Consider the following 57,350-nt stretch of genomic DNA (forward strand, 5'->3'; position numbering starts at 1 on the left):
TGCTTAACTATTCTGGCTCAACATCTAACACTTAAATTATCCATTTACAATGTTGTCACAACTCCGTTCAGTGAACTGTATCCTCCGTTCAGTGAACTGTTGCCAAGTTCCATCAGTTGAAACTCCAGTATCAACAATGTTGTTGCTATTACCTTTTATTTCTTTTGCAGCCTCAACCATTGTTTCTTTAGCAACTGTAGTAACACCATCAATAATAAGCTTTAGAGAACCATTGCAATTTTTTTTACTCATCGGATTTGGGAGGTTCATTAATACAGAAAACTTTTCAAGTCCTGAATACCCTTGCCCAATTGATCTCATACTATATACAGTACGAAGATTAATATCATGAGTGCGGTTACAAACTTTAGATGTATAGAAATCTTTTCTATATCCACAAACACTGTAGCAACATGTTAAATTTGAAGGATATCCTTTTTTTTTTTCACAAAGTTTTCTTTCAATACCAAGCTTTAATCGTTAATACACTGTGGACAACATAAAGATTCAAAATTGTGTTTAAAATTGCAACATCAATTATTTTGTAACGATTTATTTTTTCATCATTTTTGGAATATCAATTTTAATACATTTAATCTTGCTGGCTGATCTTGAAGAACTAGTATCAATGTCTGAATCTTTTTTTGAGTTTCCCATTGATGTTGGTGATGATAAAGTTTGTTGGTTACCACAAAACAATCTTTTCTTTCCAGTACCTCTAGTTGTTTGCTTGACTCTATCTTTTCTTCTCATAATTAAGATTAATTTTTAATAAAATTTGATAAAATATGTTCTTATTACACTTAACTCATATAAACAAAGTAATTATTTGCATTTTAGGAATGTTTAAAAATTTTAATGATTAGAGGCAACCGAGTCAAATTTAATTTAAGCAGAGTAGATAATTAAAGTAAAAACAAAGTAGATAAAACCTTTTTTATAAGCAGGTTTATAGCTTTATGTGAGCCTCTGAAATAAGCAGACAAGCAGAAGCTTTATCGTTGCTATGGTTAAACATGATGAGTATGCTTCAAAAAATTGAAATTACTCCACTTTTCTGACATTGTTTACAAGATCTCTTTATTTTATTGTGTTCTTCTTTAATTTTTGCTTCCAAAATAAACAAAAAATTTTTTTTCATTTTTTGCTTAATTTATGGGGTACTTCCCCCTTAATCTTGTTTTAGTCGACTAAATTTAGTCATACTAAAAAGTCAGTCGACTTATTTTAGTTAGACTAAAAAGTTAGTCGACTAAATTTAGTTTGACCAAAAAGTTAGTCGGCTAATTTAAGTTAGACTAAAACTAACCTTAACTCCCACCTAAAATGGTATGACGTCATAAAAAAATACGGAAACATTTTTTCCAGAGCTTTTTTTAGCTAATTTTTTTTAAAACCGTTGCAAAATAAAAATTTAAATTCTATTTATGTCAAACATCTGTATTCTACGTCACCTTCCTGCTATCCATTTATGTCTATTACTTTACTGTTTTTTAGGTGACCATATTTTAGGTAACCATTAACAACGTGTTGTTAATGGTTTCGGTAAAAGAAGGTCTATAAAGTAATAATTACGAATAAAAATTCATTTTTATTCGTTCTTAACGAAAAGAAGCATATGATGATGTAAGTTAACAATATAAAAAGTAACTTAATTTACAAAAACGTATTAACATGATGTTTACGATTTCCTCACGATCGATATCTTTACGATCCTCCTTTGTGATAAAAAGTCTGTTTTTGCTTAGTAATTATCGTTCCACAAGTTTTACGCTTTTATGATATGATTCGATTCTATTATTTGTATCCGATCAGATGATTAAGACTTAATCTCGTCAACAAACATTGCCTCAAGAAATAAAAAAATTTGACACCAATTTAAGAACAAATAACTGAGTTTAACCTCAATGCAAGAAAATTCATTTCCTCAAAACTTTTGAAAGTGAAAAGTCAACAACTAAAACACGATCGCCTGTTTATATGGACGAGGGCTAGCCCGGATAACGAGCCAGTTTTAGGGCCTGTTTATATGGAAAGCGGGCTGGCTCGGCAAACGAGCCAGCCCGTTTGCCGAGATATTGACGTCATCAATATTTTAACTTAATTTTATTTTGCGTTTATATGAATAAACGAGCTGGCCCGGATAGCGATTCGGGCTAGTTCATTTATTCATATAAACCTAAAAGAAAATTAACTTGAAATAAGGACGACGCACAGTGGAGTATTTCACTTGAAAAGTTGAACAAAATTATTTTATGTTTATTATCTATGTAATATGTAGTAAAAAGAAGTTTAGGGTCATTATATTGTATTAAAAACGGTTGGTCACACATGAAATGTAAAAAATTTAATATTAAAACAAAAAATACATATTTTTATACATCTTACATACTTTACAAATATCTACAACTTTACAACTATATAACATAATGACAAATAACTAAATTTATAATACTAAAAAGGATAATCACACTTGAAAGATGCATCTAAACCTATACTGGGTTTCTCAATCACTGAACTTAATCCTTAGGTTATACCTGTTGTTAATTATTATTTTTCGTTAAAGGATTAAATCCTATGGTTAATCCGCTACAAGGGGCTAATGATTTGACAACCAAACGTTTGAAATTAACAATCTAAATTTATTATTATAGCCCTACATTTAATCCAAAATAAAGTAAAATATTTTTGTACATGTCAATGCAATCATTTTCAATCAGAATCAATATCTGATATGTCGTCAATCGTCATCGCTTGTGAGTCTTCTAATGTTTCCGGCATCAAGAGTCCTATTGTCTCACTGGAGAACGGTTTTCTTTTTGTCTGGGGCCTTTTTCTCATACTGCTTAGCAAAGGATCCGAAGTCAGCAGAAGTTTGTTTAAAGTATCTCTATTACAGTTTTCTCGCGAAGACTTCCTCGCATAATTCTGTCGATAAAGATGGAAATGTTTGTTTCTGGCTTCGGCTGCTTCTTCTGATAGCTGGCCAATAGGCAGTATAGCCAGTTCAATTATTGTGGTGCCATGTCTTAAAACTTTATGCATAGTTGGCGTCATTGGGTGCCATGCATATAAATCAACATAAAGTTTAGCCGTCTCATTTGCAAAATTTTCAAATTTTTTTACATTAATTTGATGCCCACTCGAAATTGCTTCCAAAATGACATTACATTTTTTTATAAGAGTTATATCAACCCCTGTGATGCGGGAAGCGGTTAAGGGATCGGCGAAAAATCTTCTTGATGTATTCCCATCATTACTGTTCCCAAATCCAGTCTTAGGAATATCAACCAACAGCCCTAATTCATCTTTAAAGGCATTTTGAATTTTTTGTTTTGTTTCCGCTACTATTTTTTTATCTTCTTCTATTCTTGCTTGCCATTTTTTTATTGGTATTTTATACGACATATGCAGTAAGGATTCAAAAAATCTGATTCTTGCGTGCAGTATTGATAGCCCAAATTTCAGTGTTTCACGGCTTTCTGTCGTTTTGTTATTCAAGTCATTAAAATCTTTTGAAGTTTGCCCACATATATAGCATCTCATTGTTGATGTCGTATTTGTAGCAGCATTGCAAACTTTTCCATCAATCATAGTAAAAAGAAATACATGCTTTATTTGCAAATTACCACCAAAAGCGTTTATTATTTCACTTTTTCTCAAGCCTTTTATTTGGTTCTCTATGTATTCGATTTCATCATTCGTTACGTCTTTGCTCTCCCGAATAAAACGGATTCTTATTGGTCGGCAATACCTTGTAGATGATGGTGCTGGGTTTTACCAAAGCACCTTCTTTTGGTTACCAATATGGCATATGAGCCGTAGGGGCACAAAAGAACTTTGAAATATGTTAGCGTCGCTATCATCGCTGTTTTGAAATTTTTGTTTAAACGTTTGTTGTTGCGAGCCATCACAACCCCATTTCGAAATCAATTCTAAATTATTTCTTTCTTTTTCATTAAAATTTTCAATAATTTCATTCATATAACAACATAATCGCCTAGACGTGTGATCCAGAAGATCTTGTAATTTAATTTCTGAACAAGTTTCTGTAACTGTTATCGATTCTTCTGGTGGATAACATTCTTTTTTGGCTTTTTTTATAAGTGAATAACATGGATAGATATTCTTGTTGGCTGCATGAATAATTTCATATTGTTTTTTAGTCATATCAGCTTCCACAAAAATTGACAACGCTTCTGATGGTGTGTGCTTTTTAATGATATCTTCAGTAGTTGTGTCACTTTTTCTATATTGTTTGGCTTTTATTGGTGTAAATAAAATTTCTTTTATAACGTTAGACGCGTCACTGTTCCCTGCAGCACGTTGACTCATTTGAGCAGCATACATCAACTGCTCACAAGGTATATGTTCCCTTAAAACCCTTTTTTTTTCGCCTTCTCGTTGGTGAACTCGATTCACAAAATTCTTTTGACGGTCGGCCGGGTTTTGCTACCGTCCAAGTTGGTAAAGCTATGGTGGTATTGAGCCATTGTTTGTTATTTTTTAAAAAACGCTCTCTTTTACGGCTAGCGTTTTCCCATTTTTGTTTAAATTGGAACTTAAAAGGTGAAAAAATGGTTTTTAGTGCACTTTCTTCATTTGCAGGGCATTTAGTTATGTTTTTAAGGTGTTCTAATAAAAACACGAATTTGTCGTCAATTTTTTCCTCGGAACTTTGCTCCAAGACTTCATAAAGTGATTGTCTAGTCATCTTTATTGTGATAGCTTGAGATTCTGCAATAAAAATATGAATTAAATAAAATAAAAGTTTAATCACAAAAAAAATATATTTGCCTTATTGACTAAAAAAATTAAAAAAATCTTAGGGAGCGTATATGTGCAACTTTTTTTTTTTAAAATGGTAAATAGAATATCTAAGGTTTATGTGAAGCACAAGCTCGTAGCTTAATAAGGCTTAATTGATATTCAAAAACACTTTTTAATATCGCGTATATAAAAAAAAAACGTTAAATTTTTTACATTAAATATAATTGATGAGAAACGTGACAGTAACATATAAAATAGAGAAAATAAATATACCAAAAAATTGAGCTTACCTTCTTTTTCAATATCCATTATAATTTTTAAAATTTGTCACTAACCACAAACTCAAAAAACGATTTGTAATAATGCTCGTCAACAGGAACGTTGAAAAACAATTTAATTCATTACCACAATTACTCGACTTTTAAAGCTGCCCCAATAAGGTGGGAGGGAGATGGGTAACCGAAATGACCATTTAGGAATGTAACCTTTATTAAGCTTTACCAATGCACCAATAAAAACAGATTTTGACAAAATTTTGAAAATTGACTTTTGGGGTCGATGTTATAAAACATTTTACGGCCGAAACGGATTCCGAAGCTAATTTGGAGGGGCAAAAAGTCACTTAAAAATTTGGAATTAACGATATTTATAAAACAAGAATGATATATTTTGATTAGTTTTAACGTTCTTATTTTATAAATATCGTTAATTCCAAATTTTTAAGTGACTTTTTGCCCCTCCAAATTAGCTTCGGAATCCGTTTCGGCCGTAAAATGTTTTATAACATCGACCCTTGATCAACTTTTTCTTTAACTTTATAAATACTCCACTGTGCGACGTCAAGATCTCGACAAACGGGCTGGCTCGTTTGCCGAGCCAGCTCGCTTTCCATATAAACAGGGCCTTAAAATTAAGTTTATATGAACTTTTGCCAAATAAATAAAAAATGATATCGAGGTCAGCCTGTCTTTTTCTAGCAGGGCTGGCCTCTTTATCGGTAAAATAATAACTTTAAAGATGGCGGCTAGCGACAAAAAAAAACACATTGCGTTTTAACAATATGTTTAACTGGTATTATAACACAAATAATGCTTCTTAAAACCCTAATTGTATTATATAAGCTTTACAAGTTTAAATTTGATAATTTTTTAAATATTATTCTTTTACGAAAACAATCACAATCACTTCAAAAGATGAAACAAGCAAGAGAGATGCCTTAAAAGAAAAAATCGTAGTTGCTGGTTTAAAACTGGCACAACTGATTTATTGTGGCATAATATAATAACTGGTGTAACTCCCATTGATGTATGGAAAACAAACTTTAGCCTTTCACGGTTTCTTTTCATGAATTTGGTTTCAGAGTTAAGCCCTTATTTATCTCCTGACCCTTTTTCGCCTAACTCTAGAGTTCTATCAGCAGATAAAAAAGTAGCTATTACTTTATATTACTTAAAAGATACTGGATCTTTGGTAAATTATAAAAGCAAAACAACTAAAATTTTAAGTACACGGAAGTTGTCAGTTTTATTGTTAAATTTATTATATTATACGGAAGATTTAAAATTTAAAAAATGTAAAAGTTTATACGCATGCGTACAAATTTATATAAGAAATTAACCAGCCCGTTTGCCGAGATCTCGGCAAAAAACAGTGAGATCTCGCTATCCGGGCCAGCTCGTTTATTATTATAAACGCAAAATAAAATTAAGTTAAAATATTGATGACATCGATATCTCGGTAAACGGGCTGGGTCGGCAAACGAGCCAGCCCGCTTTCCATATAAACAGGCCCTAAGATTTTAAATTTGATACTTATATCTCAACACTAAATAGAAAAAGTGAATCATGCAATATAAAACCATAACAACAAGAAACAAAAAAAAGAAAACCTATCAAATCAATAGTTTGAATTATTTTGGCAGAATGAAAAATTGCTAAACGAGACCAATCGAGATCTGCGATGATCCAAACTAAGATCAGTGCCCTCGTCCATATAAACAGGTGGTTTACCAGGAAATAATTTTTTTTTGTCAAATTGAATTTTTTTTTTCAGAATATTAAATAAAATAGTTCCAATAGCGAAATTTAGTTACTAGTTATGAAAAAAAATTTGAATTTCTGAAATTTGTTATAAAAAACATCAAATTTTAGCCAAAAAAGGCATTAAACTATACACATGGATGAAACAAAAAAACTCAAAGATAAATTATCTTTTTCTTTCGAAATTTTGCACAAATAATCTTGCTTATATTATCTAGTTCCTGAACTAAAATGAAGTTCATTGCACAAGTAGAAAGGCCAATTAATAAAATTTGCTATAACTGATACCACTTTTCAAGGGATCTACATGAAAAAATTAGGAACAATGAGTAATAGCACTGTAAATAGAGCACCTTATGTCTTGATTTTAGTTCAGTCTCCAGATCTAAGTTAAAACTGCAAATTCTGAAAATTTCAGCTCCATATCTTAAACCAATCTGGAAATATCTTGTTCCACGTAAAGGTAAAAATAGCAAAAAATGACATATTGAGAAAACAGCATTTCAAAAATATAAAGATAAAAAACAGTCTAAAAACTTCCAGAAGCATACGATTTTTTACCATCAAATTCTTGTTCTTTATCAAACCAGCCTTTAGATAATCCCCTTGATTGAATTCTTCTTTTTTTAATAAAAGTTTTTTCTTTTTTCAGTAATAATTTGAAAAATATAAACTTTATTTCCTGGTAAACCACCTTAAGCGTACTGCAATAAAACAAAAACTATAATTGTGCATACCCTTTAGGTATCTGTCACAATTACTTAAAACTTTTGAGGAAGCAAGACTTTTAAAAAGTTTGTTGTGCAGTGAAATCTCGATCATCCAACTGTACATCAAAATGCAAACTCAAATCATTATATTAAATTATTAAATTTTCAAAAGGGGAACTCATAAAAGAATTTTAAAGAGAGTTCACCTTTTTTTGGAACATTTTTACGGTTAGTGTTTCACAATTACATATTACAGCTGTTTATTAAGGTTATGACAAGAAAACCTTTTTTTTTACCTTTGATAATAACAAAGATAAAATTAAGACGACTTGAAATTGGTATTAAAGTTGTCTTAAACTGGTCTCAAATGAAACACAGTAAATCGCCTAATTAAAAACGTCTTAAAGTTGTCTTATACTGCTCAACGCCGTTAATGCATGTTCTCAAACTTTTTTGTCTTGATTGTTCTCGGTGATAACAAATATATATTTTTTCCGGTCTGCAACATTTGTTTATAAACAATATTATGTTATATATCCTATAGATACTGTTTAAAACTTATCATATCTTTTGCGATGGAGTAAGAAAATATGTATACATATTTTCTACAAAAAAATAAAAAATATGTATATATATTCAACAAAATATTGTGTTTCTTTTGTGAGCAATGCATAGCTAACAAAAGAATTTTGCATATTTAAATTAATCTATGGTAATTTAAAGACCGGAATTTCAGTTAAATAGTTTTATGGCATTATGAAATAGGGGTGGTTCATATCATAGTAACGTTTAAATTTTGAGCTTAGACTTTTAAATAAACCTTAAGAGGTTTAAATTGAAAAGTCTAACTAGCCGTATGTCAATTTGTGTGTCTTTCACACTCATCATAATATAATTCCTACAAAAATTAATGTTTAATGTTTAATGTCGTCGTTTCGTCATTAGTTACTAGGCTTTGAATTAGTTACTAGGCTTTGATAGAGCGCGTTCTTCAAATGCACGCGGCCATTGGAGAAAGATCTTTTGAGCAAGTTAAAACTTTTTTCCTTTTGGAATTTAATTATTAGTTTAGATACATTACATAAAGAATCAGCTTAATCAATTATATATCATATTATAATTGAAGTAAGTATGTGAAATAGTTATATATACATTTTTATCAGATAAAGTAGAAAGGATTAAAATTTTTATTAGATAAAGTAGAAAGGATCTTAATTTTTTAAATCGTTTAGATTTTGTTTGTTTTAGTTTTTCTTTTAGCAGTTCTATTTTTATTATTTTATTTTTTAGAAAGAAAATAGGGGTATGGATGTTATTTAAAGTTATACTAATGCTATTTCCATAAAAGGGTTATTAATACTTTGAAATTTCTTTGATGCTATTAACTATTTTTGTTCTTTTTTAGAAAATTTAGAAAAATAAATTAAAATTTTGTGCCAACACTGACAACGCATGTCACATGTTAATGTATGTAAAGGTTGAATTTTGTCATGAGAATTACAGTTCTTATGAAAAAAAAAAAAAAAAGAAGAAGAAGAAGGTAAAGAATATTGTTTGTAAATATATATTTTGTTTACTTTGAATCTTTTTAAATTTTCTTGCATCATTTTTAAAATTTTTGTTTGCACACGTTTATTGTTTGCATATATGCTTTTTTGATATGTATGTGTATGTGGTAATAAGTGCTTTATAGTTGTTTTATCAATGTGTTTTTAAAATAATGTAAAGTTGTACAATAATGTAAAGTGTTTTTATTGTTTGTGTATGTGTTAATATGTGTTATGTAATTGTTTTAAAAATGTGTTTAAATATGTATATAAGGTTTATATTTAACCTTATATACATATTTAAATGCATTTATTGTGCTTATAGTTTGTACATGTTTATATTATGTTCTTTCCGTATTTTTAAAGTGCTGTGACTTGGTAAACATCTACCTGAAAATCAATTATTGTATTTTAGAGAAGGAGCAGAACATATGGCTTTAGATCGTGCAGCTCAGCAAGATATGCACCTAATGGCATGGTTTAAGTTAAATACTGAAAATGAAAGAGCATACTGCTATTCGTATGTAGACATTCCTTATCACTTTATATTTGGTGTTTAACATTGTAAATGGAAGGTTAGACAAAGGGGTGGTAATAAGGTGATAGTAAGAATGTATAAAGTTAATCCAACTGGAGAATTGTTTTTTCTTAGACTGTTAAAAGTTACTTTTGCAAGCAAAAGGAGCAACATCTTGGGAGGATGTGCATACTGTTAATGGTATTGTCCTTGAAATGTTTCGTGAAGCATGTGTTTTGAAAGGTCTGTTGCAAGATGACACTGAATGGCAGAATACTCTTTCTGAGGCGGTTTTAACATATGCCAAAGAAAATTAGACAGTTGTTTTCAATTATTTTGACCTTTTGTGAACCTGAAAATCCTTTACATCTGGAATACATACAAATTTTTTATGATGGAAGATTTCATTCATCACTCAGTCCCACTTCTAATAGCTGAACAAGCTACTCTTCATCAAATTGAAAAGATTATTAATCAAATGTGTTATATAAAACCATATTTGTTTATAGTTGTATATATGTTTAAATTATGTTGTTTCCATGTTTTTAAAGTGGTGTGATTTGGCATTATGTTGAGCAAGATTGATAATCTTGCCAGCCAGGCAGAGTTACTGCTTTGGAGCTAGGTTGTGTTGTCTAGCCTTTTTTAATTATTCTCAAAACACATAATGTCTGTTAATGTTTAGCGTAATGTGTATGAGAGTATGCAACCTTGATCTTTAAATCTAGGGTGTTTTCATGTCCTAAATTTGAAGTAATTGAATAACTAATATTGAACATAAAAACAAATATACTTTTATGTATTTATATGTTTAGTAAAAAGACTTTAAATTGGTTTTCTAATTTTGCCTTTCATATTTTAATTTGGTTTGTTATCTTCATTGGATTTTAGGATCAAGGATGTAAATATTCTATTGTTATGTGTTATTGTTGTGATGTTTTGTGTTGGTATTCATTTTTAACAATAGACACCTTCATGTTGGTGACTATTGTAAAAAATGAATAATAGGTTGTTTCATTATTGGAACTTACTGCTTTTATTTATTTACTGAAAGCCAAGACAACATTATGCTAAAAATGCAATTTATATCTTAAATTGGTTATATATATATATATATATATATATATATATATATATATATAGTATTGTTAATCCTTTTGTACTTCAAAACAGATTTTATTGTTACATTTTCGATAATTGTTTATATTAACTGCCATGTCAAAATGGCTTACTGTAAATAGGTACATCGATTTTCAGTTTTTATGTGGTGTTTTATTTTTGTTTTGTTTTTTTGTTGTCGTAATTATAGTATCATAATTCCATTTTTTTTTTCTTTAGGATTTACGATTGACGCATTTATACGGTTTATAAAAAGAAACCTAATTACCTTTTATTGTAAATTTTGGTCAGTTAAAATGATATAAATGTATGCAATTAATTCAATTTTTTCTATTTTAAGCCAAATAATTTGCTGTACATAACTTAGGGAATCTTTTTAAATGGGTGGTGAATATTGTAGTTTAGCGCATTTTTCAAATATCGAGTTACTTAAATTTTATAAGGTTTTTAACTAATTAATTAGCTTAGTTTGCATTTGCAACACTTTTGAGGAAAGAAAAAATTCTTATAAATATTAAAAAGAAACAATTCTTATACACGTAAATCATTGTTTTACATTTTATTATTCTGGTAAAAGGTCTTCATCAAAAACTTGATTACTCTTAATAAAAATAGCTCTATTCTCCTGACCACCATTAAGGCAAAAACGGGGAAGGGAGGTCCTTTATTAGTGTCAAAATATTTAAGAGAATTAAATTTCGAGTAACAAAAGGAATTTTTAGTAAATGGTAGTAAATTACCGTATTAAAAGCTATTGAAACAAAGAGGACATATAAAAATGGTCAGATTAGTGCCATATATAGTAATGGTCACTTATTTTAATAAATTTATTTGGCTGTGTGCATTTAACGTTTTAAAGACAATTTCCTGTTTTAAAGAAAAATGTATCAAGGGGATACCAAAAAATTAATAAATCATGTATAATTTACGTTCGCTTAATATTAATCTTATTAATTAAAGTTCATGTTATAAAAAATATAACAAGAACATAGCCTTACTTTTTCGTCAATTTAAAGCATGATAAAGTGTTATTATTTTGTGTTAGTAACTAAAAACATTGTGTTGAACTTAGTAATGTCGAGGAAAATTGTTCTGCCTTACACTGATGTGACTAACGTCAGTTGTAAATTACTTAAATAATGTTGAATAATTGGTAAATTATTTTACATCCGCATACTTTTTATTTTAATTTTACAGATGGTTTAATTTTGTCAATTTGAAGGCGTTTTTCTAAAAGGGTATAGTTAAGGTTTCGCAACTTTAAATTGTGGAAAACTGCCACTGTAAATATGGTCCGTCTGTTAAGTAACAGACCGACCATAACCCGTATTACGGGTTGCTTTTTGCTAGTATTAATAAAAACTTTCATATAAAATGGAAAAAACTGATTTTCAACTTGATATATCTAATTTTTTTCAACCTTTAATATATTTGCAGACATATGACTGGTTAGAAATTAAAACTATAACTTAAACCTTGTTTGAAAAAGTTGTTTTTTCAATTTAATGTTTTATCTTCATTGAGAGCAGGACCATTTTATACCAAAATATGATTCATCAACTATAAAGCAAAATTTTATATCTAAACTTGAGAAATTTAAAAAAAAATTAACTTCGTTTGATTTTAGACAAACTAAAGCGCTAGGAGAAAAAAAAATTAAAAAAAAAAAATATTTGGGCTAAAAAAATGCAGTGAAACATGACCTTTTTATAAAAACGCATATATATATATATATATATATATATATATATATATATATATATATATATATATATAGTTTTAAAGACTTTATCAAAGCCAATTTACGGCAAACCGCAAGCATTACTAAGTATTTAATATTAACATAATATGATATACCAGCTATATATGTAAACTAAATTTTACTTGACAAAAACTAATGGGTTATGTGCTTTTTATGTTAAATTAAATAATATATGAAATATGAAAAACGAAAGCATGAAATATCTGGCCGCATTTTGCAAGATAATTATAAATTTGAATAACTTTTTAAAAGGTTTTGCATTATCAAATGAATTATAAAAAAGTCTGGTGAATGACAGACCAAAGAATTGAATGAAAACAGATCTTGACAAAAAATTTTAAGCTTTTTTATATTTCGCTATACTTTTTTTAGTCATTTTAAAATTATTTTCACAGCTCTATTTTATCATTGACAGACTTGTTTTACATGAAAAAAGTTCTCAAATTTATAAATGTTTATCATAAAAAAATGAGAAAATCTGTTCGTCCCGACAACTAATTTCCTTTACCTTGGTGTAATTTGTTTAGTAGTTTGTCAACACATGTAGTCGTTACTTTATCCTGAACAATCTCATTAAACAAATGCAACAAAAGTTTAAACTGATACAAAAAGTTTAAACTATAATTATAAGTTGCGCGTCCACTATTACACGTCCATGCTTTAATTCCTTCCTTAATTGCGTCTTCAATAACGTCTTTAATTCCAATTAAAAAAGTTATGCGGACAGTTTTATCTGACAATAAAATCAGTTGTACGCACTGTTAAAGTTAGAGCATTTCTTTGTAATACCCCAGCAAGATCCTTTTTGAAATGGACTGTTGCTCATTCTGGATATTAATCTTGTGAAAGCGGCATTATCAAAAGTTCTTGGGAAGAAAGGGTAGTGTTTAATGAAGAACAAGAATTTTGCAAGCGGACAGAGTCTCCCTCCATTACAATATAAATATATATATAGGGGAACCTGTTGTACCTCTGACCACTTTTTGTTTCCGGGCGTTTTTTTGCTCGACGGTTGAATCAATTTATACCATTCAAAGTTTATGTTATTCTCTTATATTTTGCGCAAAAATTATACTTTTGACTTTTTTCTCATTCAACCAAAAAGTATCATTTTTGAGCGTTTTTAAAAAAGTACTCAAATAGTCAATGGTACAACATGTACGTTGTACCTTTGACCAAGGTGTGTTGTTCCTTTGACCGTAATGTTATTAATAAGTTCTCATGAATTATTTGGACTTTTAATAAGTAATCATGACATATTACAGCTTTGCTATATGTTATAAAGAAATTTCTAGCCAACCACATGTCAATAAAAGCTTATATAAAACCATTTTGTAAGAAATTAAAGAAATTGCCGCAACAAGTTAAAACCAAAAAACATTTTTTGATGGTCTAAAGTAAAACTTTGTTTCTTGTCACTTTTATATTACAATTTCAAGTAAAACGTTTTGTTGTAATTCAATTTATTAATTTTGCTTTGAAAAATAACTACTAACTGCAGCATTACATAAGTCTCCCTTAGTTTGGATTTTTTGATAGATTTTGTTTTGTATCTAGTCTTGTACAAAGGGCCATTCATTGTCCTTGTACTTAGGGCCGTGTTTTAAAGTAACATCTACGGTCATAATCCTTATGATTTTGTTTTTTTGTAGTAAATAAAAGAAAATGACATCAATTATCAGTACTATTTCGATTTAGTCACATTTTTTTCAGTTGGATGCTATTTACATGGGACGGTTAGGGTTAAGTTTGGAAACTTCAAATGTGATTGAATTGTACAAAATGTTTTTAATTAAGTTGTTACTATCTTTTAGATAATTTAAGAGCAAAAATATATTTCTATAACTTGCTTTACTAGCTGGTGGCCTAGGTACAATTAGAAATGAACTTATTGTACCTAAGTTTACCGATTTTAAAACCCTTTTACTTGGCGGAGTTTTATATTTTAAGTAATTATGTCGATATCAATAGGAAGTAATTTGTATGAGATGATCATACAAAAAATCTGGCCCTAAGTAGATTAATATCCCCTAAATAGGTTTTTAACTTAGAAACCTCTTAAAACCCAACCAAAACTATTTTTAGTTGTCAGATTCATTTAGATTTGACCATAATGCTTTTTAGAGGAAATCTTTTAATGCAGACAATGAAAAATACGAAATTAAAATATATAATATTAAATAACATTACTGTACAGTAAAAGATGTCAGATCAACATCAAACATAAGATACTGACGTCTAGATGAACAATGACCAACACTTGGTGATGGAACTTTCATTATAATATCTTCAAGTTCTACATCATAAATATTGTCATCTTCTCGTATAAATTTATTGTCTCCTGATTTCTTAAGATACTTAACTTTGTAAACTAAACCAACAACTTCAATAACTTCTGCCACATAATGTCTCAGAGTATTTCTTTTCACTTAACTTGACAAGTAAGAAATTTCCTGAAACAATTTCACTATTTTCTGATTAATTGTCAAGTATATTTATTCCAAAATAAGATAATAATCAATTTCATCAAAACTTTCATTATTTAAACTTGTGTCAGAATGTTGATTAAAAATAATCTGTTTTGCCATGGATTTTATTTGTCTTGAAAAAGGTTTTTGACATTGTTCATTATTAGATTTTGAATGTAAAATAACTTTCATTTCAGGTGTATCAGTTAAAATGCGTGATTTTCCCTTACGGCTTTTTGAAATAGCTGCCTTTCTTATTTTGGCTTTTGGGTGAGGTCGTATTATTTCAGGTGAAACATTTCCAATGTTGATGGTAAATTGCCAGGAGTGGTTTCAACCTCATTGCTATCATTAGAAATGCAAGTTTCAGTATCCACTATTGGCCTATCAGTAACAGTTGCAGCTAAGAAGTCAATTTCAGTAAAAATATTTTCATTAAAGGGAAAAAACCCAGTACATTTAAAACTGTTAACAATATTATTCGGTACAAAAGCATGAGGATAAGCTTGACCAACAAGGTAAGATATATCATAAATTGTAACTGGTTTACCAGCATTTCCTGGTGATATCATCCAATTATTCATGGCATTATTATAAAATATTTTAAATGGACCAAAAACACCACGATCAAGGGGTTGCATTTTGTGGGTTGTGTGAGGATGAAATGTCATTAAAATTATGCCCGATCTTTTAGCTAATTCAATAATAGAAATGTTAACATGACTTTCATGGTTATCCATTAATAAAAGAACTGGTTTTTCTACCGAAGGTCGTACATTACTAATAAAATGCTCAAGAAATTGCAGAAAAATGACTTCATTTGACCATCCAGACTTATTAGCTGCTCCTACACTTCCAGGAGGAGCACCATTCAACATGTAGTCCTTAAATTTTGCACGCGGAAATACAAGTAATGGTGGAATGCTACTTCCAGTAGCATAAATGGCTGCAATCATTGTTACATTATTGCCTCGTTCTGCACTAGTCATACTTCCTATTTGCTTTTTGCCCTTTGAGGCTAGGATTTTTGGTGGTACATGAACTGTGGTAATTCCTGTTTCATCGCAATTCCAAATGTTTGATGGCTCAAAATGATAACGTTCTAAAACATTTCTATAATTTTTAAACACAATTCTTACAGTTTCTTTATTGAATGCAGAAGATCTACCAAGACTTGTTGGCTGCGGTTTACGTAGGGATAACTTATCATTATACAGGGTGACCACAAAGTATCCGCACAGATAAAGAGCTTAATAAAAAGCATGTAGAAAGTATTTGGAACACAAATTTTTTTTTTAAAACATTTATTGAACTATAACAATTATGATTCAAAGATTGAATTCGAATTTTCCTCCATCAGCAAAATAACAGGCCTGTAGGCGTCTCGGGAATGCTTCGACGGTGGCGAGCAAGTAGGCAGGGTCCAGAGAATCCCAAGCTTTCAGTAGTGATTTTTTTAAACTTTCAATATTTTTATGCGGCTTTTGGCATGCCTTTCCTTCTAGGACGCTCCAGACTGAGAAATCCATCGGGTTAAGATCGGGGCTCGATGGCGGCCATTGAGAAAAGTTGATAAAATCAGGAAAAGTTGCCGCACAAAAATCCTGAACTGTCTTCTTTTTATGGGCTGGAGCTCCATCTTGCATGAACGTCCAAATACGATTTCCAAGTTCTTTTTGAGCCCAAGGAACAATTTATAAGTAAATAAATAAGAAAATAAATAAGAAAATACATAAGTGCTTTTATGCTTATATTTTCACAAGATGAAACCGTCTCGTGTGCGGATACTTTGTGGTCACCCTGTACTCATATGCAAAGAATCTGATTTGCTTTAATGTGAGCCCATAATGCATATTTGCAGCATCTGCCAAGTATTTTACCAAAATTAATTCTTCTTTTGTTGAGAATACTTTTTTTGGTTTCTTATGTGAATATGAATACTGGGTTCTTCCAGATTTTTTAAACTGCTTTAACTGATATATCAAAGTTGATTTTTTAATGTTGCAATGTCTTGCTGCTTTACTTAGACTCATTTTTTGTTGAAGAACAAAATTCACTGCATCAAACATATCCTTCTCGCAAATCTTCTTACGAAAAACACCAACCTTACTCCTTGGCATTTTAAGATTAAAACATATTAACAGAAATGATTATATATTTATTTGTTCTTACTTCCTTATTGCTGTACAGAAATCAAGTACAACTATATAATCAACTTAATTATCAAGCTGCTACAGCTGCCAACAAACTTAATTATTAAAACTGATTATCAAGCATTATAAGTACATAAAAATATACATTCCAATAATGGATTGTGTGTCAAGTGTAAAATTTACTCTTATTTATCAATAAATTAAATAAAACAATGCATAAGATATAGAAATATATAAAAATATAATTTGGGTCATTCCATGCCAAGTGGTGCAAATTTTAATGAGGTCCCTCATGGACCATCTCAGATTTTATTGAAATTTTTTGATTTTGTACATATGTTAAAAGCATGTTTTGAAAATTTTAGATCAATATCTAATATGGTTCTTGAGAAAACGCTATTTAAGTAGTGGGCTATTTTGCATAAAATTTCACTCTACAAGAAAAAAGGGTTTTTTCATCATTTTTAACAGCCAATACCTTTTGAACAAGTTAGTTTTATACTTCAATTATTATAAGATAGCAAGTGTGCTGTGGATACTTTGAAAAAAGAAAAAAATATTATTTCTGGCATCTTAACTTTTTCCATAATGGCGGGCTAAAGTTGATTTTTTTGTTTTAAGAATAAGTTTTTTTGTGATTTTAAAGACCTTAATCTTAAAAACTAGTTACAAAGTTAATACAAATCAAATTGCCTGCTGATCTACATGTGGTGCATAAACATTTTTAAAAAAATCAGTTGATTAAAGAGCTGCATTCAAAAGTTATAGGTCTCCAAAATGAGTCAGATCGAGATTTTCGTAAAATTGATCTGTGATGCAAAGCATCTGTTACCTAAGATGGCACTTTTTTTTTTATATAAAATTTTTTATACGCATCAATTAAAGACTGTTAATTAATAAAAACCAAAAAAATTAATGGGCGCTTATTTATAACCCCCAAAAGGTAGTCTCTAAAAGTCAGGTAAATTTTCCATAAAATTCTGAAATTGACATAATAAATAAATGCATTGAATTATATAATGTTATTTATTATGAAATATCAATTAAAAAATATCAATGCTTAAAGCCTTTTAATCCCTTTAGATAAAGAACTTTTAAATCCCAATAGATAAAGTCCCCTCCCCTCTGTCCCCTCCCCTCTTTATAATACAATAATTTTTTTAATGAAAAACAAACAAAATGTTTTTAAGAAAATAAACAAAAATAATAAAATTTACAAAAAGTTAAATTTCTCAAATAATAAAATAATCTCATTGATTTCTTTTAAGTCAATACTATAAAATCTTCTGAATTCTAAATTCTGCAAGTAGAAAAATCCACATTAGTGCAAATAATATCAAATGAGACTCTTCTTATTTTTATTGAGGTAAGTGACATTGGGATAAAACTGTGGTGGTTTCGTGTCCCAGGTATTGTCGAACAAGAACAATATCTCTCTTCCAAATTGAAGTTTGTAGTATGTGTTTCTATTGAAACTTTGTCAACAAAAAAAAAAGATATTCCTTTGACGTGTTGAACACACCAGCTGTACATTTTGCTTGGTGTGTCAATAGGATCGTTTAGTGATTGTAGACTGGCTCGTGCAACAAGACGTTTCACTGTTCCACCAACACCATCACAAGGGCTTTTACCATGCAATGTTGCAAAAAAGTGCCACTCTGCAGTCATGTCAAAATCGTGTTTATGGTAGCATAAGTTGATAAGATTTTTGTAATTTTTATATTGTGATGCAGCTCCATCACTAAAATAGATAATGTGTTCAAATGTTTGTAATTGTTTAAGTTTATCAATAACATTACCGATAAAGCAATGAACAGCATCTGTTCCATGTTTCAGATGATCTGATATAACACAATAACTTTGACTATCAAGTTTTCCATCTTTTATAAAATACGCAACAAAGGGGTGCACAGTTGCTAGTTCACTAATTTCTTTTTCTGTAAACAAAGTGTCAATGTAGTCTAACAAAACCTTTTTAGCAGGACATTTATCGCAGCTATGCAGCATACAATCTCTATTTTCAATGCTACAAACCATTAATTTTAATAAGATTTTGTAATCAGAAATTCCAGGAATTTTCTGTACAAGGAGCTTTACATTTTGATGGTACTGGCAAACACAAACTGCATGCAGACCAGAAGCACCACCCACAGGAATGCACCACTTGGGCCTTAGCTCACAAAATTTTGAAAATCCAACTTTAAGATAATTATATTTCTTTTTAAACTCAATATGTAGCTCTTTCATATTGACTAGTAGAAGGCGCTTTTGGATATGTTGCTTTTTACTATCTACTTTAACTGAAACAAACTCTTTTTTTCCTGGACAAACCCTTGAATATTCATCGCATTCGTAGAAATGAACAACCTCTGTAATTACATCTTCGCTTAGTTTTCTACCCGATTTTGGAGAAGGTTTTGATAGTATTCCACTTTTTTTACTTAATTTTCTGGCTTGTACTACAGATCTTTTTGAAGTAAAAAAAAACTTCTGAGTTTTCTCTATTGACCAACTGTCTGGAGTGAGTGTAAGAAGTGTGATTTTTTCAGAATTTGACAATGTTTTTTCAAATTTTGACTTAATTTTAGTCATAATATTGTCTAAATCTGTGTTTGTTTTTTTCAAACATTTTTTTGAGGGTGATTCAATTTCACAAAGTGCAGCTATTTCTATACCTAGCACATTGGGAACAGCCTTTTGTGTATGAGCTCTTATGCTATCAATTTTACGCTTTCCATATGCAACTCTATCTTTTTTTGAAACAAGTTTTAGAGGTGAGCATCCAAAACTTGCAATACTTGAATTAAGATCTTCTTTTAATGTATGGTTGTCAACATAAATTTCTTTTTCTTGGAGTTCATTTTCTTTTGTATTATGTTTGCAATTCAGAACTTTTCTGCAACTAGTGCAAATTTTTTGACCAGGTATTAAACCAAAATCTTTGGCATATGAAAGACTGATAACTCTAAGAGAATCTAAAAAATAACGGAAATAATTAAATATTTTTTTTTTTATTTATTTAGTGTTATTAAGGTATTTTTATTAAATTAAGATATTAAATATTGAAACTTACTTTTCACATTTTTTGCATGCTTGTTCAACGGATTACAACAATACCTGCGATGTTCATTCTCATACCTCGACAAGTAAACTTTCTCGTGATAGCTGCAAATAAAATCTATGGGATTTATTTTGCTTCTCAAAGAAATAAACTCTTGGTTTAGTTTAGACAGTTCTTGGTAGCGTTTACTTTTATTAGATAGATAGCACTGTTCATTTAATGCTTTACCAATACAGCAAGTAGAAAGCTCAGGCATATTACTTATTATTAATTAGTTCTAAAATACAACAATTTATTTGGTTTTATTAGTACTTTTTAGATTGACATACTAGTAATATAGAATTAAATGAAACAATAACTAAACTTTTAAAAAGTAATAATTTTTTATGGAAAATTTACCTGACTTTTAGAGACTACCTTTTGGGGGTTATAAATAAGCGCCCATTAATTTTTTTGGTTTTTATTAATTAACAGTCTTTAATTGATGCGTTTAAAAAATTTTATAAAAAAAAAAAAGTGCCATCTTAGGTAACAGATGCTTTGCATCACAGATCAATTTTACGAAAATCTCGATCTGACTCATTTTGGAGACCTATAACTTTTGAATGCAGCTCTTTAATCAACTGATTTTTTTAAAAATGTTTATGCACCACATGTAGATCAGCAGGCAATTTGATTTGTATTAACTTTGTAACTAGTTTTTAAGATTAAGGTCTTTAAAATCACAAAAAAACTTATTCTTAAAACAAAAAAATCAACTTTAGCCCGCCATTATGGAAAAAGTTAAGATGCCAGAAATAATATTTTTTTCTTTTTTCAAAGTATCCACAGCACACTTGCTATCTTATAATAATTGAAGTATAAAACTAACTTGTTCAAAAGGTATTGGCTGTTAAAAATGATGAAAAAACCCTTTTTTCTTGTAGAGTGAAATTTTATGCAAAATAGCCCACTACTTAAATAGCGTTTTCTCAAGAACCATATTAGATATTGATCTAAAATTTTCAAAACATGCTTTTAACATATGTACAAAATCAAAAAATTTCAATAAAATCTGAGATGGTCCATGAGGGACCTCATTAAAATTTGCACCACTTGGCATGGAATGACCCATTTGTTAATATTATTTTATCACTTATATTATATTTAAAACTAAATACCAGCAAGAAAGTAATAATACGCTTTTCGCTGATTTTTACATGCAAGAGCACAGCTGTCTGATAAATTTGATGAAAAATTTCATAAAAGAGTCCTCTTTAAGTTCGCAAAAAATTAAAGCGCAGTACAAACCAGTCAAAGGTACAACGTCCTACGCTGGTCAAAGGTACACGAGATGGGTTTCTTCAACAATTATCGTCTCAAACCTCATTTAGGGTTAGAAATAATTATTTAAACTTTTCCATAATAAAAAAAAGATGTTGTTCAATGTAAGTAATATCATACATTAGCCAAACAACTATTTATGACAGTTTTGTTATCAAAATAAGATAAACATAAATATTTACTTTTTAAGAGCTAAAACTAATAATTTCTTGTGGATCAGCACAATCTTCCCCAACCATGATATTTTAAGGTAAAAAGAGTCGTCATGGACTAATATTTCAAATGGCACTTCAATTTTTTCAAAATGATAATAGTTGGCCAATATGACAGAGTGACTAAAGGTACAACGTGGTCAAATGTACAACAGGTTCCCCTATATATATATATATATATATATATATATATATATATATATATATATATATATGTATATATGTATTTATATTGTATTGAAAGGAGACTCTGGAAAGTAATATCTATAATTTATTTGTTGAATTTGTGCTTTGAAAATCACTTCGTGGCTCCTTAGTTAACAAAGGGAAATTTTTTTAATAAAAATTTATGACGAAAAGAAAAATTATGGACGCTCTTTAAGGTTTTTTTACAATTTCAAAACTTTAAATCTTGTTTAAATTTGATGTGAAAGGAGAAAAATGTTCGAAATACAGTGCTTCTAGAAAGTATTAGCGCACTCATATTTTCTTTACCTAAGTGAATTTTAAATGAGTGTAATTCGAAAACAATAAAAGGCTGACTGATAATCACTTACAGTTTTTCAAAGATTCTAAGAAAGTTTAATATTTTATTTGATCACGTCTGCTTTTGAAGCATGCCCAAGACTCTACGCGGCATAGAATCTATAAGTTTTCTGATTAATTCTTGTGGCACCGTATCCCACAACTCTTGCATTTGCGTTTTGAGCTGCACCAAGTTAGTGGGCTTGCTTTTTTGTAATTTGCAGTTTATCCAACTTCAAAGATTCTCAGCAGAATTTAAATTAGGTGAGTGAGTGGGCCAAGGCATTAGATTAAACCGTTTTTCTTTTATGTATTGCTTTATTGAGCATGCTTTGTGGCAAGGAGCGTTATCTTGTTCAGATTGCTAGGTGGAGTCAGCCTTGAAAACGTCCATTGATGCCTTTAAATAATCTTCTAATATCTCTATATCGATGTTGATTAAAGCGATCAGTGTAAAGATGCGCCAGTCCATTGCTAGATCCAGCAATGCAGCCCCAAATGCCAATTGAACCTCCTCTTCCTTGAACTCTTGACATAATAAAACGAGGATTATATTATTCGTCTTTATATCTCCTCACGACATCCCTTTTCTTGCGATTAATAAGTTCAAAATTTGACTCGTCCGAGAAAACTGCTTTTCTCCAATGCTTTACAGTCCACGCAGCTCTCTCTTTGCACCATTTTCTTCGTTTGAGACGGTCTTTGATACTTAATAGTGGCTTCTTTTTTGCAAGGCATGAATTGAGATGTTTTTTCATCATAAACTTTCTAATTATTGATCAGCTAACTTGATGTGCACCCAATGCATTAATATGTAATCAGCTAACTTGATGTGCACCCAATGCTGAGGCAATTTCGGCTATGCTCATTTTTGCGTTGCGTGTAGCGAGCATAATTGCTTTACTTTCGTCCCTTTCTGAATTTTTTTTGGGACGACCAGAGCGACTTTTGTCTTTGACTGTTCCAAACTCATTATAGTTTTTGAGCATTGTTCTAACGCTGTATTCACTGATTTCAAATTGATGGCCAACAATTTGCCTTTTTTGTTTCAATTGATATGCTTCTTAAACCCATATTTTTATTGCTGCAATTTTAAAGTTTTAACTAACTGTATTTTAATTGATATTCCTACCACTTCAATTGAATCAGTGTTTTTTAAAAGGGCCAATATTTCGAAATTTCATTAATTAATTATTAACAAACGAAATGTTATAACGATTATCAAAGTGTACTAAGATATTACTCTTGCATATATTTTTTAAAAATATATTACACAAATTCTGTATATTTAACATTAAGAGATGTAAAGAGTTTTTTTTAGTTTTCTCAAAAACGGGTTTTGAGCAAATCAGCCCTTTTAAAAAACACTGATTCAATTTTTTCCTCTTATATTTTTTATTGACTTATATTAATCAGCAGAGAGTTTTTAGCAAAAGTTAACCAAAAAAGTTTTCTTAAAGGAATTAAACGAGTGTGTTATAATAAAAAAATTACGAGTGCGCTAATACTTTCTGGAATATGCTTTTTCTGGAATATGCTTTTTTTCTTAAACGTAATTTTCAAGCAAGGAAAATGGTCCACCCCCGCGAGATCAACTAAAAAGTTTACTTAATAGAAAAATTTGATGATTCTGTTGCCAATTGCAACTTGCAATTATAAAAAATGATTAAACTGTATTTGTTTATGATCGTTAAATATTGTTAAAATACAAATATTTGATAACTCTATTGCAATCACACAAACGGTTCAATGGTATTCGTATTTATGGTTGGTCATATGGTCAATTATTTAGCAATTTTCTTTTGTATGTTTCTATTTTGCATTGTATTATTTAGCAATTTTCTATTGTATCTATAAAATTTGTTGGTCGAATTATTAACCTGTCAAAAAAAGAAATTCTGATATTGGACTTTTATGGTTGGTGGTCAAAAATGGGATGAGCCAGCTCCCGTCTATTTCTATAGAATTCAAATTTTTTTTTAAAAGAATTTTTTTGTTTAAAAGTTACGGCCATTTAAAGTTATTTCAGGGAGTAAATGGGGGATGGAGGGGGGGGGGGGGGAATTTACACTTTGCATAGTCAAATTTGAAATCTAATCATGAACTTTGACGTAGTTTATGAAAGATAAAAAAAGCAATATAATTTTAAAAAAGCGATTCTATCGGGGAGTTCTTGAACATGGGCACACAGAAGTCAGAATGCATAAAAAATGCGCCAAAATTCCAGGAAACTGAGATGTTTTAACAGCAGACTTATTTGAATTTGTTTGTTTTGATTTGAAAAGCCAATAAAAACCTTTTTTTAAAAAAAAAAAAGGTAATGGAAAACGTTACCCTCGTCACCGGTAATTTAGTTACGCGCACGTCATCGTTAATTTAGTAGTGATTTAACACTTCTTGTTAGTTGTGATTGAGTTCACTAGTGTTCATCTGTAAACTTTTGATCACCAGCGATTGAGTGGTGACTTGTCACTAGTGGATAAGTAGTGATAATCCCCATTGATTTAACACCAGTTCATTAGTGATTTAGTTACGATTGAGTATTTATTCACTGATTATCTGTAAATCTTGCTCATTAATGATTTCTGATGGCATTTTCACATAAAAGGAATCATTAAAATGGTTATAATTTTTACTGCCACTGTCAATCCCTCATAAAAAAGTATCTAGGCGCCAAACTGATTTGTAGTGAATGCATCATGCATCAATAAACAGAAGTTGCAAGTCAACTTTCAAATTAAAAACAATACCAAGGGTATTACAATTCTTATCATAAAATTACAAAGCTACATTTATTTAAAGTGGTTACAAAAAGATTGTAAAAGACAAAAAGATAAGAACGAAGTTTTTATAACGTTTTATTATGATTTTCAGTTCTTTTTTTTTCTGCGTGGATAATTAACACACCAGCTTGATGTAAGCAATCTCCGATAAAACTGTGGAGTTGAATATCTTTAGAGTCGAGAAGCCCACTCTTGACTGCCTCTAAAAAAGAAACTGAACCTCAAAAATGTGGAATTGAAACATCTTTTTTTATTGGAACACGAGTCGGTCACATTTCTTAAAATGCTTTTTTAAAATATTTACTTTATTTACTCCTTTAACGGCTGAATAAATATTTTTGAACTCGATACAAAAATTGTTCTTCCGAGAAGTGCCTTTGATATCATACTTTGAAGCGACATCTTTTGTAATTAGTTTAATTATTGCCTCGTATAAACGTAAAACATAAAACGTTAACCTCGTAAAACTTTTTTTGGAGTGATTGAACAAGCTAAAACTGCCACTTGTTATAACAATTTCAGACTTATAATTTTACAAAATATATAATACTCTTATAATTAACTTTAGAATAGTCATATTAATCAGTGAAGCATCTCCCTTCCACCAAATTACCTAAAAGATTAGAATAGCAAGCAAAGTAACTTGAAAATAGCAAGTAAAATAGGCACGCCGATAAGAAATTGACGCCTGGAGAACTTAAAAGATAATTTAAAACTAGTTTTTTTAGAAATTAACTTTCATAGTTCCTAGAATCATCCCCTACTCCCACTGGGATTTCCTGGATCCATCACTGAGAATAAAATTTACTTTTCAATATTTGATTAAATAATCTGCCAACTCAACAGCGAACATTAAGTGTAATACATAAATGCATTACATACTACTTGTCATACATGCAGCAGTACAAAAGTAATAGTAATTAAATAAAATGTTGCTATATCTTCTAATTATAACAGTGTAGTATTAGGGCACTCGTTAATTGCTACACTGGAATGTGAATTAGCTAAGAAGGAAGGTTCCATGTGATTTCTGGAATTTTCTGATTAAAAACTCCTAACTTAAACCCAGTGTCAACTTATCTTTTGAGCCAACCGGGCTCGGTCTCTCCGATTGTTTTTGTTAGGCGGTATTTAAACATCGAACTGGATTTCACTAAGTAATTTTTTTACAATTAAAGGAAGGAAACAAACCAAAGAAAAATAGCTTCAGGTTGAAAGGAGGTAGTTAAAGTTTTTTTTTTTTTTTTTTTTTCAAGTCTAGTTATTATTTTTTTTCAAGTCTATGTAACAAATGCGATATGATTAATGAAATAAAGCAAAGTAGATGTATTGTTTCTAAAAAAAAAAAAAAAAAAAAAAAAAAAAAAAAAATTTCGTAATTTCGAACGTGGGAGCTACAGTTATGCTTTTCCAAAAAATCTAGAGGATTATTTGATGAAATAGTATTGCTTTTCTGCATTTTTTTCTGTAGTTTAATAAAAAGGAGCGACGTCAAAGATTTTTATTTTAATTTTTTCAATCAGCGATTGAAAATAGTTTGATTCATTTTAGTTATTTGCTAATTTTTATTATTTTACTTTCTTAAATATTTTTAAGATATATATACAAAAGTACGACCTAACGACATTGTTTAATTTAAGAGAACTTTCATCGACATGAAAGATTTTATTATTATTTTTTGGGACAAAAAAAAAAAGAAAAGATAAGCAACTACGAAAAGAAAAACCAAAACGAAACAAAATGTGTAAACGTTTTCTTAAAAAAAAAGAAAAAAAATTAAAAGAAGTTATTACACTCGAAAAAAATGCTCATAAATCAACGATCTTTTAAAATATCAAACGCTGTATATTGTTCTCAAAGGACTGTATAAAGGGTAATCAGCAGATATGTTAAAACATCGCCTGTTTTAGCATATCATTACCAATTGACAACTAGGAGGTGGATCAAATCCAGGGTTCAACATTGAAAGTTTTGTGAAGCAAGGTCTTTGATTCTTTTCTTGTTTTTCATTAGAAGACTTAGCAAAAAAATTTAATATCAGTTTATGTTTTGTTTAAAGCGAAAACTTGCATGTATGTTAAATATTTTTTTTTAGAAAAAGACTGGTGCTTAATTGAAAACTTTTGTTTGAATGAAGAAAAATAAATTAATGATATGGAAAGAATTTAAATTTATGATGTGTGCTTGTAAACTTTGTTAGGAATTGCTTAGAAATTGTTTATTAATCTTCATGTTTGAATTTTTAAACTGCATGTAATAATTCACTTGTTGCAATTTTAGTTTGAACATAATAGAAAGATTAACATTTCAGTTTTAATAATCAAAATTAAACCCATAATAAACAAAAATTTTTTTGAAAGTAATCACTGTAAGAGACTAGTGGAAGAAATACCAGGAAGAAATGGGATTTTGGCATTTAAGGCTTTTTGCCATCCTACAAAAAGAGAATAAGATTAAGAGAATGATGTAATAAACACATATTCAAGAATCTGCTTCTTAATTATTCTTAATTTCCTTCTAGTTCCCCATTTACTCATAAACAAATGGGTACTGGAAGAGAAGTTAAATAACTTGTTCTAGGAATAACTTTAATTAAAGCTTTTGTTAGTGTCAATCAGTTTTTGTCACTTCTCTCTTTTTAAATACAAAAACCAATATTTTTTACTCTAAATAAAAACTGACAGTTATTATGGATTAATCTGCCAGTATGATGGAGGCTCTTTTGGTAAGATTACTTTTTCTCAAAAAATTTGTAGTTTGATATAAAAAAAAATGTTATAATGACTCATAATGGTTCTAATTTTAAAGTGATTATTATTTTATTTAACTGCTGAGAACTGCACAGAACTTAATTTTTTGTGTAGTACAGGTATTTGCATAGTACATAGCATTTACGTAGTATTTGTGTAGAACATGAATAACAAATGGGTTTGTGATGGTGAGAATGATTGTGGAGAATTCAGTGATGAAATTCCAAGTGTATGTGAAAGTTTTAACTTAAATAATGCAAATTGTTGATAAGTTTAAGAGCCAAAGAATATTTCTTAAAGTATGGCAAGCCAAGAGCTTGACTATCCTGTATTTCATGTAGAGCCACACTTGTGGTCTAGTTTATTGGCTTTGAAATTGTAATCACAGGCTTGCATGAGGAGAATGGGTCACCTGCTATATGTGGTATACATAGATGATGAAAAAAAACAAACTCATCTGTTTGCTGCCAAAGTAGGCTTCAGTGAATTGAAGTATTTGACAAGCAACTTGGTCATGATGCCAAATGTGGTGTGTAGATTTAGGTGATGCTCAACTCCACATGCATATATTTAAGCGAAAGACCATCAAGTTTTTAACCAAGATGACCCTTTTTTTGTTTGGCAGGGTTGCACTCAACAGCTACCTGTTGCAGCTCCTGAATACCAATGTCTATATTGTTACAAGCATACTTCATTATGTTGCAGATGGAAGTTTAACTGAAGAAGACCACCTACTCAAAGCTGTTATGAAGCACATTGACAGAACTGCATAGTGCTAATGCCATCCCATATCCACCTCAACACACAGTTCAAAACAGTCCATTTGAAGGTCATAAGCTAGTGAAAATTGTTCTGCGAAAGAAAAGAAACTGTATTGCTGGGTGCTGTAACTGTTTTTACTTTGGTTGGAAGGGTCAAACCTAAGCACTACAAGAAACAAGACTTCAATCAGACTGTGTAAACAGCTTCTGTACAAGGAATTTAACATATACAGAAAATAATTTATTGTTAATTTTTTTTTTTTTTTAAGCTAGTAATTTAAATGTTAATTTTTTTACTTGTTTTTAAATATAAAGCAAATCAGAGTTGTCTTGTTGGCCTTTTTACTTGGAAGAATCAAAGATGCATAAAAGCTACATTTCTTTGTGATGGGGATGATGATTGTTATGATTTAAATGATTAAACTCCACCAGTTTGCCATATAAAACCAAGATGAAAAGTAGGAACTCACCACTGCAAATCAACTGACAGCTGTGTTCCTTAGAAAGTGGTTTGTGATGGTACTGAAGATTGTGAAGATCGTTCAGATGATTGATATTGCAGCTCTACACCTTTATGTCTAGGGTTTCAGTGTAAAAAAAAATGTTTATCAATAAGAAAAAAGTGTGTGATGGATAATATTATTGCTTACTTGGTAATGATGAATCAAATTGCAGTTTTTTCTGTAAACCTGGTTTTTAAAGGTTTGGGTTTAGTTCTATTTCAAAGTAATACTTAATACAGTGTTAAGAAAATTATTGGATCCTTTAGGAAAATGTTTTGTAATAAAATTTGCATCATTTATTTTTTTAGATGTCTTGATGTATTTCAATGCTTCAATTCATCTGGTTTTTGTGATAAAAAGATTTTCACAATGGGTTTGATGAGAGTCCGTTTTGCAACCAAGATGAGTGCATAATTGAGAATGGTTGTTGCTCTGAGATTTGAGAAGACCTTAATGTTTTTAGGGAGTGTCTATGTTATGAAGTTTACCAGAAAAAAAGTACAAATATTTTGGATGCATATGTAATTGGTGTTTTTTTTTTTTTGCTTAAAAAGGCAGTTGGAATATATACTCTCTGCATTATAAATTATTAAATGTCAGTTTAGATATTGGTAAAAGAAATTTATTAAATTTATAGCCAAAATAAATTAATTACTGTTATCATTGTTGTCAGCATAATCACCTTTATTCCAGTAATTTAGTTGTAAAAAAATCATTTTTAATTTTGTAAACATTAACCTCAAATCTCTTTTAGATTTTAAAGATTACACCTTTAGATAATTAAATGTCTTTTTTACCTTTATACGTGTTTTGTTGAAAGGCCACAATTAACAATTAAAAAATAATATTTTATGTATAAGTAAAACAACTTCTTGAAAAATAAAAGACTTACTGAAAAATTAAAGCAATTTAACGTTTACCTAAGATTTTTGAATTTGGCAAATGCATTAAATCTTTCTTGGGCTGGACCAGCAATTTCATGAAATGTATCTATCAGTCAGAGTTCAATTCTACAGTGTGTAGTTTTCATTTGAACAAACATTCTAGTTGCTCTTTTAATTTTGATTGGTCTTATGATTAACATTTAGATGGTTTCTTTTTGCATTTACTTAATAATAACAACATTGGGCAAGTAATCATGGTTAAAGGCAAATACAAAACACTTGATGAAAATTATCATGTAATTTTAAGTAATATATCAATTGGTAGTGGAAGTTCTTATCATGCGAAGCATAAGTATATTTATTGGACAGGCAAGGAGCAATCTGTTACAAGCAGGTGTTTTTTTTTGTAAAATTTTTTTTACAATATGATTTCAAATTTTAATATTTGAATTTCTTTCCAGGTTTTTAATAACCTATAATGAATGTGAAAATTTGGAAAATTTTTCAATATTCTTGAAATCAAAAGCATATTGTTTTGTTAAATTCTGCTTTTTTTTTTTTTTTTAATCTTGAAATCTATGCACAAAGAAGAAAAAAAAGAGTGAGGAAGGGGGAGGGGTGAGAAGAAATCTAGCCATTCTTATGCTTGGACTAAGTGGCACCTGAATATATTTGCTACAATGTTACATATTAACATACATATTATTCCTACATATTCAAGATATGTTTAGCTTATAGTTCATTTATAGTGCAAATTTTCTAATCATCTTTTTGTTATCATGATCATTTTTTTTATTATGACAGCAAACGAAGATAAAAACTTATATTTATTTATTTTTTTTATTATGACAGCAAACGAAGATCAAAAATATATATTTAAGACCGTAAATGAACTTTAAAACCATACCATATCTTTAAAAGCAGTCCCCATTTTGTAAAAAGTGGAATAATTTTTTTATTGCAGAATTAAGATGAAAAGCACAAACAAAATAAAAAATAATGCTTTTTTTTTTTTTGTTTATTTTATTCATTTGTATATAAATTTGAAAAACAAGTTGATAAAATAAAGTACTTTCAATGTCCCTTAAAGAAGATTTTAAGTTAATTATGTTTCCAAATGTCTTTAAAAAAGGAAATGTCTAAAGTTATTGATGCAGCTGTAAGGACCTTTTTTCTTTGTGAATATTCTCTTTTAAAATTGCTTTTGAATTCATTTTTTATGACATTATTTTTAGTATTTAATAAAAAATGAAGGTTTGAATGAAGAAGTTTTGAGTTTTTTCCAAAGTTGTTAAAATTTTTTTTTAAGTAAGATCTCTAAAGTAACATAATTTAACTTAATATAAGAAGAAATTGTCTCATATGCATTTTTTTTTTATGTAACTTTTAACAACTTGATTACTTTGATGCCATTGATTTATTCTTCATTTTCAATTTGCCTATTTTTATGTTCATTAGCTTTTTTTATGCTCTTTTAAATACTAATAGGTCTATTCCAAGAAACCTCATGAAAGAAGATGTCATTCAAAATTTAAGCAGAGCTTATGCCATATCAATTGACTGAGATGAAAGCCTTACTGGACTCTTCCATAGGATAATCTTATTGAGGTTTCTGAGCTTGATGGAAGTAACATGCTGCAACTTGTGAATGCTAACAAACCTTATGCTGTTATTGCAGATCTTTCTCCAAGTTGTTTTTCCTTTCCAAATAATTTAAAAGTTTTTACAAAATACATCTCTGTGAGTTGTTCTTTTAAGTATTGTGGTTTAATTTGGTTTATTAAGTTAACATTTTCATTTGATTTTTTGTATATTTCAATTTGATATATGCATATTATATATTGTAATTTCAGAAAAGCTGAAAAAGCAAAATGTGAACTTTTGAACTAGAACTAGAAGCCGATTTAAAGGGATTCATTTGTACCAATATTTCTTTAAAAGGTAGATTCAAAAAATTTTCAACCATAGGATTTTGTTCCTTAATCTGAACTATTATCAAAATGAAACTTTTATAAAATTGGTTCTTTCAAATAACTTACTTTTTTGCTGGCTTCATTACATGTTTTTTAATATTACAATTGATTGTAGCACTATGCTAGTTGATAATTGTTTGATGTGCTTTATTGTAGCAAAAGGTTCTTGTATTGGCTTGAAATGGGATTTATTTAAGCAATAAGCATAGGTGGAGAAAAATCTACTTTACATATTGTTTACAAATCACATCGAATTTTACCATACACACTGGTGCTAGATTTTCAAACTGAGATAATCTATCGGTTTGATTTAAATTATATATATTGTGCTGGAACAAATGGTCAGGATTTCCAAAGGGTGACTCAATCATTTGACGACCCATTTACTTTCTTGATGATGGATAGAAAAAAGATTTTGTGGTAAAATGCAATAAAATTAAAGAAAGTCAGGTCACCAGATTAATTGCCTCGCCATCAAGTGACAGCATCATCTCAGTTTACAATGGGGCTCTTCAACCTGAGAGTATAAAACATACTTATTATGTGTTTTTAAGTTTATTTAAAATTTTCTTGATCTAGTCAAAAAAATCTGTTCTTTCAATTTAGTTTCCAATCCATGTGCAAATGTTTATTGCATCTATCTTTGCTTGCTTTCACATTATCAACTATATAAATGTGTTTGCCCTACTGGTATTGAGTTATTTTCTTATGGTTTCACTTAAACACTCCTGGTATGACATAGCTCTGTATGACATATTTTCCTAAGGTGATGTTTTTGCTGCATTCTTAAAATAAAAAATTTCACTTAACAGTATATCTATCAAAAAGGTAAGTATAAACACCTTTTATTTCTACTAAATACTCTTTATGTTTATTAATTTTTTTGTTTGTTTGTTTACCAGATGCATCCCATGTAAAGAGGATTTCTGTTTAATTCATGGCATCTGTATAAATAAGAAAGAAGAGGAAAATGTCCTACCCTTTTGTTTGTAAGCTACCCCAATTGGTTGTTTTTTTTTTTGTTCAAAAGATTTTTCATCCCTGTAGAATTTATGATATGGTGTGATTATTTTTTTTAGATGTAAGAATGGATATGCAGGTTATCATTGTCAAAACAAATTGGATCTTCATCCATTGTATGAGAATGGTTCATTAGGCAAGTTTCAAAGCCTATTTTTTCAAAAAATGCTAAATATGGAATTTTTCCTGAAGAAAACTGTTAAAAGTTAAAAAAAATCAGATTAAGTTGATTCATTGAAAAGATCAGATCTGGTTGTTTCAAATCTTTTTTTAAGTTTACATAGTTTTCTAGCAATAATTTTCTAAGCTTGATTCACTAATTTTCTGAATTCAATATTATTAAATACTCTATTATTTTCTTTTTTGTAGTACGGTATAGATGTGTATTCTGGATTGTAAAAATGGTGGGGTATGTAAAGAGTATGATGACTTCAACAAGTTACTTTACAAACCAATCTGCAAGTAAGAAAGATATTGAAAAATGGTTTGTTTTACTAATGCATATTTAGTGTTATTATTGTTATAATATATTTTTTTTATCTATTTACAATTGTATATTTTTATATAAAAGTTGTAAAAAGATTGTGATGATTATGCTTTTAATCTAAGATGTCCAAGGAGTTTTGATGGTGAAAGATGTAGCAACTATATTAGGGTATTTAACTAACATTCTTTTAACAAAAGTTGTTCAAGGTAATCTTTTATCCTCGTTTATCTAAAGAAATCTTTAATCTCAAAGAAATTAAATCTCATACATGTTTTTATATGACTATTTTCTATGCTGCTCTACAAAAATGTATTTTATTTTTTTTAAAAAAAAGTAATTTAAAATTATATAAAATAATAAAGTTCAAAAAATAAATTGTATTGCACTCATCAAGATTTGACAGTCTTTTCTTTTAATTACAAATTGACTTGTTTGTACCAAAAAATTCTTGTTGAAAAAAAAAAAAAAAGAAACGAAATGAATAAAAACAATAAAACCACATAACTATATACTTGTGGGAGTTATGTTCCTGGGAGTTATGAAACTTGCCATTTCTCCTTTCAAACATTTGTTGTTGTTTTTTTTTTTTGTTTTTTTTTTTTTTGTTTTTTAAATATAAGAAGAAATGGGATTAAAAACAAAATGTGTTTTTGAACTTGTTTTTCCTTCTAGAAATGTTTAGTTTACCATTAATTATCACTTTTGTTGCAGCTGTTTTGGTTTGTATTCTCATTTTCATAGGTGTGCGGATGTGTCAGGTTAGTTTTTTTTGTAAAAAAAAACCTCAATGCTCTGTGTTTGAGTTGTTATTTTACACTAGCACCTTCTTCTTTTACACCAGATTATGAACATTTTATTTAAAGAAAAATTGTAGCCTGTTTTAATTTTATTGGAATGTGCATTAATTTCAGCTTTCAATATTGCATTTCTGTTAACTGTTTTTTAAATGCTTATGTTAAATTAGGTTGCCCAGCTTCAATAGTTGAAGCTGCAAATAGCAACAGGTTTCTCATTCTGTTGCATATCATGGTATAATTTCTGAGTTTCAATTATGATGGAATCATTTGATGTAGAAATAAATTTTGTAGTACAATTAGCAGTATATGCATAGACACTATACATTACAATATTTAAAATTTAGGTCAAATTTGTTAAGTTATGCTTGTGCCCAAAAACCAAGACCTTATGCTTGGTTTTTTTAATAGAGTTCATTTGTGGTCCAATGTTTCAAATAAGATAATTTTGGGATTTTTGTTGTTTTAAAAATAGATATCAGTTGTAATCATTATCACCTATCCATCAATAAGAGCTATGGCAGTTTTCAGAATGTTTCATGTTCTTGCAGTATTTTTCAATCTATTTATTTTAAGGAGCTATTTGGTGTATCTATACTGGCACCTTCCTCAATATTCACTTACTAAATGACTGTTTGCTATGTCCATCAAGCTTTAGAGATTACAAATAAAATCAAATATCAAAATGATTAAGTGTCAGATCTACAAATGTCTCTTAAACTAATATTTTTAATTCTTAGTTATGATACAATAAATTTTTAAAATGCCAATTTTTTTTGAAAATGTATACACTTTTTCTCAAATTTTATATTTTCACCTAGTCATCATTTTATATTTTCACCTAGTCATCATTTTAAACAAGACCTCTATATTTTTGTACAGGTTTAAAAGGCGTTAGGCTCAATAAAGTAGTATGGCTTCTGTAGACTGGTAAACCAGTCAAGAGCTGTTCTTAAATTAAATGCTCTTTGCTGCAACTACTAGAACTTTGGTAGATGAAGATAAAATTCTTTATCCCCTGTAAATTCAACAATAGATATGTTGAAGCTGTATACACACCCTGGGTATTTCCTTGATATTAACCAATTACAGTTTGCTCTAATAGTACAAGAAACCTTTACTTGATGATGGTAAGTAATTCACCTAGAGGTGTGTTACTCAACTTCATCAAGAGAAGTATCAAAGGCTCATTTTTACAAAAAAATTGTTCTTTAAACTAATTAATTGTTTTAAAAAGCCAACATATAGTAAGAGGTTTGCATGTTTGGTAAGCTTAAATATCTATAGATATTAATGTATTTTTACTGTATTACTTTAAAGCTACTAGATTTATGTTAAATCATAAATCAGTTAGTTGTAACGTTATGTCCTTCAAGCTAGGTAAATCAAAGATCTTTAAAACAAATATTCTTACCTGTTATAAAGGAACTTCAAATCATATTGGAACTTTCTATTAACAAAATTTGTAAGGTTTTTGGAATAAAAGAATTGGAAGTATAAGATTGTAAAACCTAACATTTTTGACAAATTGAATGATTTTTAGGAATCCATATCTATGAATATCTATACCAATCCATATTTATGAATATTAATCATGAAAAGTTTTAAAATTGATGATATCTTTGAAGACAAAATGATTTTACATAAAAAATATCTTGATGTAAAGTCAGCACAAAACATTCTACAAAATTATGATTGTAATATCATCTAATTTATGAGAAAACAGTATTATATATATATATAGAATCATTATTTATGCTGCTGTTTAAACTTAGGTTCAATATATATATGCCAAAAGATGTGAGATGTTTTTCATAAAACTCCAGAGCTCTAGACTTGTTTTTTTTCTGACTTTCGATGTTAATTCCTTGGCCTTGACCTTTATCATCAATTATCTAAGATTTTATCATATTTTAATCTTTTAATATTTTCTATTCATGGTCAGTTATTCAGTTATGCATTAAATACATAAATTAAAAAGCCAACCCATGCACTGCTTTTTATCATAGGCTGTTAACTACAAAAAAACAGATTGCCAAATGGGATTGATAGTTATGCACCTACCAACAATCAGTGTAGTTCCAAAGATGAAACTTTCTATCTTTTGCATGCAATTCAACTGGACTTGGTAAGTTCAATATACAGTTTTGTGTTTTTTTCAGCTATGCATATGAATAAATTGTGAAAGTGTGTGTGAGGGGGGTTGGGGGGGTTAGGTAAAAGTAAATCTGTAAAGATTATTATAGTACGAAGATTTTATACTATTCTAAAAAATGTATTATTTCATCTCTAAATAGATAGTCACCGTAAAAACAATTTTTCAAGTTCTTTTTTCACTCCATTCAAGGGTCAAAGTATCCCACACATTTACATACCAGCACAGTGTTTCCGGCTTCACACCTTTGTGAACCATTTCTTGCTCACGAACTGTCCAAAAGTTGCGATGCAATATGAGATTTGTATCATCTTCAACACTGGTGCATTTAATTCCACAAATGTTTGATTTTAGAGGCAAACCAGCTAATTACATCCATTTTACCCTGTAGACTAATTTTACATCACCATGACCTATTTCTTTTTTGTTTAATTGAAAATCTTGGACCTGTTGTAACTTGAATTGGTGAATTTGTTAAAAAATGAAAAAACAACGACTTGTTTTCTTTACCATAATTGAGAATTTTTTTTTAAAACGACATTTTTATTTATAACCAAATTTTTTTATTATTTATAACAACATTTGTTTTGCTTGTTTATTTAGATGGGGAAAAAGATGAGGAGTTGGGAAGCGGAAGGAATTCTTCAAAATTTAAAAAGAATGTAAAATTTCTAATATTTAGTTTAGTATATAAGTTTTGATATGAACGTTTTTTATTGATAGAGTTTTATGCAGCAGAAGAAAGTTTATAATTATTGTAAATAAAGTTGGAGTAATACTTATAGATGTCTATAATACTTATAGATGTCTATAGGCAAATGTTTTTTTTAATCTGTTCACCTTCGTTCCTCTAATTTTTCTGAACATAACTGTATTAAATGTTTTAAGTAAAAAGTATGTCGATGAATATAGTTAAGCCCATATGTATGTCGATAATATAGTCAAAAATATTTTTCAAGCATCAAGCAAATGTCAAAAATACAATCTTTGAAGTTATGTCTGCTGTAGGTAAATATCGGCCTCTGCAGAAGCTAAAAAATCGATCGTCAAAGGTTATAAGTTGTCTCCTAAATACCATCATTTCAGTTTCTGGAAATCGAAATGATTGTATTGAGAGCACACAAAACTTTGTTTTTCAAACACAGAAACCAATTATTGAATATTGCAATATCTAAATTTACTTATCTGAAAAATTGCTGTAGGACCAGTGAGTGCGGTTGTAAGTCTACGCACGGGTCACCTCACTAAGAGGGAATTTATTAAGTACGAATCTCGTCTAATCCTACTGACCTTAATTTGAATCAGCCAAAGTGTAAACTGTGAATAAAAGTATTTTGAACTTGGGTCAAATTTTTTCTCTCTCACACACAGACGCAAACTAATCTTATCAATGTTAATATAATTTTATTTCGATTAATTTCTTGGTTCGAACTGTAAATTGGCGCTGACATTTTTTCTCTATCAAAGTAATTCCTTTTACACGTGACGCTTAAACACGTGGTTTAAGCGTTACGTCGCACTGTCAGATGTCAATGAGTTCAGACTATTTTATTATTCACCATTTTAATTTTTATTTATTAATCTCAAGGATTAATATCATCAAAACATTTGTTATTTAGAATGTTTTTTGTTTTTTTTTTCAGAGAACTTAGCGAAAACTTTATTTCAGGAACTTGTTCCTCGTTTTGAGAATTTTTGTGTTGCGCAATATCGAATTTAAAGTTGTGTTGCTACTGTTGGGAAATCTATCGAACACGACAGCGATTAACACGTAAGTATTGATATCCAAAATTTATTCACTCCAAAAAATTAAAGCTATCTTTGCTCAACTTCAAACAATCAAAAGATTTGCATCAAATGTCTCTGAAACGCAGACGTCACCGACAGAATATGATTATATTACTCGTCAAACAAATGTGGGAGATGGGAAAACGTGTGAAAATTGCTCGTGTAGGTTTACAATCAGAAATTTACATGGAGAAATTCATCAGAGGATGACGTATAATTATGTTTCTTATTGAAAAATTCAACGCGTGAGGATGAGAAAAACTTAATCATCAATTGTTTGAATGTTCGTTATGTCAACTTTTATAATCATTTTTAAAATGGCGAGAGAGAAAAAAAAAAGAAAAAAAAAATTACAAAAAAGAAATTATATTTTTGAGTTTCAGTTAATGTTTCAATAAAGAACAGTTCGCTTGTTTTCATTGAAACATTAGGCTATCGTAAGTTTACTTTTAATATTTTTACGCTGACAAACTTTTCAGTTATAAAATTTTATGCTTGGTCCTATTTTTTGTAGTAGATCTGAGTAGTAGGCCTACTGTAGCGTGCAAAAAAATAACTTGTGAAAAGTCAAATTGTGCCAATCTTCTTATCTTTATTTCAAAAAATGTTCATAAAAAAATAGGAACAAATTATAAAGATTATTTTTCAACAAAAACTTCGTTCAAAGTTTACGTTGAATTAAAATTTCTTTAAATGAATGGGATTATGGGAAAATAAAGAGATAAAAGCTTTTCATGAAACATATGATTTCTTAAGCACTATAGCAACTTCAAGTAAAATATATCATATAAATAAAATAATTAAACGAGTTCTCAAAAAGAAAAACAACTTCTAATTCTGAAATTATTAACAAAGTTCTGGATTATGAAGATTTGTTCTGATAAAACTAAAAAAGCTGTTGATATCTGTGGAAAGAGACAAAGTCCTAGTTGAGTGTTAAGTGACATACGAAATGAATTACAGAATTGCGGCCTTAAATTCTTTGAAGCGACGAATCAAAACACAAGCTTTTCGGATCAAATAGATTTAGTGAAGGCGGACGTCCTCTCAGAAAATAAATTTAATCCGAAGTATCAATTGCCGCCTATGAAACGTGGTGGTGGGGAAACATGAATATACTAGGATGTTTTCTTCAATCCAGCCATATACCCTCATTTGGATGAAAACATGAACAAACTCATATTTAAAGACATCCTTATCGAGAAAAAAATAAAGAAATTTGTCAACGACATGAATCAATTCGTGGCAGGAACTTTTAAGAAGTTGTAGAGACTTTTTACACCAAAAAACGAATTTTTTGTATGTTTAATATGTAAAATTATATGATTTATATTTCTCTTTCATCTCAAAAGATTCAAATGAGTTTTTTTTTAACTTTTAAGTAATTGCGACATTAAAAAAACTATTCGTATAACATTTTAAAAATGACAAAAATCAATCAAATTTGTTAAACGAACTTTTGTTTTAATCAGCCTAAACTATTTTTTGATCGTTTTCATATGAATCATGAAGAATGAACCATGAATGAATCATGAGGAATGCCATCTAAAATTTAATGATATTTTAAAAGTTTAATACTCACCTCACGCCTGAAAAACTACAAATTGTGTAAAAAATAGGGGTGGGAGTTAAGGTTAGTTTTAGCCTAACTAAAATTAGTCGACTAACTTTTTAGCGTAACTAAAATTCATCGACTAACTTTTTAGTCTAACTAAAATTAGTTGACTAAAACATGATTTATTGCTAAAAAAAACAACTGATTAACCTAAACCATGAAATTATATGAACATAATATGAATTATGACAAATAAATCAATTTAAAGACATCAAAATTTATTGTTTTTTACGTAATATAATTTGTGACAATCAGGTAATAAAAATGTTTTGTTTGTACCTGGTATTGCCCCAAATTTTCTTTTATTGAACTAAATAAAAATTGGATTGTTAGCAGAAAAACTCAGTCAAAAACAGGTGATGTTTTATACCGAAAACATAATTAGTTATTAACATTTTAATAGTAATTTTTAAAAGAAAAACAAAACAGAGAGTTGAACAAGATATATGTTCAATTACAAAATATAGAAATAATAAAAAAAATTAATTGCGTCACTGTTTCAATCTTATTGTTGTCATTGTAATTATCTGCGTTTTTATGAGTGTGGAACGAAATAAATTAGGTATTGTTACCTCAAAAAATCATTGCAGGTATTATATAAAGGAAATCCGAAAATGCTTTTGCACATAACACACCTTTCAAAAACATGGCACCATTTTTTTTTTATAAATGATTTCACATGTGTTTTATAATTTATAATTCACTTTAATTAGAAATTGAAAGATCCAGATCTGAGCCGCTTTTCATTGAAAATTAAAACAAGTACTTAACAATAACGGGGGACTATTTAGATTAGTTTTATTAAAAAATTCCAGGTATATATGTCGCAAACCTTTCTCTAAAAACTTGAAAAACTCTGAAAATCGACCATAAAAAAGATGCCCTGGCAATTTAAGTTGTAACTTACAGCAATTTGTTATTAAAAAAATAGCGTTCAAACCACTTCACAACTAACACATAACAAGATTTTAAAAAAGTATTTTTTGGGTAAAAGTAGCAATATATTTTTCGCAATTTAAAATGTTAGTCGACTAAATTTAGTTAGACTAAAAAGTTAGTCGACTAAATTTAGTTATGGTTTTTTTAGTTAAACTAGTTACAATTTTTAGTTTTGGTCACAACACCAGTAAAAAAATTAGTTTTATAAACATAGATATTGACTCGTTGCTTTACAGCTTCACTTGTCATTTTGATCATTATTAATAGCTTTTTTTTCTATAAACACAAAATTTGAGTAAATATTGTCAACTTCAATGCAGTTTAGGCTCAAAATCTTACGTAAAATTTATAAAGTTTTTGTAAAATGACTCGTAATTTATAACAACAAATCTAACCATAAATCATCTAAAAATTCTACTTTCGATTAGCAATGCATAAAGCGCAAATTGATTCATTTTCAATTCTCTTGCTTAAGATTCTCCTTTAATATTTTAACGTTTGATTTCTCGATAATAACCAACTGATGAACGTCATAAAAATCAATTTTTAACAAACTTGAATAAAGTTTTTTTCCGGAAAAAACATTTCTAAAGCATCATTAAATCACCGTGCTTTACAATGAGGTATGGTTGTTTATTTAGCAGGGAATGAATTTTTACATTCTTTTTTCCTTGTTTCAAATTGAGATTATCAAGATTATTGAGATTACCCATATTTGCTTAATAGTGTTTTTGTTGTTTCAACCGTTTCGACTTTTTAATATTTTATACTTTCCAATTTTCATTATCCTAAGCTACTTTATAAGAGAAAATTCAAATCAAACATTAATAAGTTTTGTCAGCTGAAACAGAAACGCACAAATTTCAATTTTAAGTAGGGGATTGGATGAGAAAATGACAAAAACTATTAAATCCAGGTTAATATGTTTGGAAAGAACGGTCAACACACATTAAAGAGAACTCATTCACATAACATTCTCTTTAGCAAGGTTTTGTTTCAAGGTTTTCTAATAGTGTTATAAACTATAAAGAAAGTTGAGCACCAAAAGAGAGATTTAGAAAATGAAAAAATAAAATACCCACATTAGAAGATCGCTTGATGGAATATTTCATTAAAATGCGTCAAATTAAAGAAAAATATCAACAAGAGAAAAAGACTACTAAGAAGTTGATAATGGAATCATTAAAATAAGCAGTCAAGTAGAAATAATTAGACAAGGTTTGAGAACAAAGCTAGTCTCATCAGAAAATCACACGGTTCGGAATAAACTCGAAGAGAATAATTTTTAGCCATCTTTAGCAAACAAGGAGTTAGAGTCGCGACAGTACTCACAGCTTTCGGTGTAGTAATTGCAGCAATAGTAGAAGGTGTAAATGGTGCCGCTGTATATGTCGCTGCAATATCAGCGGCAGATGATGTAGGAACGTGTATTTTATTTATGAGATGGATTTCTTTAAATTGCTGTATATAAAAATGGATTAAAAGTACATCGATCAACATTTCTCTGTGAGAAGTGCATCGTGTTCCGTATTTGCAGCTGCATTTTTTTTCGCACGAGCAAGCATCCTAGCAAGCTCATCATTTTAGTGCTATCCACATGTTTCTATATTTAAACAAAAACCGCTGATGGATAATGTGCCACAACCACAGTTAAAACGGGATTGTGTTGGTTACTTTTCTTCCGATGGTCACTCAAACATCTTTTTGCCCATTGACCTGATAAATAATCCTAGAATGTTATGGAAACGTGTGTTCAGACATCTTTTTATAACCACTTCTCAAAATTTATTATTTTGCATTAGGAGAATGAACAATACACATAAATATATATTTCAAAGTATACTTTAAATATAATACTTTAATATATTTAAGCAGAGTGCTATAAATTAACTAAGAATTCGATAAAAGCTGAAGCATTGTCCGATCTCTTGGAGTTACTTTGAGAAGGAGTGATTGCACTTCACAATTTAACAAGTATGGTTGCCTTGTTGAGAGCGGAATCACAACCAATACCAAACCCCAAACTTATACCACCACCACCACCACCACACAGTGGTCAGAAAAGTTTTGTCAAAACTTTTTGATTTTTTTTTGGAAAAAAAAAAACGTTTTTTTTTAGATTTAAAAAATTTTGTGAAAAAATATTTTTCAAATACTCATGTTATTACAGCAAAGTTTGAATATAGCATAATTTCTTACATTAAAGTATCTTTATATAGTTTTTGACTGTTCTTTAAACTTTTTACAATTATTACCTCTTGGTTCCATGTCACAACTCTTAGAAACGGACTTGTAGGAGCCTGTTTACTTGAGAACAAAGAAACTTTAAGCTACTTTTAAATGTTGAAAAAAGACTTTCAAGTTAAGTATTTAGACATCAAATGATATATATTGTATGTATATAAATTGTATGTATAACGTGGACTATTACATTTTCTCCCTCTATGAAGAACACTTTCGAAGGGGATATATAAAGTTAGCACATAAGTTTAACCTGGGTAAACCAAGTCCTTAAATAATCTGAAAAACAAAAATAACGATTGTACGAGGTTAAAAAACGAAAATAACGATTGTACGAGGTTAAAAAAAGAAGAGCGAAAAAAATGAAATCTGAATTAAAAAGGTTAAAAATTTAATTGAGAAATTATGAGCATCTCTAAAGTCAGTTGTTGTAAAAAAAAAACTTGAATTTCAGATTCAATAATAAATTTCAATTGAATTTAAAGAAAACTTGGCAAATTTTAAGTGAAAACTTTGGTAAACCGAAAATCAATAAACCATAGCAACCAAAGTAGAAAGATGTAAATAATAAAATTATCCGAGAAGAAAAATCACTGTGTGGCATTGCAGCAGACGTAGAAGAAAAATCTGAATTGAATAATTTCTGACTTAAAAAAAAATTTTTTTTCATAAATTTTAAATTGTTTTTGCAATCTTACTTTAAACTTTTTATTAAAACGTTGTATAAATGAGGGGTAGGGGATTGAGAACGAGAAATATTAATTCCTTTAAACACGAATAGTTTGTTACGCAGGGAGATTCTTACCCAATTAATCATTTCACCGAAAAGATTCTTTTTAATTAAACGGTATTAGGTATTGATAGAAGTACCAAATTGTGAAAATGGTGCTTTAACATTTAAAGTAGACCTATCCAGTGAAAGGAATTAAAAATTTCTTATGGAAGTGCTGTTTTTATTGCAAGTATAAACTACATTTCCGCGAGAAAAGTTACTGCCAAAAGGTGAACTTACAGATAGTGTGACTGTTACCGAAAAATTTCCTTTCGGAAGAAAAAACTTCACTTTGAATAAACAAATTACAAACAACTTTACAAACTTTGAATATGTTGTTTGCTAATTTTTTAAAATAACGAACCTGCAGTAAACCATTGCAGTTTTTAAAAAAATGATCATTTTTGTTTTTCTATATCATAAATGGATTTGAATTGGGTGCATGAAAAAGCGTTTTGTAACATATTAAAAGTTTTATTTCAAAAAAAACACAATTAAAGATATTTTTGTACTAGAGAATAGCCCATAAAAATTTCGAATTTTTTTAATAATTTTTGATTTTTACGCTAAATTATGACAAAAGAAGTGTGAAAGGGGAAAAAAGAAAGTATGATGGGATAGGAACATTTTTTGAGAGTTCAAAAAAAATTTCTTATCCACAAAATTATGTTTTACCTTAAGATAAAAACGAATAATTATATATAATTTAGTTTCACTCGAGCGTGGTGCTGTAAGCCAAACATTTTGTAGATAAAATGTAAGAGAGTTTTTCAATACGTTTTATAACTATACTTATTGTTTTACTTTCATAAACTGAAGACAATCCGAACATAACTTGATTCCTTGCGGGGTTGTCCACAACCATGGCTGTTTTAATGAAAAATGTTTAACTAGTATCCATCCTCCTCCCATTTTAAAGGAGAAAGTTTGGACCGTTTACCATTATTGCTTAAGTTATAAAAAAGTAACCAAAATCGTTTTCCAATCAATGAAGAAACTCTGAGTTCTCTTGAACAGACAGAAAAGTAGGTTTTCTAAAATTAATAGCAAGCTGCTTTCCTGCGTTCCAAAACTTTAACACTATTTTACACAAAACTACACAAAAATTTGCATTTAGATTTACACAAAGATTACATTAGATTTACACAAAGTAAATTCCAAAAGACACTAAATATTACATTAGATTTACACAAAGCAAATTCCAAAAGAGACTAAAGACACACATGAAGATAACAAGATTGCCTGTTAAGAAATCAAGCTTTCTAAGATCTGTTCCAGAGCTTCAATTTCTTTGTATAATTAAATAGTGTTAGTTGGCGAATCAGAACCTTTTGTAGCATCTAGTCCGGACTTAATTTTCAGGTTCTAAAAGTGAAAGGTTGTAATAATTTACTAAATCAGAATCAAATCATATTTGGTGCATATTACATTTATATTACGGTTGTGGATAAGTACTTAGCAAAATAAGTTAAAAGTTGGAACAACTTTTATGAAAGTGTTTTATTCATGTTTTGTTATAATATTTCAATTCAGTAGAACTCACAGACATCCCACAAAATATTTCATAGCAAAAAATGCTTAAATACGAAAACAATATTTTTATTACAGAAAATTTTTAAAATGTTAAAACAATAACTAATCAAAAAATACTTTTAGACAATTTAGGGTCTATAACACTTTATCCCCCCTACCTTCCCCTAAGTTTATGATTTATTCTAATTGAAAATTTATCCTGATTGAGAATCTTATAAAAACAAAGGTCTCAAAATCAATGGAAAGTGCTCTAATCTCAAGTTGAAAGTACAAAAATATACAAAAAAACAATCGCTAATATTCGCCATCTTGAAAAATGATTATTTTTTGTTTTAAAAGTATTAACAACCTGGTTTTTTCTTTTTATAATCAAGATTTTGAATAATAGAACGTTATGGGAATCCATCGCGTTTGATTATCATCACGTCAGTTTGTTTCTGCTGTATTCTTACTTTGTTGACTAAAATATCTTTGAAATTTTTATGGAATAAGTTGAAAAGTTCTTTTACTGATTACGGACTGAAATGAACTTTTAAACAACTAAAACTGTTAATATTTAAAAAATACACATTTTAAACTATTAATTTTCTTTTATATATTACAATACTACAAGTTTACCCCCCGTGAAAACTTTATTTTATTATATCTGCCATGTATGTCATAAATGTTTCCAAAAAGTTTCAACTTAGCAAAAAACATTAAGGAATTCCATTTATATTATTTGATTAAAGTTCGTTTTGTCATAAATTTTTTTTCTTTTATACCAATAAAGATTTTGTGTAAAACATAGTCAAAAATTTTGTTTCAAATTAAAATTCACAAAAAGGAATGGCACGTTTCACAAGAATGACATGAGTTATAGCTCGTTTGCTGGTCTGATTACAAGAGATAAAACAATCGAGTTAGGTCAAATTCGTATGTTTTTTGTTCGACTATAAAAGCCGTTAGCTTAGAGGCGTTTCTTAAAATAAGCAAATTTGAAATCCGTTAAACTTCGAAAAAAAAATTAATTTAACAATTATGAAAGCCGTAAAAAGTTGTAGCTTTATTTTTAATCAATTTTGAAAACCTTCCAAAGTTGTTCACGCTTAATTAAAACGATCCTGAGAGTCAAAAAGTAGCAAATCAAAATTTTTACGAATATGAAAATCGTATAAGTTTAATTACATTATATTTAAGGAATCTGAAAACCTTATAACTTTGTGTATGGTTTTTAACATGACTTTAACATTGTAAAACTTTAAACAAATATGCCAAAGAGCCATCGCTCGCTGGTTTGGCAGTGCTTCCTGAAGGAATTTAGAGAGATAAGAAGGACCTAAAAATGAATTCTGGGTCAATATCAACCCTGAGTGGTCACCTATGGTCCAACCATTAGGATGAGTATATTCTAAACGTGTCAGAATCAAAAGATACGAGATGAGGCAGAAACTGCTAAGGAGGACAAAGTTGAAGAGGCAGAAGATGAATTGGAAACAGTTAGTACTGGTAACTTTGTTAAATAATGCATGATACGATGCAATGTAGCGAAGTTATAGGACTTCTTGTCAAATTTATATGATTTTTTATTGATGTGAACAACGGTATCCGAAGTTAATTCAATGTTAACAAATGTATACGATTTTTTTAAAAAAGGAGTCTAAAAGCCAAAAAGAATCTGTGCTTCCCAACATAGAGCACCACTCAACTTCGTAGTGACATGGAGCTCATGATTTACCTTGCAACTGACAATGAGCCTTTCTCCAAGTGTGACTCTATCCCGTTTCAAAGATTGTTTGCCTACTTTGACTCGAGGTTTAAGATTAAAAGTGGGACCTGCATGGCTCGCTTCATGTTACCTCTCCTCAACAGGAATCTGCAGATGCCCATGAAGAGCATTTTGACAAGAAGCTTCCTCATTGCGACCGAGTTGCAATCAACACTGACATCTGGACCTCACGCAACAACAAACCATTCATGGCGGTGACTCTTCATTACATCACCAAGGAGTTTGTTCTACAAAAGGTAACTGTTGGAGTTGTTCCATTCCCAGGTACGCACACTGGTCAGAACATTGCTACTCAGTTGGACAACTTGGTTAAAAGTTTTGAGTCACTCAAAATGGTCAACAAGCGGTTTATTGTGTGTGACCAAGCTTCATGCTTAACATCGCCCTGGAAAGGATTGTCAACAAACTGCTGAAGGGGTGTTGAAAATGAAATGCCTCAAGATGAATGATAATATTTTTATTTTTTTAAGTAGATACGAATATGAAGTTTTACGGCTTAATGTCAAATTTTTACAAATATTTTTTAATTTCAAAAGAAGTTTAAAATCCAGATGATGCTCCTGATTATGCTCCTAGACCTCAACCATCTCCAAAGTGTGCTGTGTGCTCTCAGGGCTAACAAAAAGGAATGGACTGCACCTATTCCTACGGGTAAACAATTTGAACTGGTTGCAACCTGCCACTCCTGAACACATGCCGAATCATTTCTGAATCAATATCAAGTGATAAGAAAATTACAATTGATAGAGCACTGACTGCCATTTTTCATCTTGTGGATTGGAATGGTTTTCTGAGGGTCAAAGAAATTAGAAAGAACACTAACACTGGAGTAGGTCCTTTCATCGTTGAGCTTATTGTAGAACTCGAGAACGGGAGTATTATTGCCTACCAACCTTAAAACCCTAAAGTGAGGGGGCTTTTAGTGAAGCTGAATAGATGGTCCACTAAAAGAGATGTAGGTTATGTCCAAAAACCACTCAGAGGTTGGTGTTTATCAACGAGAACTTCAATTTGTTAAACTCCTTTGTAACAGTTTGGGAATACCACTCCATGGAAGAGCAAATGGCAGCTAGACCTGCTCCAGACAGAGATCAAAATGATATTGATGACTCAGACTAGGATGATAATGATGATGATGATGATGATGATGATGATGATGATGATGATGATGATGATGATGATGATGATGATGATGATATGATGATATGATGATGATGATGATGATGATGATATGATGATGATGATGATGATGATGATGATGATATGATGATGATGATGATGATGATGATGATGATGATGATGATGATGATATGATGATATGATGATGATGATGATGATGATGATGATATGATGATGATGATGATGATGATGATGATGATGATATGATGATGATGATGATGATGATGATGATGATATGATGATGATGATGATGATGATGATATGATGATGATGATATGATGATGATGATGATGATGATGATGATATGATGATGATGATGATAATGATGATGATGATGATAATGATGATGATGATGATGATGATGATGATGATGATGATGATGATGATGATGATGATGATGATGATGATGATACAGCCGCATTAAAAATGAAACGGAGACCTATCTCCAGGATTGTTGAGCTGGAATAAAATAAATATTCTTTACAAGGGTAGCATGCTAGGATTATTTTAGATTAGATAATCAATAATATGCAAACAATTTTTTCACATTTAAGGAATTAGATTTTTCAGTGAAGAAGGGAAGAGTATAAGAGTACTAGTACTGCCACATACAAGTTCAACTTAAAATAAAGCCCATTACTAGGGATGGCACTTTTACTTATTTTGATGTAAAAAAAAAATTACTTTAAAAAAAAAATTACTTTACATAACTTAGATTAAATTATGAAATATATTTACATTTTAAAGTAATTCATTTTTTAAAAAATAACATTATATTACATATAAAATTACTTACATAAAGTTAATTTTAAAAATGCGTAGCTAATTAAAAACTTATTAAAAATGCGTTATTTTTTTATTGCAAGTAAAAGTAGTTTACATAAAAGAGTTATTTACTTTTTGTAAATTACTTTTAAAAGTAAGCCGTGTGAAAGTAATTTATTTTTAAAAGTAATTTAGATTTATACTTATACAAATAGTTTGTATCGAAATGTAATTTACTTTTTACATGTAAAAGTAAATTATTTTTGAAAGTGATCTTACGTAAATATAAGATTTTAAAAAAGTCATATTTACTTTAAAAAGTAAGAGAATACAGCTACGTAATATGAAATTACTTTTATGCGTAAAAGTAACAAAAATTAATATAGGCAACTTACACAAAAACTATTTGAAAAAAAAACTAGTTACCATTACAAGTAAATGTAAATCTTTATCATTGAAATACTATACTTTACTTAGTAAGTAAAAAGTAAGTTATTTTATTTACTTTTATCAAGTAACAAAGTCATTTTATGTTGTTTTAACATACTGATTGGTAAGAAAAACAGCGTACCAAAAGGTGAAAACCACTGGCGGTTGCAAAATACATTTTTTCAAAAAGTATATTTTTATGCGGAGAGAGAAAACCTCATAATGACAGTAAGCAATTCTGTCGCAAAAAATATATTCTATTTAGGAAATAAAATATTCCGTCTTTGTGAAAACTTTAGTTATTGAAAAAATTCAATTAAAGCCGTTAATCAACTCTAACGTCCCTAAACATATTTCATAATTCGTTTGACGCATTATCAAATATGTTTAGTGTGGGACATGGACCTTTCAAAAAGTTTTGCAAAAATTATAAATCAAGTATAAATTATTTGATTAAAAACGATTTCCGTCAGGGGCATCGGAGGCCGATAGACTTTCTAGTAAAGGTTTATGCACTCAAATAATTTTCATTTTGGTCATCGTGGTTGTTGTTATCTATTACAATGAATAACAACAACCACTTTAACGCTATTAACAAGAACCACGCTGAATATTAATTCGAAATTTAGAAAATTATTGTAAAATGCAGACCAATTTTGTCTAACTGTATGAAAAGTATGAATCAAAAACAAAAAACTAGTCAGTGTTTTAAAACAAATTACAACTAAAATTTTGACACTTTTAAAGCAAATTAAAAGCCAAATAAGATTTGATTGCTTTTGATTAAGAATATAATAAAATGTACAATTATATAAACGAAATTAATCGCTGAAGCAAGAAAAGGCAGCAATTAACCATATCGTTAAGTCCCATTTGAAACATATTTTATAAACCCGTAGTATTATGGCCAAATAAATCTTCAAAAAATATCCCTTATTAGGTACAACTTTAAAAAAATGCTCCTTATAATAAAAAAACAGCCCCATAAATCGCTGGGGTGTTGGGGAGCCTAGCCACGGCCCTGTTTGCTAATGCTAAAATGTTTAGGAACTACATAAATAATATATTAAAAAAAAAAACAACAACTGATAGTTAAAACAAACGCTATAATGTGTTAAAGTAATCGCACAATTTTTTTGGTTTGTCAAATCGCCGAACCCCGCATTGGCATTTAGAAAAAACATATTTCATAATAAAATGTATAAAACTTCTTCCACATCATCATAATATAAAAATATAAAATACAAATTACATAAGTGAAATATAAAAATTATGAAAAATATAAAATACAAACTATATAAGCGAATTACTTCCATTCTGAGTTACATTAAATATCAAATTTTAAAGTAAGTTTAATCATATCTTTTCTTTAAGGAGCATTAAGTAACGTAAGTTTCTTGAGCTCATGTTACATCTTTCTTTTCGATGAATAAAGTTAGCAACACTGAATGAGGATTCTGGCCCTACCGAACTAGCAGGCGAAGTACAAACCACTCTTGCTTTAGAGGCTAACATTGGAATATCTTTTTCATATTTGTACCAAAATTCATCAAATTTCCAATTTTTTTGCTTTAAAGCGTAATTGAAAAAAGACAACTCTTCTTTGATATTTTGCTTTGATTGTGTTTTTTGTATGCATAGATTGACACCGCACAATGTTGCAAGTTTAGCGAATCCATTTTTGTGGTTCACAGACTGTTCAGGTGAATCTTGAAGTTCGAATCGAACATCTGAATCTGTCTCTTCTAAAAATGAAAATGAGTAATAATATTTGTCAATATGCAAATCTTTTTACAAAAGTGCTTTAAAAAATTATTTACATAAGTTTAAATATATTTAAATTTAAAAACAAATAATATTTTATAACTAACCACTTCTCGGATGATTTTGGTCATTTTGCAAACAAGTGTTTACAAACGTTGACCTTCGAGGTCAACGTTTGTAAACACTTGTTTACTATAATTTTGTCGATATGATAATAGTTATCTCTCCAAAAAATTTATTTATGTAGCGAGAAAGCTAAAATGCTGGCCAGTTTTAATGGCCTTATTATAATCTGTTTTTATATGCCCTTACTATATTTAGTGTCCCTCCTTAATTTTTAAATAATGAAAACGTTTATACATAAAACCTTAAAAAAAACTACTTATAAATTTGCCTTTCAAAGAATCTCTTCTTCCTAAACGGGTGTCTCCCAGGGTAAATGCGTTTTCTCCTTACTACTATGTTTAGGCTATTTCTAAATTGGTTTAAGAAAGAAACCCGAGAACCCCACCCAAATATCTCCCCTGGAAAAAATCCCCCCTCTCCCAAAAATAAAAGTAAAAGAAAAAAAAAAATCAAACTTTTGTTTAAATTAAAAGATTGCCTCCCCCAACTCCTAACCGTCAGTTGTTGTGTGTACTATTTCGTGCACGTTCTCCCTAACAATCAGTCGATGTATATGTACACTCCGCTGCACAAATTCCAAAAAAATTTGTCGATAAAACAAAAATAAAAAAGCAACAAATAAATTTAAAAATTTACACATTAAAAGCGGTATCAGGAAAAAAGCTGATACAAAGATAAAATGACAGTAAAGCGTATCTAAGTATATAAAAAAAAACTATTTAAGCATTTTTTCATGGGAGGCATTTTTTAGGAGGATATTTTTCTTGATACCGTCTGAATTCCATACGTTCCGTCATTGAAAATTTTCAAAAAGATAACTGTTCCAGCCTAAGACTAGTAAAATATTTCCATGTTGGTTAGGAATTGAAATTAACCAGAGTCTAACAATGGTTTTAAAGAAAATGCGAAATTGTTCCGGCGCTAGGAATGGTTTTAATTGCCAATATAATCATGGATCGGAGTCGGTTATTGATATTTTAAAGGTGCACAGGGAAAAAAAAGTCTAAATCCGTTCAGACCAGTTGTTGCCCCAAATTAAATTAACTATGCTTTACTGCAAGTTTTGTTTCACTGCATTTTACTCTCTCATACAATATCCTTTCAGAGAAAATGTTGACCAAAAGTAAATTTACTTACTTTTTAAGTATAGATTACTTTTAATTGTAACTAAAAGTTATTTAAAATGTAAACTTAAGTAATCAAAAGTAATTTTATGTAATTTACTTTTAATAGCCATTTCATTTTAGTTACAAAATAACACATGTCCACTTAGGAAAACTAATTATATAAGTAAATTTTATTTACATTTGATTGCATGTAACTTTTTTATAATGTATTTTAAAATGCTTTTTTTTTTTACAATTACTTTAAAATTTTGTAAAGAACTTGAAGTTGAAGTCATTAATCTTGAATTTGTAGTCGTAAAATGTTCATAAATTTTACTTTTGAAGTAAAAGTAAAATTTATGAACATTTAACGAATCATTAAACTGTTTTTACTTAAAAGCTTATATAAACAGAGATCTCTGCGAAGAGTTGATCTTGAATTTTATATAGGAAGAGGTTTGCAGATTTTTAAGCAATGCGCGCTCAACGCCCACAGTACGCCTAAGGGATTTGATAAACTCATCGTAACGGACGGTTACTTTATCTGATATATGTCAATTTTTTTTTAAAGTTTATCATTATAAGTTAATTTTTAGTGAAGTAGTTTTAGTTTCCTTAAAGGTCCAGAATATGCCTTACCATATTGTCGAAATTAACACTCTAGATCGCTGATTTCGGCATTTTGGGTATCAAATAATATTAGTAGCAATTAGAAAGTTTCTAAGTTGATTATTAAAGACGTATTCTACCGAGCATTGGTTTGGATGATTTATTCGCATTGATTTGTTGTTATGACCTTAATACCTCGAAATTACCCGCCTTTACCCAACATCTTTATGACACCTTATACGAGTGTGAAAAGGGAAAATAAAAAAGTCATCCTGCAGATATCATTTCTTTAGAAAATGCATTTTTCTAAAATCATTGATTTACCTAAATAAGGTCAAGACGACGAGATAATCAAAGTAAATTTTGATGACTCAATTAGCCAGAGTATTTGTAAGTAGAAAATACGATACAAGTAATATAAGTGGAAAACTTACTAATGTATTTTGGATCAAGAAATCCAAAATTTCAAATTAGAAAAAAATAGTTGCGCGCTAAATGAGCTCTATACCGTTTAAACGGTATGCAAGTTCAAACACACTTATTACCTCAAATACCACTTATTACGAAGAATTAATTTTAAAGTAATTCTTAACTACAAATTTAAATTCTTCGTTCCAAATAAATTTTGTTGTTTACATCAGGTTGTTAGATAATTTCTGAATCTGATTATAGAATTGCAGTTTCAAAGTCGAGTCAGTTGCACGATCTTCAAAAAAATGCTATTGTTATGTTAACAATAACTTTAGGACATAAACAATAGTTTTAGGAAAATACATGCAGGAAAATAAAAACAATAACATTTCTTTTGTTTACAAAAGGATATTTAAATCCGCATTTTTTTTACAATTTTTGGTTAAAACAAGGAAGAGATAATGTAATGTAATGAGTAAATAGTTTTTCGCACCGGCGATTTGGTTCGTAAAATCCGCAAAAATTCCATCCGAATTATTTTGCGGATAATAATAGTCCGTTCGTTAAATATTTTATAAACCATAATCCGAAAATTAATTTACGAACTAATAGCAAGTTCTTATTTTGCGGATTCTGTTTGATGCTCGGTTTATTAATCCGAAATATTGGAACGAATCAATTTAACTTAAATTCGTTTAGCGAATTATATCTCAATCGCATTCCGTTCGCGTCACCATTGAATTGTGCGGTCCAAAAAATTACATTTTTATTATGTGCGCGTCATTTAAATTGTAGATTTCAATTTTATTTTCAGTCCTATTTGGAAATCTTCACCTACAACAATTCGTTCAACAAATCAACAAGTCTACTATTACGGTAAGCCATAATTATATTATTTTGATTTAAAAGTTAAGAATTTTTCAAATTGAATTTTTGCGGATCGAAATTTTTTTTTTCTTTTTGTGGATCGAATTCCTTTGCGAATTAATTCGCTAAGTGGTTTGCTACAATTAGTGAATTGGTCCGATAAAATTTATATTGTTTAATTTCTTCTACTTAAATATAAATAGAAATAGAAATAAAATTAAATATAGCGATAAAAGCTAGTTTGAAAAATTGTTACTTTCATTTCAACAATGAAGGCAAATAGCCTTTAAATAATTAGTTTTTTTAAATGAAAGTTTTTTGCATGCCTAAAAAATATTACTTTTTATTTTGACAAATATTAAGGAAAAATTTCAAATAACTTTTAAATAGCTATTTTTCGGAAACTGTTTGCATTCATCAAAAACATTTACGTTTTATTTAGGCAAACATTGTGGAACAATTTGAAAAGAATAAATTTAAATTAATATAAACAATAAGAAAGGAGAGACAATAAGAAAGGAGAGACAATAAGAAAGGAGAGACAATAAGAAAGGAGAGACAAAATCAACAATTCCAGACATTTTTGAAGAGCTTGCCTCTGAAAACTCAGATTTTGAAGAAGCACAAGAAAGAGGAAAGAAGAGGAGATGTCCACAGACACAGAAAGATACACTAGCATCGCCACACCTGGACCAAGTGGAACTCGTGGCACTTCCAACACTCAGATACGGCAAGGTAGAAACAGGCTAACAAACCAGAATGGAAAAAACATTGACATCAATCAAATAAGAACTGCTGTTGACATATAACATAATATGACTTGACCGTTGGTTGCAGTCATTATGGTAACTCATAAGATAACTCCAGAACGAAGTTAGTGCAGAGATGCCCCAACTTCGTTCTGGAGTTATTTATGGAACTCTGACCTCTTTCAAATGGAGTCTGTGGTGGATCTTCTTCCAGCGATGCATTCTTTAAAGAATCCGAACCCTACAGTTTCTGGAGGTTGTAAATTGACAGATCTTTTACCAACAGAAGATGAAGTGGAATCTATTCAATTTATCATCCTGCTTCTGAAAGGCTTCTAAGAATTCTTCGAGAAATGCAGCAGCGAAAAGAATGTTAGCATCTGCTCCGTTATTAATTGCCAATACAACATCAGAGGGAGTTTTGCAAGGGAGATGATCAAGCCAAAAACCGAGGTGTCATCAGAGCTTGCTCACTACTTCAATGAAGATTTTAACAAAAGATTCGAAGGGGAGCTGATGAGTATTGAATTCTATATTGCTCTTTTTTTTTAGATCCTAACAGCAAGGGGATGTGCTTTGTGGATTAGGGGGAAAAAATTGAAGGTGTCAAAATTGTAGGAACGAAAACTATGGAAAAACTGTCAAAAAAAGAAATTTTGGCTAGCTAAAGCACTCCTTTCCCTTCAATCTTGGACGATGAGGATGATGACAACTTTGATTTCACTCAACAACTGAGGAAGAAAGTGTTTGGTTCAGGTTATATTGATGCTGGAGTTGAAACAAGCACCAAAAAAGCCATTTCAGCAGAAATTAAGGGGTATTTGAATGCAAAACCAGTACTAGAAAAAATAAATGTAATGGAATTCTGGAAACAAAACCAGTACATTTACACAATAATGTCAATGCTGGCTAGAAAAAACCTCTGTATACCTGCCGCATCATCAACATCTGAAAGGGCTTTCTCAACAGCAGGGAATACATACAGCTCTAGAAGAACCAATCTTTCAATCTCAAAGGTTGAGATGTTGGTATAAATCAAAGAAAACACAAAGCAATTTAGCAAAATTCAAGACATTGTGTGGCCAGGAAATGAATTTGTAAAATGATTAACTTTCAGTGTGATTTGACATCTTTTTTCATTTCTGAACATGTAAAACATTTTGTTATATCTTTGAATATTATAAAAAAATAAAAACCAATCTTATTTCAAAAGCATTCCTTATTCTAAATATCCGTTTTAATCCGCAAAAATAATATCGGTTCGGATTCTAATTCGTGAAAAAAGTTTTTCGGACTGAAATCCGATCCGAAAATAACGGACCAAATTATAATCCGAAAAAATGTTAACAAATTATTTTCCGAAACATTGTTTTCGGATCAAATCAATCCCTAACTAATTTGAACAGGGGCCAATGTTATAAACAATTCGAAGTTTTTTTCGAGAAAAAAAATCTTTCGTAAAAACGCAATTTTTCACGTAAATTTTTTTTACGAAAAAAAGTTCGTAAACTCGAAGAATTTATCGCTGTTTGTATTTTTTTCGGCCATTGCTATAAAGCATACAACGTATACCTCACTAAAATTCACGAACTTTTTTTATTCGTAATACGTCATTGAAAACAACAATTTCTTTTTAATTTTTATTAAGTAGACCTACCTAATAAATTTTATTAGTTATTAAGTAGGCGGTGCTGTCTATTCTATTTTTATGAATATTTTTACATTCTAGTATTTGGTGTTTAAAAAAACTGTGTAAAATTAAAATAGGAACATGATTTAATTTTTTCGGATGAAGACTTAGATTTCGAAGTTGCAGAAAATGAGCTTCTCCACCGATTGCCCCGAGAGGTTCGTGTTTAAAACATCACTTAAAATTACTAAATTTTGATGTTTTTTTAATGATTTTTTATCGAATAAAATCAGAAATCAAATTAAATAGGCGCAGAAATTATATTTTTGTTTTGTTCTTCAATTTCATTTTAGTTTAAATGGCCGCTTTTTTAACGAAGATGTTTCTGACAACGTTTTTCGAGAGCAGTATCGAGTCCCAAGAATTTTATAAGATTTTTAGAAACTAGGCTTAAAGATGATTTGCAACATTATACAAAGCGAAATAAAAGCATTTCAGTACGTTTCCAGATAATGATATTTCTTCATTTTATTGGCACAAATGTCTTTTTTCATGTTCTCAGAGACTGTCATGGAATCTCTTTCAACACAATTTATCGCATTATACACAGTGTAGGAGAAGCTATCTTCAATGTTAGTGTATTAAGTTAATAAAACTATTGAAAGTATATATATATATATATATATATATATATATATATATATATATATATATATATATATATATATATATATATATATATA

The 57,350-nt window shown here is 29.4% G+C and overlaps 2 protein-coding genes and 1 long non-coding RNA gene across 18 annotated transcripts; 2 read left to right on the forward strand and 1 right to left on the reverse strand.

The window, feature by feature from the left end:
• The first annotated feature begins 8,514 nt into the window (after positions 1-8,514).
• LOC149884363 (uncharacterized) lies at positions 8,515-11,217 on the forward strand. Of its 3 annotated transcripts, XR_016456071.1 has the most exons (4): positions 8,527-8,644; positions 8,810-9,059; positions 9,482-9,586; positions 9,719-10,112. It is a non-coding gene; the product is annotated as an uncharacterized LOC149884363 (long non-coding RNA). The 3 variants fall into 3 exon arrangements; XR_016456072.1 differs by lacking the exon at positions 9,719-10,112 and adding an exon at positions 10,922-11,217 and having other exon boundaries at positions 8,515-9,059; XR_016456070.1 differs by having other exon boundaries at positions 8,515-9,059.
• A 7,048-nt stretch (positions 11,218-18,265) lies between these two features.
• Positions 18,266-22,316, reverse strand: LOC149884364 (uncharacterized). The gene is made up of 3 exons (XM_090098881.1): positions 22,239-22,316; positions 20,159-20,423; positions 18,266-20,060 (listed from the first exon to the last, which is right to left on the reverse strand). Exons 2-3 carry the CDS (start codon positions 20,400-20,402, stop codon positions 18,379-18,381), a joined length of 1,926 nt encoding a protein of 641 aa, XP_089955007.1. The 5' UTR covers positions 20,403-20,423; positions 22,239-22,316; the 3' UTR covers positions 18,266-18,378.
• A 4,056-nt stretch (positions 22,317-26,372) lies between these two features.
• Positions 26,373-38,468, forward strand: LOC149884365 (uncharacterized). Of its 14 annotated transcripts, XM_090098302.1 has the most exons (10): positions 26,378-26,972; positions 27,085-29,202; positions 29,312-29,501; positions 30,092-30,281; positions 31,376-31,627; positions 31,741-31,828; positions 32,017-32,383; positions 32,467-32,591; positions 32,763-32,849; positions 32,940-32,972. In XM_090098302.1, exons 4-5 carry the CDS (start codon positions 30,142-30,144, stop codon positions 31,449-31,451), a joined length of 216 nt encoding a protein of 71 aa, XP_089954428.1. In that variant the 5' UTR covers positions 26,378-26,972; positions 27,085-29,202; positions 29,312-29,501; positions 30,092-30,141; the 3' UTR covers positions 31,452-31,627; positions 31,741-31,828; positions 32,017-32,383; positions 32,467-32,591; positions 32,763-32,849; positions 32,940-32,972. The 14 variants fall into 14 exon arrangements, 10 of the variants coding, with proteins under 10 accessions (XP_089954427.1, XP_089954428.1, XP_089954429.1 ...); XM_090098301.1 differs by having other exon boundaries at positions 26,373-29,202; positions 29,312-29,524; XR_016455799.1 differs by lacking the exon at positions 30,092-30,281 and having other exon boundaries at positions 26,373-29,202.
• Positions 38,469-57,350: the final 18,882 nt, after the last annotated feature.

This window comes from Hydra viridissima, unplaced genomic scaffold (genome assembly GCF_058129835.1).
Source record: "Hydra viridissima isolate aposymbiotic clone 2 unplaced genomic scaffold, HvirCarnegie_v1 scaffold_9, whole genome shotgun sequence".
Lineage (NCBI taxonomy): Eukaryota > Metazoa > Cnidaria > Hydrozoa > Anthoathecata > Hydridae > Hydra > Hydra viridissima.

Excerpts from the sequence above, each read along its gene's own strand:
- LOC149884364 (XM_090098881.1), bottom strand. The coding sequence starts at position 20,402 with ATGCCTGAGCTTTCTACTTGCTGTATTGGTAAAGCATTAAATGAACAG. Across the intron at positions 20,061-20,158 it reads GCATGCAAAAAATGTGAAAA|ATTCTCTTAGAGTTATCAGT; the intron begins GTAAGTTTCAAT and ends GTTATTTTTTAG.
- LOC149884365 (XM_090098294.1), top strand. The coding sequence starts at position 32,728 with ATGTTTATTAATTTTTTTGTTTGTTTGTTTACCAGATGCATCCCATGT. Across the intron at positions 32,850-32,939 it reads AATGTCCTACCCTTTTGTTT|ATGTAAGAATGGATATGCAG; the intron begins GTAAGCTACCCC and ends TATTTTTTTTAG. Across the intron at positions 33,017-33,249 it reads GTATGAGAATGGTTCATTAG|TACGGTATAGATGTGTATTC; the intron begins GCAAGTTTCAAA and ends TCTTTTTTGTAG.